At 38.0% G+C, this 72,089-nt stretch overlaps 1 pseudogene; it reads left to right on the forward strand.

Annotated features, from left to right (window-relative positions):
* Nucleotides 1-18,905: 18,905 nt before the first annotated feature.
* LOC116582301 lies at nt 18,906-19,396 on the forward strand (annotated as a pseudogene).
* The last annotated feature ends 52,693 nt before the right edge of the window (nt 19,397-72,089 follow it).

Genomic DNA, 72,089 nt, shown 5'->3' on the forward strand with positions numbered 1-72,089 from the left:
CAAAGTGTGGCTCCCCATGCCAGTGGCATAAGAATCATCTGGGAACTTTTTAGAAATGCACGGTCTAAGCCCCATTCCAGACCTACTGAATCAGAAACTTAGGAGGTGGCAGCCAGCACTGTTTTAGCAAGCCCCTCCAGGTGATTATGATGCACACAAAAGTTTGAAAACCACTATTTTAACCATTTCACATGAATGGACTTCATTTATTTCTCATAACAAACTTATGAGGTAAGTACTATTATAACCTCTATTTTATAGATAAAGAAACTGAAGTGCAGAAAGGTAAAGTAACTATGTAAGTTCATACACCTAGTAATGAATGGAAACGGATTTTGAACCCCATTTTAAAATAGTCAAAATTTCAAAAATTTCTTAGCTTTTCTCTCTTTTCACTTGCTTCCCTTTTCTTTTTTTTTAAATTTTATTTATTTATTTGATAGACAGAGATCAGAAGTAGGCAGAGAGGCAGGCAGAGAGAGAGAGAGGAGGAAGCAGGCTACCTGCGGAGTAGAAAGCCCCACTCGGGGCTCGATTCCAGGACCCTGGGATCATGACCTGAGCCGAAGGCCGAGGCTTTAACCCACTGAGCCACCCAGGCACCCCAGAAACTGGTTTTTAAAAAATTTTTTTAAAGCTTTTATTTAAATCCAGTTAGTTAACATATAGTGTCATATTATTTTCAGGTATACGATTTAGTGATTCAGCACTTACAATACCTGGTGCTTATCCCAAGTACGCTTCTTAATCCTCTATAACCTATTTAACCCATCCCCCCACCCAAATCCCCTCTGGTAATCATCAGTTTATTTTCTATAGTTAAGAGTCCATTTCTTGGTTTCCTTCTTTTCCCTTTGCTTGTTTGTTTTGTGTCATCAATTCCACGTATGAATGAAATCATATGGTATTTCTCTTTCTCTGACTTAGTTCAGTAACTGTTTTTTCCTTTCTCGTAGTTCAGTAACTTTTTTTTTTTTAACAACTGTAATCCCTACCTTTCTTTGTAGTTCTTTTGCCTCCTGTAACATCAGATATCTTTCTACATAATTGTATTTTAAAGTTTTTCTCCATGAAATTCACAGTCAGCAAGAAACTTTGACCAAATACCCACTCCCTAAAGATCATTAGGTTTTCTCTTATCTCTATGTATAGGGATCAGACATGGTTGCAATCTGAATATTTAAATGCCAAAGTCAGTGGAATATCTGCTATAATTGATCGGGAGAAACTAGCTTTTAGTAGGCATCAAAACTATCAGAATTCTCAGCTCTGTCTCAAAGTGGTTGTTCAATGATATATTGGCCAGACAGCAAAAGAATCCATCAAAATAGCAAGGTTAGGATGTTTACTAAGGGAAGGAAAGATGCACCATTACCATTTCAGGCTGCAGAGTTCATGCTATTCAGACCTTAGTTATTTGCTGGTTAAGAGCATATTGATAAGTCTAATAATGTAAGGTCACTTCGGGTTACATTTTCTACTCAGAGATAGTTTGGTGGTGTGGTCAAATCATGAAATTCAATTTTTTAATTTTCAAAATAAAATGAAAGATATTTAAATTGTTAGTACAGGTCAAAAAAACTTGTCCAATGGTTTCCCAGTCACTTCTTTGTAATCTAAGTTGGCACTGCTAACAATGGTGATTCTGTTATATCAGCGTTCTCCATCTCAGTAAGCTATACATAGAGAATAATTCAAGTGATATGGCCTGTGCAGTACCTGCCTTTTCAACTCTGACCAGCCTCATGCAAAGCGTCATGGATGCTCAAGAAAAACAGGTCCAAAAGTTGTAGGTAAAGCAATAGGTGGTAATTCCTTTTTGCTGCAAGACACTAAAGGCATGAAGATAGATGGGGATAGGCTATGCTATCAGAAAAGGGAAGCAAGGGGCAACTGGTTGGCTCAGTGGGTTAAAGCCTCTGCCTTCGGCTCATGTCATGATCTCAAGGTCTTGGGATCGAGCCCCATATCCAGCTCTCTGCTCAGCAGGGATCTCTTGTGATCTCTCTCTCTCTGTGTCAAATAAATAAAAATTAAAAAAGTTTTTTTTTTCAAAAAAATAAAAAACCAGTTTCCTAAGAGTAGCATCATATTCTACAATTTATTTGTACGTTAAATAAATGTTTAAAAATATTTTACAAGTGGGGCACCTGGATGGCTCAGTCAGTTAAGCATTCAACTCTTGACTTCACCTCAAGTCATGATCTCAGGGTCATGAGACCAAGCTTCATGTGGGGCTCCATGCTGGGTGGGGAGCCTGCTTGAGAGTCTCTCCCTCTCCTTCTGCCCCTCCTGCCTGCTTGCCCCCCCACCTTTCTCTCTTCCTAAAAAAAATATACAAGCTCCCCCATGACAGAGTTTTAGAGTGAGTTGTGGTAGTCATTATTTCTTATATATTTTTTTTATTAAGCTGAAACTAACATAGAAAATAATCATTTTAAAGTGAATAATTCAGTGGCATTTAGTACATTCCAGTGTTGTGCAACCACAACCTCTATCTAGTTTGAAAATATTTTCATCGGGTGCCTGGGTGGCTCAGTGGGTTAAGCCGCTGCCTTCGGCTCAGGTCATGATCTCAGGGTCCTGGGATCGAGTCCCTCATCAGGCTCTCTGCTCGGCAGGGAGCCTGCTTCCCTCTCTCTCTCTGCCTGCCTCTCTGTCTACTTGTGATCTCTCTCCGTCAAACAAATAAATAAAATCTTTAAAAAAAAAAGAAAAAAGAAAATATTTTCATCACCTCAAAAATAAACCCATACCCATTAAACCATTATTTCCCATTTCCCCATCTTCTAGTTCCTGTCAACAACAAATTGCTTTTTATCTCTTATGGATTTACTTGTTCTGGATATTTCATATAATTGGAATAGTACAATATGTGTCCTTTTGTGTCAGGTTTCTTTCACTTAGCAAGTTTTCAAGGTTCATCCACATTATAACATTAATCAGTACTTCATTTCTTTTATAGCTAAATAATATTCCATTATATGTATATACCAGAATATGTTTATCACAGGTGCTTCTATGAATGTATGTGTACATGTATTGGAGTATTTGTTTTTAATTCCTTGGTATGTAAGCTTAATAATGGAATTGATGGGTGATGTACTTCTGTGTTTGGATTTTTGAGAAACCACAGTAGCTGAACAATTTCATACAGTTTCCGATTTATCTATATGCTCAGTAACACTGATTATTTTCCATTTTTTGTTTTTATTTTTAAATTCTCGCCATCTTGAGTACCTGGGTGGCTCAGTGATTTAAACATCTGCTTCAGCTCAAGTCATGATCTGGAAGTCCTAGGGTTGAGTTCCACATTGGGTTCGCTGTTCAGCAGGGAGCCTGCTTCTCCCTCTGACTCTGCCCACTTTCGTGCTTTCTCTCTCCCAAATAAATAAATAAATAAATAAATAAAAATCTTTTAAAAATAAATAAATAAATTCTGATCATCTTAGTGGGTGTGAACTGCTATCTTATTGTGGTTTTGATTTGGATTTCCTAATGACTAATGACAATGAGCATATTTTCATATTTATATTGGCCATTTGTATAGTCTCTTTGAAGAAATATCTATTTTTTAAATTAAGTTTTAAATTTTAATTCCAGTATAGTTTAACATACAGTGTTATAGTAATTACAGGTATACAATTTAATGATTCAACAACTCTATACATTAATCAAGGCATATCATGATGAAAGTACTCTTTGATCCCCAACACCTATTTCACCCATCCTTCACCACCTCCCCTCTGGTAACCATCAGTTTATTCTCTATAATTAAGGTCTGTTTCCTGCTTTGTCTCTCTTTTTTTTCCTTCACCTGTTTTTTTGTTTCTTAAATTCCACACATGAAAGTAATCATATGGTATCAGTCTTTCTCTGACTTATTTCACTTAGCTTTGTACACCCTAGCTCCATTCATGTTGTTGTAAATGACAAGATTTCATTACTTTCTATGGCGCAATAATATTCCATTGCATATACATACCACTTCTTCTTACCTATTCACCTATTGATAGATACTTGGGATGCTTCCATAACTTGGCTATTGTAAATAATGGGCTATAAACATCAGGGTTCATGTATCCCTTTGCATTTGCACTCCCACCCACAGTGCACAAGGATTCATTTTTCTCCACATCCTCACCAACACTTATTTCTTGTGTTTTTGATTTTAGCCATTCTGACAGGTGTGAAGTGATATCTCATTATGGTTAAGACTTGCATTTTGCTGATGATGAATGATATTAAGCATCTTTTCATGTGTTTGTTGGCCATCTGGGTATCTTCTTTGGAGAAATATCTGTTCATGACTTCTGCCTATTTTTAACTGGATTGTTTTTTGGTTGTTGAGTTTTATACTTTGGATACTAACCCTTTATTAGAGATTTCATTTGCAAATTTTTTCTCCTATTCAAGTAGGTTCCCTTTTAGCTTTGTTGATTGCTTTCTTCACTGGGCAAAAGCTTTTCATTTCGATGTAGTCCCCATAGTTTATTTATGCTTTTATTTCCCTTGGCTCAGGAGGCATCTAGAAAAATGTTGCTATGGTCAATGTCAAATAAATTATTCTCTGTGTTCTCTTTTAGGGTTTTATGGTTTCAGGTCTCACATATTGGGTTTTCATTCATTTTGAATTTATTTTTGTGTATGGTATAAAAAAATGGTCCACTTTCATTCTTTTGCATGTAGCTCTCTAGTTTTCCCAACACAATTTGTTGAAGAGCTGGTCTTTTCCTCACTGGATATTCTTTCTTTTTTGTCAAAGATTAATTGACCATGTAATGTGGGTTTATTTCTGGGTTTTCTATTCTGTTTCATTGACTTATGTGTCTATTTTTTATGCCAGCAGCATATTGTTTTGATTAGTACAGATTTGTAATATAATTTGAAGTCTGGAGTTGTGACATCTCCAGTTTTGTTTTTCTTTTCAATATTGCTTTGATTATTTGGGGTCTTTTGTGGCTTCATACAAATTTTAAGATTATTTGTTCCAGTTCTGTGAAAAATACTGTTGGTATTTTGATAGGCATTGAATTAAACATGTAGGTTGTTTTGGGTAGTATAGACATTTTAACAATATTCTTCTTCTAACATGTGAGCATGGAATGTCTTTCCATTTCTTTGTGTCATCTTAAATTTCTTTCATCACTGTTTTATAATTTTCAGAATACAGTTCTTTTATCTCTTTGGCAAATTTTGTTTCTAGATATTTTTAGAGAAATATCTATTGAAATCCTATGCCCACTTAAAAAATTGAGCTGTGTTTTTTGTTTTTGAGTTTTAAGAGCTCTTTATATATTCTGGACCCTAGACTCATCAGATATATGATTTGCAAATATTTTTTTCTCATTGCCCAAGTTGTGCTTGGTCATAATTTTATTTTCTTTTCAATCATTTTATAGGGTTACATTTCTCAATAACTTCTTGATGTTAGATGTGATAATCATCACTTCAAGGTAGAAGCTCTAGGAGGTAATGTGGTAGTTGACTATGTGACTATTTTATTTTGCTATTTTAATCCAAAATGAATTCTCCAGCAATGAGTAACACTCTAAAGTATGACTTCTTTGTCAGTTTGAGTCTCCATGAGGACAACATGAAGCAGAGTCTATCAGCTGACCCAAGATGAATATGTGTCATAAGCAAAAACCAAGCTTTTGTTGTTTTAAGTCATGAAGCTTTCCTTTTTTTTTTGCTTTTGTCTTTGTTTTTTGTTTTATTTTGTTTTGTTTTTGATTGTTACTGAAGCATACTTGGCTTTCCTGACTAATTGAAAGAATCAAATAAATTACTAACTGGCTTATAAGTAATAGTTATTACACTGTACAATGCTCCTTACAAATGAAAGCATGAGGAAGGAAGGAAAGAAATGATCTGTATCCCAACAATAAAGGCAACTTGCCTTTATTTCTTCTAGGTTTCTATACAACAATTTTTTTTCTAGAAAACATAAATCTGATTATATTATTATCTTTCTCAAATTCCTTTTATGAATTCTCATTCCTCTAAAATTGTTAACATAGTTCTCTTGATCTTAGCCAAAAGGCCGAGAAATGATAAAAAAAAATTAATATACTTCAAAATCTTTAGCACAATCAACAAAGCAGTTCATAAGGTCACACCTGCTTACCTCTTAAGCCTAATCTCATGTCAGTCATGCTATTCTTGAATTATTTTTGGTAAGCACAATTTTCTAGAAAACCATCCATTCCATCTAAAGTTCCAGTCCCCCCTACCAGTTGTTTCCACCCCAGGACTCTGGCATTTATTGTTTCTTTTCCTTGGAATGTTCTTCACCACTACTCTCACCAATTCTCCACCTCCCTCCCTGTTGATTTAACTTCAACCCACTGTGTAGTTTCTCAAGGAGATATTTGATTCCTCATTCTGGTTTCAATATTTTTTCTCTGTGCTCTTAGAACACCCAGTACTTACCTAGCTTATTATTTATTACTTATTATATAATCTCAATATTGCAGTGCATCTGATTAATTATATGTGTTGTCCCAATGGAATAAAAACTCACTAAGGGCATAGACTTTGTTTGCATTATTGAACACTATACTTGCAGTGCCTTGAGTGGTGTTTGGCACATGGTAGGAAGAAGTAATGATTGGATTCTTTTAGTTTTATGTATTTTGCTAATGAGTCGGGAACCAAAGTAAAATGAGGGCTCCATATTCAGTTATATAGTTGACATTATCCTAGTTTTGCTACCATTTATGAGCCAACTTTGTAGACTGGAATCACAGTTTACCTTTGGTTCTAAACATTTTTTAATTTATCAAATTTATTAAGCATGCTTAAGTCCCTGAGCCTTTCATGAATAAAGTTATGACTACAGGTCAAGGATACAGTCTACCCTAATAGTCCTTATGTGTGCTTTTAACACCAAATAGACCATTCTAGTTTCAGTTATTTTGGATTTATCACTATTTCACCTACATCTTTTTATAAGAGAACAGACAACTATTGGAAGTAGAAAGTGTTTTTAAATTTCTCCCTCCTTAAAACAATTAAGTAAATTAACCAAAGCATTCAATCTTGCTTGATTGCCCATCTAGACTATTCCATGTTCACAAGCCCTTATTAAGCAACCTAGCACTTACTCTTCTAGATAAAATTAGTATAAGGTATGGTCCCTGATTTCAATAAGTTCACCATTTGGAAAAAGAAATAAGATACAACTTTCTTTTTTCTTTTTTAAATTTTTTCAATTTATTTATTTTCAGAAAAACAGTATTCATTATTTTTTCACCACACCCAGTGCTCCATGCAATCCGTGCCCTCTATAATACCCACCACCTGGTACCTCAACCTCCCACACCCCCACCACTTCAAACCCCTCAGATTGTTTTTCAGAGTCCATAGTCTCTCATGATTCACCTCCCCTTCCAATTTACCCCAACTCCCTTCTCCTCTCTAACACCCCTTGTCCTCCATGATATTTGTTATGCTCCACAAATAAGTGAAACCATATGATAATTGACTCTCTCTGCTTGACTTATTTCACTCAGCATAATCTCTTCCAGTCCCGTCCATGTTGCTACAAAAGTTGGGTATTCACCCTTTCTGATGGAGGCATAGCACTCCATAGTGTATATGGACCACATCTTCCTTATCCATTCATCTGTTGAAGGGCATCTTGGTTCTTTCCACAGTTTGGCAACCGTGGCCATTGCTGCTATAAACATTGGGGTACAGATGGCCCTTCTTTTCACTGCATCTGTATCTTTGGGATAAATACCCAGGAGTGCAATTGCAGGGTCATAGGGAGGTTCTATTTTTAATTTCTTGAGGAATATCCACAGTGTTCTCCAAAGAGGCTGCACCAACTTGCATTCCCACCAACAGTGTAAGAGGGTTCCCCTTTCTCCACATCCTCTCCAACACATGTTGTTTCCTGTTTTGTTAATTTTGGCCATTCTAACTGGTGTAAGGTGATATCTCAATGTGGTTTTAATTTGAATCTCCCTGAGGGCTAGTGATGATGAACATTTTTTTCATGTGTCTGATAGCCATTTGTATGTCTTGAATGGAGAAGTGTCTGTTCATATCTTCTTCCCATTTTTTGATATGTTTGCCTGTTTCATGTGTGTTGAGTTTGAGGAGTTCATTATAGATCCTGGATATCAACCTTTTGTCTGTTCTGTTATTTGCAAATATCTTCTCCCATTCCAAGGGTTGCCTCTTTGTTTTCCTGACTGTTTCCTTTGCTTGCAGAAGCTTTTGATTTTGATGAAGTCCCAAAAGTTTATTTTTGCTTTTGTTTCCTTTTCCTTTGGAGACATATCTTGAAAGAAGTTGCTGTGGCTGATATAGAAGAGGTTACTGCCTATGTTCTCCTCTAGGATTCTGATGGATTCCTGTCTCACGTTGAGGTCTTTTATCCATTTTGAGTTTATCTTTGTGTACGGTGTAAGAGAATGGTCGAGTTTCATTCTTCTACATATAGCTGTCCAGTTTTCCCAGCACCATTTATTGAAGAGACTGTCTTTTTTCCACTGTATATTTATTCCTGTTTTGTCGAAGATTAATTGACAATAGAGTTGAGGGTCCATATCTGGGCTCTCTACCCTGTTCCACTGGTCTATGGGTCTGTTTTTATGCCAGTACCATGCTGTCTTGGTGATCACAGCTTTGTAGTAAAGCTTGAAATCAGGTAACGTGATGCTCCCACCTTTATTTTTGTTTTTCAACATTTCCTTAGCAATTCGGGGTCTCTTCTGATTCCATACAAATTTTAGGATTATTTGCTCCAGCTCTTTGAAGAATACCGGTGGAATTTTGATCAGAATGGCATTAAAAGTATAGATTGCTCTAGGCAGTATAGACATTTTAACAACGTTTATTCTTCTGATCCAAGAGCATGGAATGGTCTTCCATCTTTTTGTGTCTTCTTCAATTTTTTTCATGAGTGTTCTGTAGTTCCTCGAGTACAGGTTTACCTCTTTGGTTAGGTTTACCTCTTTGGTTAGGTTCATTCCCAGGTATCTTATGGTTCTTGGTGCTATAGTAAATGGAATTGATTCTCTAATTTCCCTTTCTGTATTTTCATTATTAGTGTATAAGGAAGCCACTGATTTCTGCACATTGACTTTGTATCCTGCCAGGTTGCTGAATTGCTGTATGAGTTCTAGTAGTTTGGGGGTGGAGTCTTTTGGGTTTTCTAAGTAATACTTTCATACCTTACATCCCCAAAATACCCTTAGCCATCAATATAGTTTGACAAACCTGCTGTTACACTCTAATCCAGTAATGTGATTGATGGATACACATATATAGTTAAAGAATGTTAAGTTTATTTAAGAGCAACAGATACAGAAACCTATCTATTCAGAAACTACTACATGGAACAGAAGATAAAACTGCATGAATTTAGATGGATTCATAGGCCCTGTTCTCCCAGTATTCCACAGTGAGTTACAACTGCTGATGACAGCATGGTATGAGGAACCCAAAAAACTATGAATAACTCATTTTTCTCAATCCCATAGTTGTTCCTGTCCCATTCACTTTCTCTTCCCCATAATTATTATGAAGACTATGGTTACTTGTCTGAATGCTCACCAAGTACAAGTAAAAGAAGCCAAAGAACCCTGTTACATTTCCATTGTTTACAGTGAGGGTAGGTAATCTTAAGTCAATTCCCTGCGTGTAGCTTCTCCCAGGAAGACAAAGCCTAAAGACAAGGTCTCTGTGTTGTCCAAGTCAGAGGATAGCATTTTTTCCCTTAAAGTGACACGTGGTAAATAATTTTAGCTTTGTAGGCTCTACATAAATAAATGTGTTCGTACTCAAATAAAACTATACTTACAAAATGAGGTAATGAGCTGGATTTGGACCATTGATCATAGTTTGCTGAGCCCCTGGCCCTAGTAAGAGAGGTATCATTCAATTGTATGGCAAAGCCTGTGAAGCCATATAGCACAGTGTTGCCTCTACCCTGAGATATGTTCTAGGAACAACTATTTCTAAAACTGTGGAGCTATGTTAATCATACCCCTCATCCACAAAATTACATTTAATCTACAAAATCTCAAATAGAGATTAAACCCCAACATCTCTAATAGAGTTCGCATGGATCAGAGAATTATGTTGTTAGGACCAATTTAATGTTAAAACCTGTTTAACTATTAGGGCCTGCTTAGCCAGAGTGACTCCATATTGCCAAGTTAGCCATATTGTTGTTTACATCCACGGACTTCATTCTGGGAATAAATGCCCCAGTGGTTCTGGGTATCAGTTCTGGGTATCGATTCCAGGAATAAACGCCCTAACAATAGAAGCCACATACCTTGAGGTCTGTGGTTATGCCCTATAAAACTAGCTTGTAAGATCAGGGCAGGGTCGCTCTCTTACAAGGTGGCCCTGACTGGTCAGTCTGGTTTCTGATGCCTGGCATGGAAATAAAGTTTGCTTAACCTTCGCTTTGTATCAGTCTCGCTCCTTTGATCACGGACCCCATCTATGTATGGGAACTCAGTTAACTAATATTTGATGAGGGGTCAAGAATAGTTAATATACAAAAATCAATCTCTTCAACAGATGGTGCTGCAAAAATAGGATATATTAATAAGCAAAAGAACAAAACCTTACCTTATACTGCTCACAAAAAATAACTCAAAATGGAGTAAAGACTTAAATGTCAGAGTAAAAACCATAAAAATCCTAGACAATAAGAAAGAGAAAAGTTCTTTGACATGGGAATTGGCAATAATTTTTTGAATATGGTACTTAAAGCATAAGCAACAAAATAAAAAATAGGCGAGTCTATGTCAAACAAACAAACAAAAAAACCTTCTGCACAGCAAAAGAAATGATCAACAAAACAACAACAACAAACAACTTGTAATCCTTATTTTCTTATTTTTAATCATCTTGCTTAACAGAAGATAACCAGTCTTAGAATGAAGTCAGACTGCAGAGACCTTGGCACAGAACCGGAATGAGTCGAAGGGTTTCATAACAATAATTGGATAGCTATTGTTTTCTATTATAGCTAGAGCTCACCATACATTTAGACCTCCAGTTTTAAGTTAATACATTTCCTCCTTACATGAGCTAGTTTGAGTCAGTGTTTTCTATTACCTAAAATCAAAATCACTATAACTGATAGAGTATTTGATAGAGTGAAAGAAATTCAGTATAACAAAATTACAGAGTGGAACAAGATGAAGTGAAGTAGACAAAATCCTGCCAACCTTATTTCTGCTGGCAACACACCAAGCTCAAGGCATCCATATAGAAATTCTTCCACCAAGTGGTGCCTGGGTGGCTCGGTGGGTTAAGCCTCTGCCTTTGGCTCATGTCATGATCTCAGGGTCCTGGGATCAAGCCCTTCAATGGGCTTTCTGCTCAGCAGGGAGCCTGCTTCCCCCCACCTCTGCCTGCCCCTCTGCCTACTTGTGTTCTCTGTCAAAAAAATAAAAAAAGAAAAAAAAAAAGATATTCTTCCACCAAGTAGGCAGACCTTAAAAGATAGAAAGACAAGGCATGTTTATGACATTTAAAACTTCATTATTATAAAAACCAATTTTGGTCCTTTTTAGGAACTACATGTTGGTCAGTGTTTATTGTGATTTTAATTAGCTCCATTTTATCCACATACATCCCACATCAGAGATAAGTTATATATTTTGTGAAGGTTGATAAAATGCCTTTTGAGTACAGTAGTGGATGTGGAAAATAATACTGGAGGGCTTGTTTAGAGGTCAGCTGTTTAGAGGTCAGAGTCATGTCCAAGAATACTTTTTTAAAAAGTATTACAAAATGAACTGAAAAGGCAAGGTGGTGGGAGAGTAGGGGACCTCATTTCATCTGGTCCCTTGAATTTAGCTGGGTATCTACCAAACCATTCTGAACACCCATGAATTCAATGTGAGATGTATGAAAATATATCTGGAACTTTACAAGTAGAAAACTACTGCTTTTTGAAAGATTAGTGGTACAGAGTCATGAATCTGCAGGAAATATAAGAAGATAAATAGAGGGGGGAGGGATACTCCATGAGCTACTGGAAAGTTATATAACATTGGAACACAAATTGGAAACCTTTGAGATCTGCTCTAGTGAGAAACATCCCTTTCTCAATGGGGCTCAAGGAAAGAAAAGGGCAGAATTCTAGGTGGGTCATTGTGGTCTCAGAATCCAAGGAGACACAGAATGAATGGGGACACCAGAACTGGGAAATTGCCCAAGCAGTGGAGTGGGAAACTGGTTATGGTCAGCGAGCCCAGGAAGGACTCTCAGCTCAGGCTGCCATAATCCATGAGGCAGGCCACTGGGGTGACTGCTCTGCCTGAACATCCTGAAAAGGACTGGAACATATAGGCTGTTTACCATCCCCTAGGAGGGGTCAAACAACTGCTGCATCCACAGCTGGGCAACAGCTATCAGGGTGGTGGTGACCCCAGAAAAGTCAGCTGGGCAGCACCCAGCTGTGATCCAGGAACAATGTAACAGGCTGTGTGCATGAGCCCAAAACTGCTCACGTCCCAAGGACACAAAGGGCAGCTGCACTCATGGGTCCCTGGGACTTCCTCCGTAGGATTGCAGTGGGCACACACATCAAGAGTCTGCAGAGTTCAGCACTCAAAAAAGTGAAAACTGCCCTAGGAGTTTATTAAAGAGAGGGGACCATGATCTTTTGGCTCTGGGCCAGAGATCTGGTCACAGCCATTCTTGCTCTGATCATTTGCAGAAGCTCAGACAACCTCAAGGGGAAAAAAAGCAACATTGAGCCCAGCCCCCTGAAAAAGTGTGGGGCAACTCCACCCAGGAAAAGACACCTGAGAAGCAACACACAGCAGGCCCCTCCCCCAGAAGACAGACTGGAAGAACACGTAGACTACAACTTTATGGATCCTACAAGACTGTAAAACTCCAGCAACAGGGGAAAATAGTATATTGAGCCTTCAGGTGTTTTCTCACAACTTATTTATTTTTCAGTCAAAAATTTTCCATTTCTTTCTTTCTTTTTTTTTTTTTTTACTTTTTCTACATTCCAACTAGATTCTTATTTTACCAACTTATGTTTTAAAGTTGCTTTTAACTTTTACATCTACATTTTATAGATATAGGTTTCATTTTAGTCCTTTTTTCACTATATTAAGCTTTATTAAAAATATATACATAAGTTTTGTTTTCTTTGCAGTTTTGGGATGCAATGTCTTCTAACCCAGAGACAAATTCAATCAGAAACAATTGAATCACCTTGCTTTGTGAACTCTGTGAGATTATACTCTCTCCAACCTCCCCCTTTTGTCTTGTTTCATTTTGGTCTTGTTTGCTTTTCTGCTGTGGTTTCCAACTGCTTCAGATTTGTCTAGGGTGTACTTTGCTTGGGCTGTGGTGATATTTTGGACTCTGCTCATTTTTTCACCCATCCTTCTCTGGGCAAAATGACTAGAAGGAGGAATTCACAACCAAAGAAAGAACCAGAGACAATGTTCTCTGCCACAGAGCTAATTGATATGGATATAAATAAGATGTCAGAGGTGGAATTCAGGGTAGCAATTATAAAATTAATAGCTAGGCTTGTAAAAAGCATAAATAACAGTACAGACTCTCTAAGGGAAGAAATGAGATCAAATCAAGCTGAATTTAAAAATGCTATGAATGAGATGCAGTCTAAATTGGATTCTCTAACAGCTAGGGTGAATGAGGCAGAAGAGAGAATAAGTGATCTAGAGGATGGGCTGATGGAAAGAAAGTTGAGGAAAAGAGGGAGCAACATCTAACAGCCCATTAAGAAAGGCTTTGAGGGATTAATTATGCCCTGAAATGAACCCATGTCAGAATTATTGGGGCTGGGGAAAGAGAAGGACTGGAAGGTATATTTGAACAAATCATAGCTGAGAACTTCCCTATTCTGGGAAAAGAAACAAGCATTCATGTTCAAGAGGCAGAGAGGACCCCACCTCAAATCAATAAATATAGATCAACCCCCTGACATATAATAGTGAAGCTTGCAAATTGTAGAGGAAAAAAAGCTACCTGAGAACAGTCAGAGAGAGGACATTCCTTACATACAGAGGGAGGAATATCATGGTAATATCAGACCTATCCATAGAAACCTGGCAGGCCAAAATAGGCTGACAAGACATTTTCAGTGTACTAAATGAGAAGAACATGCAGCCAAGAATATTTTATCTAGCAAGGTTGTCATTCAGAATGGAAGGAGAGATAAAGGGCTTCCAGGACAGACAGAAACCAGAAAGAAAAAGAGACAAGCTATAGAAATAAGGACTTTGCAAACAATACAATGGCACTAAATTCAACTTTTTCAATAATTACTCTGAATTTACATGAATAAACGCTCAATCAAAAAGACACAGGGGATCAGACTAGAACCACCCATATGCTGTCAACAAGGGACTCATATAATAAGACCTAAAGACACCTCCAGAATGAAAGTGATGGGTGGAGAACAATTTACTATGCTAATGGACCTCAAAAGAAAGTTGTGGTAATAGTCCTCATTATCAGACAATTTAGATTTCAAACCAAAGACTTTAGTAAGAGATGTAGAGGGACACTATATCATACTTAAAGGGTCTATCCAATAAGAAGATCTAACAATTGTAAATATTTATGCCCCCAGCATGGGAGCAGACAATGATATTAATATCCAATTAATACCAAAGTAAAGAAACATATTGATAATAATACATCAGTAAGAGGGGACTTAAACACCCCATTCACAACAATGGACAGATCGCCTAAACAGAAGATCAACAAAGAAACAAGGGCTTTGAATGACATACTGGACCAGATGGACTTCACAGATATATGCAGAACATTCCATCTTAAAACAACAGAATACTCATTCTTCTTGAGTGCACCTGGAAATTTCTCCAGAATAGATAACATATCATGTCACAAATTAGGTCTCAACAGATACCAAAAGATTGAGATTATGCCCTTCATATTTTTGGACTACAATGCTTTAAAACTTGAACTCAATCACAAAAGGAAATTTGGAAGGAACTCAAATGCTTAGAAATTAAAGAGCACCTTGCTAAAGGATGAATGAGTCAGCCAAGAAATTAAAGAAGATTAATTCATGGAAACTAAAAAACTCATGGAATGTAATGAGACTGAAAATACATTGGTTCAAAACCTCTGGGATACAGCCAAGGTGGTCCTAAGAGAGAAGTACTTAGCAATACAACCCTCTCTCAAAAAATTAAAAAAAAATCAAATACACAAGATAACCTTACACATAAAGGACCTGGAGAAAGAACAACAAATAAAGCCTAAATCAAGTAGGAGAAGAGAAATCATAAAGATTAGATCAGAAATCAAAGAAACAGAAACCAGAAGAACAGTAGAACAGATCAATGAAATTAGAAGTTGTTTCATTGAAAGAATTAATGAAATTGATAAGCCTCTGGTCAGACTTATCCAAAAGAAAAATGACCAAAATTAATAAAATCATGAGTGAAAAGGAAGAGATCACAACCAACACCAAGGCAATACAGACAACTGTAAGAACATATTATGTGCAACTATATACCAACAGATTAGGCAACCTGGAAGAAATGAATACATTCCTGGAAATTTATAAACTGCCAAGACTGAAACAAGAAGAAACAGACAATATGAACAGAACCATAACCTGAAAGGAAATTGAGACAGTAATCAAAATGTCCCCCCAAATAAGAGTCTAGGACCAGATGGCTTCCCAGGGAATTCTACATAATTCAAAAAAGAAATCATACCTATACTACTGAAGCTGTTTCAAAAAATGAAATGGAAGGAAAACTTCCAAACTTGTTCTATGAGGCCAGCATGACCTTGATTCCAAAACCAGACAAAGACCTCATCAAAAAGGAAAATTACAGACCAATAAACCTGATGAACATGAATGGCAAAATATTCAGAAGATATCAGATAACAAAATCCAACAGTACACTAAAATGACTATCCATCATGACCAGGTGGGATTTATTCCTGGGCTGCAAGGTTGGTTCAACATTCACAAACCAATCAACATGAAAGATAACATTAACAAAAGAAGAGACAAGAACCATATGATTCTCTCAATTGATGCAGAAAATGCATTTGACAACATCCTTTCTTAATAAAAATCCTCCAGCATATAGAGATAGAAGGAACATACCTCAATACCATAAAAGCCATCTATGAAAAACCCACACTGAATATTTTTCTCAATGGGGAAAAACAGAGCTTTTCCCCTTAAGGTCAGGAACACGAGAGGGATGCCCACTCTCACCACTATTCTTCAACATAGTACTAGAAATCCTAGGCTCAGTAATGAGATAACAAAAAGAAACCTAAGGCATTCAAACTGGCAAAGAAGTCAAACTCTTTCTCTTTGCAGATGATGTGATACTTTAGGTGGAAAGCTCAAAGACTCTACCCCAAAACTGATAGAACTCATACAGCAATTCAGCAATGTGACGGGATACAAAATCAATGCACAGAAATTAGTTGCATTTCTATATACTAACAATGTGACTGAAGAAAGAGAAATTAGAATTGATCCCATTTACCACTGCACCAAAAATCATAAAATACCTTTGGTTAGGATTATACCTAACCAAAGAGTAAAGGATCTTTAGTCTAGAAACTACATAACGCTTATGAAAAAATTGAGGAAGACACAAAAGAATGGAAAAACATTACATGCTCACGGATTGTAAGAATAAACATTGCGAAAATGTTTATGCTGCCCAGTGCAATCTACACATTCAATGCAATCCCTATCAAAATAACATCAATATTGTTTACAGAGCTGAAACAAACAATTCTAAAATTTGTATGGAACCAGAAAATAATATTGAAAAAGGAAACCAAAGCTGGGGGCATCACAATGCCTGACTTCAAGCTATATTACAAAGCTGTGATCATCAAGACAGCATGATACAGGCACAAAAACAGACACAAAGATCAATGGAACAGAATAGAGAGCCCATAAATGGACCCTCAACTCTATGGTCAACTAATCTTTGACAAAGCAAGAAAGAATATCCAATGGAGAAAATTCTCTTCAATAAATTGTGCTGGGAAAATTGGATAGCCACATGCAGAAGAGTGAAACTGGACCATTCTCTTTTTCATACACAAAGATAAACTCAAAATGGATATAAAACCTAAATGTGACACAGTAATCCATCAAAACCCATGAGGAGAACACAGGCAGTAACTTCTTTGACCTCAGCTGCAGAAATTTCTTGCAAGACATTTCTCTAAAGACAAAGGAAACAAAAGCAGAAATGAACTATTGGGACTGCATCAAAATAAATGTCTTCTGAACAGCCATGGAAACAGTCACCAAAACTAAATCACAACCTATGGAATGGGAGAAGATATTTGCAAATGACATAAAAGATAATGGGCTGGTATCCAGGATCTATAAAAAACTTATCAAACTCAATAGCCAAAAACCATATAATCCAGTCAAGAATTGGACAGAAGACATGAACAGACCCTTCTCCAAAGAAGACATACAAATGGCCAACAGGCACATGAAAAAAATGCTCCATGTCACTTGCCATTAGGGAAATACAAATCAAAACCACAGTGAGATATAACCTTACCCCAACTATAATGGCTAAAATTAACAAGCCAGGGAACAACAAATGTTGGTGAGGATGTGAATAAAGGGGAACTCTCTTACACTGTTGGTGAGAATGCAAGCTGGTATAGCCACTCTAGAAAACAGTATGGAGGTTCCTCAAGAAGTTAAAAATACAGCTATCCTATGACCCAGAATTTGCACTATTGGGTATTTACCCTAGAGATACAGATGTAGTGAAAATCAGGGGCATCTGCAGCCCAATGTTCATAGCAACAATGTCCACAATAGCCAAACTGAGGAAGGAGCCAAGATGTCCTTCAACAGATGAATGAATAAAGAAGATGTGATTCATATATGTAATGGAATATTACTCAGCCATCAGAAAGAATGACTACCTACCATATACAAAGACATGGATGGCACTGGAGCTAAGTGAAATAAGTCAATCAGAGAAAGACAATTTTCATATGGTTTCATTTATATGTGGAATATAAGGCATAATAGGGAAAGGGAGGGAAAACTGAATGGGAAGAAATCAGAGAGGGAGACAAACCATGAAAGACTCTTGACTTGGAGAAACAAACTGAGGACTGTGGATAGGGAGGTGAGTGGGGTGGTGGGCATTAAGGAGAGCTTGTTATATGATGAGCACTGGGTGTTATAAGGAACTAATGAATCATTGAACACTACATCAAAAACTAAAAAAATAAAAAATAGAAAAGAGTACAAAATGGGAAAAATGTAATACAATACAGAGAATGGCTCTAGGAAATCCAAACTTCCCAATCACATGAAGAACAGATCAAGTAAAGTAAAACAAAAAACAGAAAACAAACAAACAAAAAACAAAAACCCAACTTTAGTAGAAAACTTTGAGCTGAAAGAGTTCAATATAATACAAAATAAATGAGGTAAGCAGGATCAGAAATGTCCTGGTTTAAACTTTTAAAATTCAAAGTTGAAAAATAAGTCTTATGAACATCTAGCTATGTAAAATGTTACTGTATTTATAGTAGAGATAGTTTCATGAGAAGGGGAGAAATCAAGAAATATCATTTTTTTAACTTAACATTGATAAGAGAGGAAAAAAAACAAAAAAAATTAAAAAAATTGAAAAGAGAAATATAGGTACAACTTTTAAAACACAAATGTAAATTTAAGGAGTGGTTGATTTCTTCCAAATACCTAAATACAAAAAGGAAAGAAAAATATTGTATATAAAATAAAACAAGGTATAAAGCATGAAAATATGAAAAAATAAAGCAAAAGAGTTTAGAGAAGATAAAGCCAATGTAAAAAAGAGTTAAGTGCTGTAATAAAAGTTCAGTCTTGGCCTTGCAGATACCACCACCCATTCATGGTCAACCCCACTGTGTTCTTTGACATCACCATGGATGTGAGCCCTTGGGCTGCATCTCCTTCTAGCTGTTTGGAGGCAAAATTTCCAAAGACAACAGAAAAGTTTCATGCTCTGAGTACTGAGGAGAAAGGATTTGGTTATAAATGTTCCTGGTTTCACAGAATTATTCTGGGATTTATGTGCCAGAGTGGTGGCTTCACATGCCATGATGACACTGGCAGCAAGTCCATCTATGGGGAGAAACTTGATGGTGAGAATTTCATCATGAAGCATAAGGTTCCTGGCATCTTATCCATCTCAAATACTGGGCTCAACACAAATGGTACCCAGTTTTTCATCTGCACTGCCAAGACTTTGTGGTTGGATGGCAAGCATGTGGTTTTGACAAAATGAAAGAGGGCATGAATATTGTGGAAGCCATGAAGTGCTTTGGATCCAGGAATGGCAAGACCAGCAAGATCTCCTTTGCTGATTGTGGACATATCTAATAAATTTGATTTGTGTTTTATCTTAACTACCAGACCATTCCTTCTGTAGTTCAGGAGAGCAACTTTTCACCCCCATCTACTCAAAATAACCAAAAAACTTTGGGCCCTCATTGCAGTTTTATGGGATCCATGTTTTCCTTACTCCTCTCCAAGTCTAGCTAGATTGCAGATTTATGATTATAAAATAAAAACTAAACAACAAAGTTTCAGACTCAACCAACAGAAGAAAAGTACAACTATTTGCAAATTATAAGGGATATCTAAAATAAAGCCCCTTAAAAAGTAAAAATATTTTGATATGCCTGGGTGACTCAGTCAGTTAACCAGTCTGCCTTTGGCTTAGGTCACGATCCCACCAACAGTGTAGGAGAGTTCCCCTTTATTCACATCCTCACCAACATTTATTGTTCCCTGGCTTGTTAATTTTAGCCATTATAGTTGGGGTAAAGTTGTATCTCACTGTGGTTTTGATTTGTATTTCCCTAATGGCAAGTGACATGGAGCATTTTTTTCCATGTGCCTGTTGGCCATTTGTATGTCTTCTTTGGAGAAGGGTCTGTTCATATCTTCTGTCCAATTCTTGACTGGATTATATAGTTTTTGGCTATTGAGTTTGATAAGTTTTTTATAGATCCTGGATACTAGCCCATTATCTTTTATGTCATTTGCAAATATCTTCTCCCATTTCATAGGTTGCGATTTAGTTTTGTTGACTGTTTCCATGGCTGTTCAGAAGACATTTATTTTGATGAACTCCCTATAGTTTATTTCTGCTTTTGTTTCCTGGGATTGAGTCCTGCATCAGGCTCCTTCCTCAGTGGGAAACCTGCTTCTCCCTCTCCCATTCCTGCTGCTTGTGTTTCCTCTCTCTGAGTGCCTCTCTCTGTCAAATAAATAAATAAAATCTTTTAAAAAATAAATAAAATCTTCAAAAAAGGTAAAAATATTTCTTAACAGAAAAAATGTAATTAAAATGTATAGGTGGTTATTAATAGTATCAATGTGATTTCAATAAGTGAAGCACAGTTTATTTGACATTGATGAAATAGTGTGTGGTCAAGAAAAATAAAAGACATGGGCCTTTAAAATAATGAACAATGTGGCGAGATACTGTACTACTACACTATCATTTTCACATATGTTAGCTAATTTAATGTTCAGAATAACACTGTGTGGCAGACATGGCCATTCTCATTTTAGATGTGAAACAACTGAGCATAGAGAGGTTTAATAACTTGTTCAAGGTTATCACTGGTAAGGGCATAACTGAGATTTGGGCCCAAGTCATTATAACTTGAGAACCTCAGAGACACTACATTAATGTATCTGAAAAATTAGTCTTTGCATTACCTGCATCAGAATGCTTATTAAAACTGTAAACTCCTGATATCATCTCTGATATATTCTAGAGCTCTGAAGTTTGCATTTTAGTAAGTATTCCAGTTGATACTTATACATGCTAACATTTGAGAATCACTGAATTATGTGTACTACCTCCAAGAAAAACAGAAAAACATAATTGAATGAACTGAATTTTAATCAACCCTTTCTATTTTAGCCAGATTAAGTGGAAAAATAGCATATAATTTAATATTAAGCAGGTTATCATAACAAACAAAACACTACAGAAAATATATATTATTTCCAACCATCCTTTTACTTTTACAAAATTGATCATGTATTAGATTCTAAAAGAAAACTAATTCCAAAAAGACCATATTAATTAATCAGAATGTGATAAAACAAGGATTTAATAAAAATTTAAAGAAAAATATACAGCTGGGAATTATTTTACTTTATTTATTCTTTTAAGATTTTATTTACTTATTTATTTGACAGAGATCACAAATAGGCAGAGAGGCAGGCAGAGAGAAAGAGGGGGAAGCAGGCTCCCTGCTGAGCAGAGAGCCTGATGCCGGGCTTGAACCCAGGACACTGGGATCATGACCTGAGCCAAAGGCAGAGGCTTTAACCTACTGAGCCACCCATTTGCCCCAGCTGGGAATATTTTTAAAAAACACTTTCTTTTTTTTTTTTAATTTTTATTTATTTTTTTAATAAACATATAATATATTTTTATCCCCAGGGGTACAGGTCTGTGAATCGCCAGGTTTACACACTTCACAGCAGTCACCATAGCACATACCCTCCCCAATGTCCATAACCCCACCCTCCTTCTCCCAGCCCCCCTCCCCCCAGCAACCCTCAGTCTGTTTTGTGAGATTAAGAGTCACTTATGGTTTGTCTCCCTCCCAATCCCATCTTGTTTCATTTATTCTTCTCCTACCCCCTTAACCCCCCATGTTGCATCTCCACTTCCTCATATCAGGGAGATCATATGATAGTTGTCTTTCTCCACTTGACTTATTTCGCTAAGCATGATACCCTTTAGTTCCATCCATGTCGTCGCAAATGGCAAAATTTCATTTCTTTTGATGGCTGCATAGTATTCCATTGTGTATATATACCAAATTCTTCTTTATCCATTCATGTGTTGATGGACATCTAGGTTCTTTCCATAGTTTGGCTATTGTAGACATTGCTGCTATAAAAAACACTTTCTTAAATAATTATTATTGTAGCTATAATTATAAAGATCAGAAATAGTGACCAAAAAAAAAAAAGAAAGAAAGAAATAGTGACTAAAAAAAAATGAAACTAAGAGCTTTGAAAAGATAAACAAAATTGATAAACCTTTGGTCAGACTTATTAAGAAAAAGGAGAAGTTACTACTAACACCACAGAAATACAAAACATTATAGGAGATTACTACAAAAAATTATAAGCCAACACATTGAACAATCAAGAAGAAATAGATAAATTCCTAGAAACATACAATTTTCCAAGACTGGATTAGGAACAAATAGAAATCCTGAACAGATTAATTATATATTTGTAATGAAATTGAATCAGTAATCAAAAAAGTACCTACTAACCAAACTCCGGGACCAGATGTCTTTGAAGGTGAAGTCAACCACACATTTGAAGAAGAGTTAATACATGTCCTTCTCAAATGATTCAAAAAGCTGAAGAGGAAGAAATGCTTCTAAATATATAGCCAGCATTACCCTGATACCAAAACCAGAAAAGGATGCCACACACAAAAAAAGAAAATTACAGAATAATGTCCTTGATAAATATAGATGCAAAAATTTGCAACAAAGTGTTAGTCAACTGAATTTAACGATACCCTAAAAGGATCATTCACACTTATCAAGTGGGATTTATTCCAGGAATGCAAGGATGTTTCAAGGATGTTTCAATATTCACTAATCAATTAATCACATCAACAAAATGAAAAATAAAAGTAATATAATCACCTCAGTGGATGCAGAAAAGACATGTGAAAAAATTCAACATCTATTCATGATGAAAGGTCTCAACAAGGTGGGTATAGAGGGAAGATACCTCAACTTAATAAAGACCATATATGATAAACCCACCGCTAACATACTAAATAGTGAAAAGCTGAAAGCTTTTCCTCCAAGATCAGGAGTAAGACAAGGATACAAGCTCTCCCCACAATTATTCAACATAGTACTGGAAGTCCTAGCCACAGCAATCAGACAAGAAAAAAATAAATAAATAAAAGGTAGCCATACTCATAAGGAAGAAGTAAAACTGTCACTATCTTCAGATGACACAATACTCTATATAGAAAACTCTAAAGATTCCAAGAAAATCTATTAAAACTAATAAATAAATTCTAATAAATATTAATAAGTAAAGTTGCAGGATACAAAGTCAATATACAAAAATCTATAGCATTTCTATACACTAATTTTAAAAGTAGCTGAAAGAGAAACTAAGAAAACAATCCCATTTACAACTGCATCAAAAAAAGTAAAATACCTAGGAATAAATTTAATAAAGGAAGTAAAAGGCATGTATTTTGAAAACTATGACATTGATGAAAAAAATTGAAGATGACACAAATAAATAGAATGATATAACATGCTCATGGATCAGAAGAATTAATATTGTTAAAATGTCAATACAACCCATAGCAGTACATAGATTTAATGCAATCCCTATCAAACACCAATAGTGTTATTCACAGAACTAGAGCAAGTAATTGTAAAATTCCTGTGGAATCCCATAAGACCCCTAATAGCCAAAGCAATCTTGAGAAAAAAGACCAAAGCTGGAGGAATCATAATCTCGGATTTAAAACTATTCTACAAAGTTACTGCAATCAAAAGATATGCTATTGGCACAAAAATAGACACATTAGATCAATGGAACAGAATAGAAAGCCCAGAAATTAACTGTGCTTATATGATCAATTAATGTATGACAAAAGAGGCAGGAACACACACTGAGGCAAAGAAAGTCTTTTAATAAAGTGTTGGGAAAAGCTGGCAGCTACATGCAAAAGAATGAAACTGGACCTTTTTCTTACACCATATACAAAAATAAACTCAAAAGTGATTAAAGAACTAAGTGTGATATGCAAAATCATAAAAGTCCTAAAAGAAAACATAGTAAGCTCTTAGACATCAGCTTTAGCAATATTTTTCTTAATCTGTCTCCATAGACAAAGGACACAAAAGCAAAAATAAAGAATTGGGATTATATTAAACTAAAAACTTTTGCATAATTAAAGAAACCATCAATAGGACAAAAAGGCAACTTATAGAATGAAAGAAGATATTTGCAAATGATAACTCTGAAAGGGGGTTAATATGCAAAATATGTAAAGAATTCATACAACTCAATACCAAAATAACCCCAAATAATCTGATTTAAAAATGTGTGGGGAACCTGAATAGCCATTTTTCCAAAGAAGACACACAGATGACAAACATGAAAAGATGCTCAACATTACTCATCATCATTACAATCACAATAAGATATCACCTTACACCTGTCATAATGATTAGAATCAAAAAGACAAGAAATGCAAGTGTTGGCAAGGATTTGAAAAAAAGGGAACCCTTGTGCACTGTTGGTGAGAATGTAAATTCGTACAGCCACTATGGAAAAGAGTTTGGCAGTTTCTCAAAGAATTAAAAGTGGAAATATTGTATGATCCAGTTATTCCATTTCTGTATATTTGCTCAAAAATAAAAACACTAATTTAAAAAGTTATATGCATATGATAGTGGGATTATGGACATTGGGGAGGGTATGTGCTTTGGTGAGTGCTGTGAAGTGTGTAAACCTGGTGATTCACAGACCTGTACCCCTGGGGATAAATATATATGTTTATAAAAAATAAAAAATTAATTTAAAAAAAAGTTATATGCATCCCTATGTTTGCTGCAGCATTATTTATAATAACTAAGATATGGAAGCAGCCTATGTCCATGGAAAAATGGATAAAGAAGATGTGGTATATATACAATAGAATATTACTCAGCCATACAAAAGAATGAAATCCTACCATTCACAACAACATAAATGGACCTAGTGGTTATTATGGTAAGTGAAATAAGTCAGCAAAGGCAAATACTTAATAATTTCACTTATATGTGGGATCTAAGCAAAACAAACAAAAAATAGAAACAGATTCATAAATACAGAAAATAAACGTGATTTCCGGAGGGAAAAAGGGTGGGGAGATAGGAGAAATATGTGAATGAATTAGCAGGTACAAACTTCCAGTCATAAAATAGGTGTCATAGGTATGAAGGTACAGCATAGGGAATATAGTCAATAGTATTGTAATACATTTGTAAAGAGACAGATGATATCTACATTTCTCACAATGAGCATTTTGTAATGTATAATTGTTGAATCACTATATCATATATTTGAAACTAATATATTGTATGTCAACTATACTTCAGGTAAAAATGTATAAAAAATTATTAGTCTACCCACCAAAATTTCTAAAATGAGAAAGATAGAAAATAACAAGTCTTGACAAAGCTATAGAGCAACAAATATATAGAGGATGTGAAATTCTCACTTGTATTGCTGGTTGGACTGAAATAGTTACAATCATCTCAGAAAAATGGTTTGGCAGTATCAACTTAAACAAATTATATGTATGCTCTATGACATAGAAATTCTTCTCTGAGCTTTATAACAAACTGTATTCATATGTCCACCAGCCCCCAGATGAGATGTATCTAAATACCCACTGTAGAATGTATAAATTGTGGTATAGTCACACAATTGAATACTATATAGTAGGAAAAAGAACAATCTCCAGCTATATGAATCTTATAATGCATTAGGGAAACCAGATACAAATGCACACATTCTGTATAACTTCATTTGCATAATGAGAAAAACATTCAAAATTAATCTATCAGTTTGACTATAATTGTATGGATGATTTTTTAAAGTTCTTTTTTTTTTTGCTTTAATTCCAATATACCCAATGTCAGGTATACAATACAGTGATTAAACAATTCTGTATGTTACTCAGTGCTCATCATGATAAGTGTAAACCTCTTTCACCCATCCTCCCACCAACCTCTCCTTTGATAACCTTCCATTTGTTTTCTATAATTAGGTCTGTTTCTTGGCTTCTTGGCTTCTATCTCTCTCTTTTTCCTTTGTTCACTTGTTTTGTTTCTTAAATTCCATACCTGAGTGAAATCATATGGTTTTGATCTTTCTTTGACTTACTTCACTTAGCATTATACTCCCTAGCTCTGGAGAAAGGGGAACCCTCTTACACTGTTGGTGGGAATGCAAGCTGGTACAGTCACTTTGGAAAACAGTATGGAGGTTCCTCAAGATGTTAAAAATAGAGCCACCCTAATATCCAGCAATTGCATTACTAGGTATTTACCCCGGAGATACAGATGTAGTGATCCAAAGGAACACATGCACCCAAATGTTCATAGCAGTAATGTCCATAATAGCCAAACCACAGAAAAAGGTGAGATGTCCATGATGGCAGATGAATGGATAAAGAAAATGTGGTATATAAATACAATGGAATATTAGTTATCAGAAAAGATGAATATTACATTTACATCAATGTGGATGAAACTGGAGAGTATTATGCTGAGTGAAATAAGTCATTCAGGGAAAAACTATTATAGGGTTTCACTCAAATGTGGAATATAAGAAACAGGGCAGAAGAAGGGGAAATGACGGAAGGGAGGGAAAACTGAATGGGAAGAAATCAGTGAGGGAGAAAAACTATGAGACACTCTTAACTATGGGAAACACAGTTTCTGGAGGGGAGTTGGGTGGGGTTGTGGGGTAACTGGGTGATGGGCATTAAAGAGAGCACGTGATGTGATGAGCACTGGGTGTTATATGCAACTGATAAATCATAAATAAGTAGATAAATAATATTGGGGAAAAAAGGATTGTGTGCTCCATTTTTTTGAAAAATGCTGTTGGTATTTTGATAGGGATTGCCTTTAATGTATAGATTGCTTTGGGTAATATAGACATTTTAACTATTAATTCTATCAACGTATGAGCAAAAAATTTCTTTCCATTTCTTTATGTTTTCTTTAATATCTTTTGTTAATGTTGTATAGTTTTCAGAGTACAAGACTCTCACCTCTTTGGTTTGTTGTGCTCTTAGGTATTTTATTATTTTTGTGCAATTTTAAATCAAATTGTTTGCTTAATTTCTCTTTCTGCTGCTTCATTATTACTGTTTAGAAAGGCAACAGATTTCTGTATATTGATTTTACATCCTGAGACTGCTGAATTTAACGGTTTTAGCAGTTTTTTGTTGAGTCTTTAGGGTTTTTTTTTTATATAGAGAGTATCATGTCATCTGGAAATAGTGAAAATTCTGCTTCTTTCTAACTAACTTTGATTGCTTTTTTTTCTTTTTGTTGTCTGATTGATACTGAATAAAAGCAGCAGGAGTGGACATCTGTCTTGTTCCTCACCTTAGGGGAGAAGCTCACAGTTTTTCCTTATTGAGGATGATGTTTGCTGTGGGTTTTTCATATAAGACCTTTATCATGTTGAAGTATGTTTCCTCTAGATCTGCTTTGCTGTTAGTTTTTATCATGTATAGATATGGTACTTTGTCAAATGATTTTTCTGCATCTATTGGAATAATTGTATGGTTTTGCACTTTCTCTTATTGATGTGATTTATCACATTCATTGCTTTGCAAATATTGAATCACCTTTGTATCATAGAAGTAAATTCCAGTTGATTGTGGTGAATTATTTTTTAATGTATTGTTGGATTTGGTTTGCTTGTATTTTTTGAAGATTTTTGCATTTATATTCATCGAGATATTGGCCTTTATTTCTCGTGTGTGTGTGTGTGTGTGTGTGTGTGTGTGTGTGTGTGTGTGTGTGGTGTCTTTATCTGGCTTTGGTATCAGAGTAATACTGACCTTTTAAAATGAATTGGAAAGTTTTCCTCCCTCTTCTGTTTTTTAGAATAGTTTGAGAATAATAGGTGTTAAATCTTCTTTAAGATCTTGGCAGAATTCATCTATGAAGCCATGTGGTCTTGGATTTTTGAGTTTTGGGGGGAGAGTCTTTTGATTACTGATCAAGTTTCTTTGCTGTAATCAGTCTGTTCAAATTTTCTATTTCCTCCTGCTTCAGTTTTGGTAGGTTATATGTTTCTGGGAATTTATCCACTTCTAGGGTGTCCTTCTTTAAGATTCTTGTAGCTGGAAGCCTACAAATATTTTTAAGGTCATCGAAAATCAGTGCAAATTTCCTGCAGAAAGGTTTACTAATTTCTACTCCAACCCAGTATTTCTCTTCTCTGAAACTTTCAGTGAACTAGTTATATTAATTCTCTTTCACTCACTTTATGAACCCCAAATAAATACAGAGCCAAAAAACAGGAAACAAAACTGAAATTTAAGTCAAATTCTATGTAGCATGCATACTTGGGGCCACTTTACCATACAGAGCATGCTTTGGGTAGTTCAGCCACTCATATGTCTCTTATGAATCAAATTTAATACTACTTACTTGTTCATCACTCTGTTGAGATTCATTCAGAAGGGTCAGCAGTTTCTACAACGTTTCAGAATAATCTCTTCCTGGAACATTCTGAAGGGCCCTCCTTTTAAGAAGCCATTGTTGAAATATGACCTCCTTTCTAGCACTTTCAGAATAATCTCTTCCTGGAACATTCTGAAGGGCCCTCCTTTTAAGAAGCCATTGTTGAAATATGACCTCCTTTCTAGCACTTTTCCCCCCAGCATTGTGCTTCATTATGAGAGTCTTTCTGCAGCAGGTTTCCCAAGCAAATCTCTTAAGTACCTGAGCTTATAACAAGCCTATACTTGTCTAGTATTTGACTCTTCTTTGCCTTCATGGATGGTACCATTCTTCAGCTGATTCCAATCAAGACACTTGGTTTGGTAAATAACTTTAAGGTGGGGATTTTAGGACAAATTTTGAAATAGAAACACAATATATGCTCTCCTTATCATTTGTAGCATTATGTTCCTTAAAATATCATCAAATCAATTAAATTTTCTACAGAAACAATTATTATTGAGGTTCAATTACTAATGGTTCAATAGCAATAAAGTGATTGCTTTAAGCAATGACACATAATCAATACTTATGTCTTCTAAATGTTTTTGGAATCTTTTTTTAACTTCTAAAAACTGCAAGTACTTCTATCTTATTGAAGTCAAAGGTGTAAAAACATACAATACATATTCCATATTAAATTAATGATATTTTCTTGGCCTCTTAGAATTTAGAAGAGACTTGATGAAATGACTTAGACAATCCAATTGTTTTTAAAAATCCATCCAAGTAATATTCAAGTAGTGTCTTCTTTTTCTCTTGATAAATCTCCCAACAATAAGCAGTGACATTCAAAATCATTCTGCTAATCTTAGAGCTACTTTCAAAGTACTAAGTACTCAACAAGTGTTTGTTATTGTTAATATGATGGTATTTTCAGATCAAAAAAACATTTTAAAATCTGAAGATTGACCCACCATTTCTCCTCTTCACCCCCTCCTAATTCCCTGAGTTTATTCAAAGCTACAAATGGAGCTACTTAATTTTGGAGTAAAGTATTGTCACCAGGGAGCTCTATTTTTTTTTTTAAACCAACCTTCAGTGTCATATGTAGAGTGGCAGTTCTGTTCGATGTCATTATTTCAGTGTGACTACCCTCCTGTAGTGACAGTGTGACTACCAGTGCTCTCTGCTCTTAATACTTTTCCAGTCTCAATCCAGGAGAAACTCATTCCATTAATATCGAACAAACAACAACGAAGTGGTAGATAGACTAACTTTAGCAACCCAAATAGAAAATGTTTACCATACAATCACCATGTTGATTGATGCAGTACAACGCCCAATAATCTACCTATCCATTTGTGATTTATCAACAGCCCAATGTGAAAGACATAAAAACCTCTTAAAATTATTTTTGAGATTCATTCTGAGCAATTCACACTTTGTACATATATATCTGCCAGATTATAGGCATTATCTTTTAAAAGGCTAATTAAAATGTTTTCTCTCCTGCAAAGACAGGTATAAGATAATATCCAGTTGTGTTGGAGACTTTGAAAAACACTGAATAAGTGGGTACATTTTAGCAGAAATAATGTCTGAGCCTTTAAAGCAAAGACAAATTTGGGAGGTGAAATTTGGAACCCCACATCTTCATTTACTCAGCAGATGCCCTGATCCCTTCTATTTTATGAAATAGAAGACACCTTTACTTCTTCCCTTAAATTTATCCCTGTCAACCATTCATCCTTACATTCTTCAATGTTAGAAGGAAACCCTTTTCATTCAATTCCATACTTTTTAGGACTATCTATAATTGTCCACTGCTGTTCACCTGCATACTTCTTAACATCTTTCCTTCCACTTACATATTTCCCTTAGCTTTTAAGCATGGTCAAGTTTTCCCATATCTCAAATAACACCAAAATATCAAAACTTCCCTTCTCAACCCTGTAACAGTTTTAAAGGCACTTATTCTTAAGCTGAAACTTGCTATGCTCTTACTGTATTCCAGAAAGTTTACCAAACTCAACTCTGCATGAATTACTTAATTTAATCCTTACATCCACTTTATAAGGTAGGTAATGTTACTATCTCCAACAGACAGAGAAAACTGAGGCTCCAGAATTTAAGTAACTTTCCCCAAAACATGCAAGTATTTAGTGGTGAAGCTGGGACTTGAATCCATAATGATCTGATTCCAAAGGCTAAGATTTTAACCACTACACTGGTACTGGCTTTTCTCTCCTAGTTCTCTCTCCCTTTCTCTCTCTCTCTGTCTCTCTCTCCAACCCCCTTTTATTCCCTTCCTCTGTCCTCCCATTCTTCTTCCTCTTCCTCCCTTTCTTTCATTATTCTCTTTCTCAAAAGCATATTCACAGAACAAAAGAGTAACAATATGGCTTTTATTCTATATAATCATTTTCTATGTTGCCTGTAGACTATAGGAGGAGAAACATAGAATCAGAAAGACCAATGAAAAGACAATTGCAATAATCTCAGTATTTACTGATTTTAGAAAGTGTGGTAACAGTGTGAGATTGTGACTGAATTGGGGATACATTTTTAAGATTGACCTGACAGGATCTACTAACAGACCAACTGTGGGTATGAGACAGGAGATAAATCAAGATTTTTGGTCTGAGTTATTGGAGATACAGATGTTGTGGAAACACAAAATTACACATATTAAGAATATAAAATTATAAATGTAAGTACTGTATGAAGGCAAATATTTATTTGAATGTGTTATAGCCTGCCTTCATAATTTCTTAGCTGCAATGTCAAGAGAGATTCTAAGCTAGACCACCTGGCTAAGCCATTCCTGAATTTCTGAACCACAGAATCTGTGTGAGGTAATAAATGTTTATTATTTTAAGATCCTAAATTTTGGGCTAATTTGTTTTCCAGAAAATGTATGTAATAAAGATTTTGGTGCTAGGGATGTAGTGCTAGCATAATAAAACCCTAAAATGTAGAAAAGCTTGGAAACTTGGTAGTTAGCAGAAAGTAGAAGGATTTTTAGGAGATGTTAGAAAAAGCCTAAAGAACATTGGCAAAACTGTTACTAAGATCCTGCTGAGCTCGAAAGAAGCTGCAGATGAAGGCTTAAAAGAGTGGTAAAGTGTTATTAAAAACTGAAGAAAAGGGATCCTTCTTGTATAGGGGCTGAACATTTAGCAACACTGTCACTTGTGTTAATGGTGAAATTAGAAAATAAGCCAGATAAACAATGCTATCTAGCTATGGAGATTTCTAGGCAGAGTGTTGAGAGTGCCTCCTGGCTTCTTCTTACTGTTGATAATAAAATGCAACAAGACATTGGTAAGCTTAAGGAAAGACTGTTAACAAAAAGGGGACAGTCTTGCAACTTAAACATTGCTAAGAGAGTAAATTTTAAGTTTTCACCATAAGAAAAAAATTCATAACTATTTGAGGTAGTTGATGTTACCTAAACTTACTGTGGTAATTATTTCACAATATATACATATATCAAACTATTATGTTGAATATATTGGATTAATACATGCCAATTATATCTCAATAAAACTGGTGAGATAAAGAAGCCAGTCTTACAGGTTCTGAAAATTTCCCCTCTCTAGACGGTAGATACTGCTAAAATTGAAGAATGGCAAGGATCAAATCGAGATCACTGTTAGATAAACAAGATAAAAAGATGAAGATCAGAGTCTAGCTGTAAAATTCTTTGTTAACACCTCAGAAACATGTAAAAGTGTTTCACAGATTCATTTAGTTACACAATAAGGCTTGTAAGAAACCTAAGAGTGTTGTTTCTCAGCAGTCTCAGTAGAAGCCCAAGTTAGAAAAAGGCTTATGTCAAGATTTTAATGGTGTGAACCCTTGATAAGATTCACAGTATATACACAGAATTTTAAAAAGAATTATATTGGAAGAAATACTGCTAGTTCATACTGAAAAGGACAGAAAAGTAGAAAACAAGAATTTGGGCCCCCAAAACATTTACAAGCAAGAAACACTTTGAGAAAAATATGCAGCTCCACACATGGACTCACAGGGTAGCACCAATGACACAGGCAGGATACACAGTTAAAGCCATGCAGACTAATTCCTGGGCAGGAGTGGGATTTAGGCCTAATAAGAGAATGTCCAATATTTGTCTAGCTTAATTTCCAAATGTAATGGGCGACTTTGCCTCCCATTTTCTCCCCTCCTGAATGAGAGGGTCTATAGCAGTGATCATAGCTATGCATCTCTTGCTGTTGTATATTAGGTGTTTGGAGAGCAAGTAGAATATCACAGGTCTTTGGACCAAGAGGAACTGTTTATGAGAGCTCTGCTTCTGAAACTATAATAAAGGAGCCACATCCACACTAGAAAATGATTTAGATGAGGCAATTCTAAACACTGAGCTAATGCTGGAATGCTATTAAAATTTGGGGGACCTGAAAAAGAAAGAGTACATTTTTTTATAAAGGAAGGATCTTTAATGATTTTTGCTTCTTAATATTTATGCTTTTGCATAGTCCTTTTGCATACTAGACAGGGTTGACCTATGTAAACAGTAAAAGTGCAGAAATGGTAGTACGTGATTTCTGAGGCTAAATTATAAAAGTCATTGTGACTTTACCTTGTTCTTTCTTGGACTACTCACTCTGGGGGAAATCAGCTATCATGTTATGAGAAACCCTATGGATAGGTCCACATGGGGACAATCTGAGGCTTCCTACCCACAGCCAACATAATTTGCCAGCCACGTGAGTGTGCCATCTTGGAAGTGGATATTCCAGCCTTAGATAAGCCTTCACATGACTATTGCCCTAGATGACATCTTACTTCCAACCTCATAAAAGACCCAAGGAATAACCACCAAACTAAGGCACTTCTTAATTTTTGACCCAGAGATATTATAAAATGACACATTTTTTATTATTTAAGCCACTAAATTTGAAGATAGTTATGCAGCAAAAGAGATATGTTGCAGGATAAGAAAAGATACAACAATAAATCACATTTTTTTTTAAAAAAAGCTAACAAATATCACAAACATGACACAAAATCAGGAAAATACTAGAACTCATACAGCAATTCATCAACGTGGCAGGATACAAAGTCATTGTGCAGAAATCAGTGGCTTTCTTATACACTAACAATGAAAATACAGAAAGGGAAATTAGAGAATCGATTCCATTTACTATAGCACCAAGAACCATAAGATACCTGGGAATAAACCTAACCAAAGAGGTAAAGGATCTGTACTTGAGGAACTAGAGAACACTTATGAAAGAAATTGAAGAAGACACAAAAAGATGGAAGACCATTCCATGTTCTTGGATTGGAAGAATAAACATTGTTAAAATGTCTATACTGCCTAGAGCAATCTATACTTTTAATGCCATTCCGATGAAAATTCCACCGCTTTTTTTTCAAAGAGTTGGAGCAAATAATCCTAAAATTTGTATGGAATCAGAAGAGATTCCGAATAACTAAGGAAATGTTGAAAAGCAAAAATAAAGGTGGGGGCATCACGTTACCTGATTTCAAGCATTATTACAAAGCTGTGATCACCAAGACAGCATGGTATTGGCATAAAAACAGACCCATAGACCAGTGGAACAGGGTAGAGAGCCCAGATATGGACCCTCAACTCTATAGTCAAATAATCTTCGACAAAACAGGAATAAATATACAGTGGAAAAAAGACAGTCTCTTCAATAAATGCTGCTGGGAAAACTGGACAGCTATATATAGAAGAATGAAACTTGACCATTCTCTTACACCGTACACAAAGATAAACTCAAAATGGATAAAAGACCTCAATTTGAGACAGGAATCCATCAGAATCCTAGAGAAGAACATAGGCAGTAATCTCTTCGATATCAGCCACAGCAACTTCTTTCAAGATATGTCTCCAAAGGCAAAGGAAACCAAAGTGAAAATAAACTTTTGGGACTTCATAAAAATCAGAAGCTTCTGCACAGCAAAAGAAACAGTCAAAAAAAACAAAGAGGCAATCCACGGAATGGGAGAAGATATATGCAAATGACAGTACAGACAAAAGGTTGATATCCAGGGTCTACAATGAACTCCTCAAACTCAACACACACAAAACAGGCAAACATATCAAAAAAATGGGAAGAAGATATGAACAGACACTTCTCCAATCAAGACATACAAATGGCTATCAGACACATGAAAAAATGTTCATCATCACTAGCCCTCAGGGAGATTCAAATTAAAACCACATTGAGATATCACCTTACACCACTTAGAATGGCCAAAATTAACAAAACAGGAAACAACATGTGTTGGAGAGGATGTGGAGAAAGGGGAACTCTCTTCCACTGTTGCTGGGAATGAAAGTTGGTGCAGCCTCTTTGGAGAACAGTGTGGAGATTCCTCAAGAAATTAAAAATAGAACTTCCCTATGACCCTGCCATTGCACTCCTGGGTATTTATCCCAAAGATACAGATGTAGTGAAAAGAAGGGCCATCTGTACCCCAATGTTTATAGCAGCAATGGCCATGGTTGCCAAACTGTGGAAAGAACCAAGATGCCCTTCAATGGACGAAGGGGTAAGGAAGATGTGGTCCATATACACTCTGGAGTATTATGCCTCCATCAGAGGCATAATGCTACCATGTTGTAGCAACATGGATGGGACTGGAAGAGATTATGCTGAGTGAAATAAGTCAAGCAGAGAGAGTCAATTATCATATGGTTTCACTTATTTGTGGAGCATAACAAATATCATGGAGGACAAGGGGTGTTAGAGAGGAGAAGGGAGTTGGGGTAAATTGGAAGGGGAGGTGAATCATGAGAGACTATGGACTCTGAAAAACAATCTGAGGGGTTTGAAGTGGGGGGGTGTGGGAGGTTGGGGTACCAGGTGGTGGGTATTATAGAGGGCACGGATTGCATGGAGCACTGGGTGTGGTGAAAAAATAATGAATACTGTTTTTCTGAAAATAAATAAATCAATTAAATTTTAAAAAAATCAGGAAAATAACACAATACTCAATTAATTGCCTGGTACACTATTATATTAATTTTTTCCCTATAGTTTTCATCTGCAAATTGTTTGAGAAGTCAATCTTCTGTAGCATGATTAATCGATGTTTAAATGACAGTTTCACACATTTCTTTCATCTTCCAAACATGTTATTAGTAATGTTATATACAGTTTTAGGATTTTTATAAAACTGGAAACTTCTATCAAATTTATTTATGTATTGAGCTGTAAGATTTCAGAGTATTTCAAATTTTCTTGACTAATGTTAAATACTATTTGAATTGAAAATACTCATTAATAAGTTTTGCATTGATGTACTCATTGTAATGACATTATTATGATGATTTTATGTTATCTTTACCAATTTCAGTATTTTGTATCAAATCAGCAAGAAATTTAAATCTTTTCCTTATTTTGCCTATTTATTCTTAAAGAATCCAATAGCCTATTCATTACTTCTTTTTAACATATATCTCTTCCTTTTAATGAGGTACAGGTTTGGAAATAATCTGGAAAAAAATTTTTTGATTCACTTCTCAATGTCAGAATAATTTCTTTTGATTTTGTCACTCATCTTTATCAATTTTGCTTCATATTTTATTAATTTTTTATCTGATTTTTTCCTCTGTGCTTTAATAAATAAATTTAACACTACAGAAGGAGTACTTTTTATATTTGGCCAAACCAAAAGTCTTAGGAAGACCCATAGAAATAAAAAACCATGAAGTCTTTATTACCTACACAGTAAGTCCACTTCTGCTTCTGAGAAACTATGTGAACAGTGATGTCCTTTACTGAGATGAAGAAGAGTGTGGGAGGCATGGAGAAGAGTATCAGGATTTCATTTTTTGGAAATCCTAAATCTGAGATATCTAAAGGTAGGGCAGCCACAAAATTTTATAGCTAAACCATCACACTCTGAGAGGCAAAGTATCTATACTCAGAAAACTATAAAGTACTCATGAAAGAAATTGAGGAAGACACAAATAAATGGAAAAATGTCCCATGCTCATGGATTTGAAGAACAAATAGTGTGAAAATGTCTATGCTAACTAAAGCAATCTACACATTTAATGCAATCCCTATCAAAATCCCATCCATTTTTCTCCAAGAAATGAAACAAATAATCCTAAAATTTATATGGAACCAGAAAAGACCTCAATTAGCCAAAGGAATATTGAAAAAAAAAAAAAAAGCCAAAGTTGGTGGCATCACAATTCCAGACTTCAAGCTCTATTACAAAGCTGTCATCATCAGGACAGTATGGTACTGGCACAAAAACAGACACATAGATCAATGGAACAGAATAGAGAGTCCAGAAATAGTCCCTCAACTCTATGGTCAACTAATCTTCGACAAGGCAGGAAAGAATGTCCAATGGAAAAAAGACAGCCTTTTCAGCAAATTATGTTGGGAAAGTTGGACAGCCACATGCAGAAAAATGAAATTGGACCATTTCCTTACACCACACACGAAAATAGACTCCAAATCATTGAAGGACCTCAATGTGAGAAATGAATCCATCAAAATCTTTGAGGAGAATACAGGCAGCAACCTCTTTGACCTCAGCCGCAACAACTTCTTCCTAGGAACATGGCCAAAAGCAAGGGAAGCAAGGACCAAAATGAACTATTGGGATTTCTTCAAGATTGAAAGCTTTTGCATAGCAAAGGAAATAGTCAACAAAACCAAAAGACAACTGACAGAATGGGAGAAGATATTTGCAAACAACATATCAGATAAAGGGCTAGCATCCAAAATCTATAAAGAGCTTAGTGAACTCAACACTGAAAGAACAAAAATACAATCAAGAAATGGGCAGAGGACAGGAACAGACATTTCTGCAAAGAAGACATCCAGATGGCCAACAGACACATGAAAAACTGCTCCACATCACTCGGCATCAGGGAAATACAAATCAAAACCACAATGAGCTACCACCTCACACCAGTCAGAATGGCTAAAATTAACAAGTCAGGAAATGACAGATGCTGGTGAGGATGCGGAGAAAGGGGAACCCTCCTCCACCGTTGGTGAGAATGCAAGCTGGTGCAACCATTCTGGAAAACAGCATGGAGGTTCCTTAAAAAGTTGAAAATAGAGCTTCCCTATGACCCTGCAATTGCACTACTGGGTATTTACCCTAAAGCTATAAATGTAGTGATCCGAAGGGGCGCGTGCACCCGAATGTTTATAGCAGCAATGTCCACCATAGCCAAACTATGGCAAGAACCTAGATGTCCATCAACAGATGAATGGATGAAGAAGATGTGTTCTATATATACAATGGAATACTATGCAGCCATCAAAAGAAATGAAATCTTGCCATTTGCAATGATGTGGATGGAACTAGAGAGTATTATGCTGAGGGAAATAAGTCAATTGGAGAAAGACAACTATCATATGATCTCCCTGATATGAGGAAGTCAAGAAGCAACATGGAGGGTTTGGGGAAAGAATAAATGAAACAAGATGGTATCACGAGGGAGACAAACCATTAGAGACTCTTAATCTCACAAAACAAACTGAGGGTTGCTAGGGAGAGGGGGTAGGGAGAAGGTGGTGGGGTTATGGACATTGGGGAGGGTATGTGCTATGGTAATTGCTGTGAAGTGTGTAAATCTGGTTATTTACAGACCTGTGCCCCTGGGACTAATAATAAATTATATGTTAATTTTTAAAAAGTATCTTAAACTGAAGTAAAATAAAACACAACATATAAAAATTTTGGGATATCGCCAAAGCTAAAAAGAAAAGAAAAAAGGGAAGTTCTATTGAAACCTCTGTTGGGCCCCAAGAGGCTAAGATGGCGCCGGGTGGCCTTCTCTTCCGGATCGGGAACCCACATGGCCGACCACAAAGGCGCCAAAGTGGCGGTTTCGGTTGCCCATCAGTTTCGTTTCCCGCGAGTCTCCACCCCCTGCAGGGCGTGTCTCTCCCAACTCCCGCCGACACGGCACATCCCCATTGGCCCCCACTTTGTGGACCTCACTTCCCTTCCCTCACCCCATATAAGCCGCTGCCCTGCTCAATAAAGCGAGATCCTGCTTCGACAGACCTCCCGAGCCTGGTGTCTTCTGTGGGTGCGTTCCGGGTTCGCGACACTCGCCATCCCGCTCAGCCCCAAGGAGAGGCCTCCGGCTGGCCCGGGCGCCTCCTCCCCTTGGCGGGGAGCCCAACAACTGGTGCCCCGTGTGAGGAACCTCGCTCTTCTCGCTGACGGGCCAATCGGTCTACGGGTGAGTGTACCCCGATAAGCTATGGGGCAGTCCTTTTCTAAAAATGACCCTTCCTTAGAATCCCTACGCTTCCTTCTGAAGAGCCGCGGTCTTTCCCTCACCGACTCCCAGGCTCTCAAAACATGGGAAACCCTTATTAAAGCCGCCCCTTGGCTGCCTGAAAGTAATCTCTTTGACTGGGACACCTGGGACCGTATCGAACAATTAGTTCGCAAAGCCCATGTCAACCCTCCCGAAGCAGCTGCCCCAAATGAATCCCACCAGCCCTCAAAGGAGCCCGCCTCCACCGTCTCAAACACCACTGGAGACCCCCCTGTTAAACCAAAGAGGCTCTATCCCTCGCTAGATCCCTTTGATGCAGCTCCTTGGCCCCTGGATCTCCAACCCAAATCTCGGGCTGAAGGCCCTCCTACGCGCCCCCCTTCTACTAACCCCTTCCTCCAACCATCAGCGTCCACTCCTCCGCCTCCTTATTGCCCCCCCCTCCGGAGCATAGGACAATGTTTTATCCTTATCGCACGCGAGGACGCCTCTTCACTGTCAGCGCTGGATTCAGCTGCCTCCACCTTTCGTAACTCCCTTATACGTCCCTACCCTGACCAATATTGACCGGAGCAGGTAGGGACAGCTCTACGCCCCTATTCAGCATGAAGAAGTTACAGAAGATGAGACCTTCCACCTTCAACCACCTTAGAGATTTAAGGGTCAAAATTGTTCAGGGAGGAATGATGAGGGAGCAGGAGGCTGGCTGAGGACAAAGCAAAAGCTGGCGCCTTGCACCCCCCCTTCACCCGCTCCCCTCCATATGTGTAGCATTCCTCAGGCACCCCTGACTGCCATAAAACGATAAATAGCTAACTTGCAGAAATCACAGTCCTGCAGGGTAGGAGTCTCCCTTGGTTTGCAAATGTCCTTGAGATTTACAACAAAGAAGTTACCTTATCAATAGCCCTAATGTCACCCTACCCTCCATGAAAAACTGAAGGAGGCGGAGGTAGAAGGAAAGGTAAATAAAGTTAAATTTCTTCTAAACCTAAATCTCATTAACAAGGATGTTTGATAGCAGGAATGTAACATTCCACCAGGAGACTCCCAATTGTAACCAGGCCTTCAATATCACTGCCTTAGAAAAATCCCTAACCTCCCTCTCCGAGGTGGTCCTACAAAACAGGAGAGGGCTGGACCTATTGTTCTTGAGAGAGGGGGGATTATACGTAGCCCTCAAGGAAGAATGTTGTTTTTATGCGGACCATACAGGGATTGTTAGGGAAATCATGGATAAACTCAGAGAAAGACTAGCCCAAAGAAAAAAGGATTTTGAATCCCACCAGGGCTGGTTTGAAAATTGGTTTAATCGATCTCCTTGGCTCACCACCTTACTATCCACCATCTTAGGGCCCCTTATTATACTTCTACTAAACCTCTCCACTGGCCCTTGTATCTTAAATAAACTCGTACAGTTTATAAAAGACCGCTTGTCAGTAATCCAGACCATGGTACTGACGCAGCAATATCAACTCCTTAAACAAACCGAGCCCCAGACTGAACAGGACAAATGGATATAAGATTCTATCCATGATAAAGAAAAAGGGGGGGAATGAAAGACCCTTACCCCAGTTGTTAACTAATTAACTGCTCTTTTGCCTTCTTGTAACCGCTTGTGCAAGAATACCCCTCCTCCCCTTGCAATGAAAGACCCTTCCCCCAGTTGTTGACCAATTTAACCGCTCTTTTGCCTTTCTGTAACCGCTTGGCTTTTAGGGTGTGACATTTGTCTCCTGTTTGAACAAGATACCTTCTGCTAATAGCCAAGGCATAGTCACGTAGGCAGGATGCTTCTCTGCTGAGTAATAAGGTCCAACTCCCCCTCCTCACTCCCCCTTCCCGCCTTTTTCTTCGCGCGCGCGGGTCCTCCAAGGCCAATCCACTAACACCAAGTAAATTGTCAGCCAATCAGCTCTGCCCCACCCAAAACTTGTTTGTACCTGTCTATAAAAATCCTGCACCACCCCAGCCTGGGGTGCTCAGCTAGCAGGAGCTGCTGACCACCCGCAGGTGCCTGCGATACAATAAAGATCATCGGACTCCTGCCCAAGGACCCAACCGACTCCCACCGGGAGGTAAGCTGGCCAGCACTTGTGTTTCGATATCGATGTTCCTGTTCCCCTGTTCGTCTGTCTCGTCTGTCAGTTATCGGTGCTCTGTTTTCTGTTTCGTACAACAACGTTGTTGCTTCGTATTTTGGGCATCTTGAGAAGGAGTTGACGAACTCGGACTTCTCCCCTGCCACCCTGGGGGACGCCCCAGGGATTAGAGGGGCCCGCTTTTTCGGGGCCCCATTCGTTTGTGGGCCACAGGGGAAACTCGCGGTTCCCCTTGGCCGTTTGAATTTGTCTGTACCGAAATCGCGCAGCGTCTTTCTTTGCCGGCTCGTTAATTGTTTTGTGTGTCTTTCTCGTTGCCCTTTGTGTTTCCCTTGATTAAGGTTATATTCTGTTTAAGGGGAGGATGTCTGCCCCGTTTGAATCTGAGGACATCGTACATGTCGGGAGGGAATATAAGAGATAGGTTTTAAGAGCTAAAACCAGATTCGGTGAGTCAACTAGTAAATTTCCTCCTGACATATTGGATAATAATTATGCAAATAAGCCTTCTTCTAGTGCTTTCTTCTAGTAAACCCAGGTTGCTGGGCCATCCCTAACAAAGGGGACTCTTGCTGTATTTCTCTCTGTTTCTCCTAATAGATGTGGGGGCTTCTCCCTCACTCACTTCCCGTGTTAATGGCTATAACTGGAGCCAACTGGGGTTGGTCTAACTCGAGACAGAGACTATAGGGAATATTCCCAAGCAGCTGCCGAAACTCTCTTTGTTTCGGGGAAGTTTCCCTGTGTTCTCTGGCCTGACTTGGACTGCCTAACCCCTCCCCCCTGGCTGATGGGAAAGCATGGTGTCTGCTCCTCTGTTGGGCCTTATGAGCTCTAAAACCAGGAATCTTTTCTCTGCCTCCTGGCAGCACTTTGTTTACGTTAACCCAGGAGGCAACCGTCCGGCTCCTTGGTACCCATGGGAACCTGGGGACCTTAAGGAGCTCAAAAAGGCAGTATTAGAGGACGGGCCCAATGCCCCATGGACAGAAACCATCCTCCGAGGTCTGGCCCATGCCCCATGTACAGCAGCTGACTGGCGGTCGCTAGCTAGGGCCGTTCTTCCAGGGGCCTTATATATAAAGTGGACAGCCCTATACAAGGAGGAATGCCAACAAATTGCAGAGAGAAATGCTCGAGCCAATCCCGCCATCCCTCTCTTATTGGGGCTCGGCATCACTGCCGGGGTAGCCACTGGGTCGGCCGGTTTGGGCACCTCTCTCCATTTTTATAAAACACTCTCCCAACAAATGATTGATGATCTCCAAACAATAGCAGGAACCATCTTAAACCTCCAGGAACAATTGGACTCCTTAGCCACTGTGGTACTCCAAAACCGGCGAGGCTTAGATCTATTAACAGCCGAAAAGGGAGGCATATGTTTGTTTTTACAGGAGGAATGTTGTTTCTTTGCCAACCGGTTGGGTATTGTACAAGACAAAATCAAGAAGCTACAGGAGGACCTAGAGAAGTGCCGCCACGCCCTGATGACCTCCCCCTTCTGGACAAGCTTTAATGGCTTACTTCCCTTTCTCCTCCCCCTCCTGGGGCCCATCCTAACCCTACTTCTCCTGCTGACCTTTGGCCCCTGTATTATCAATAAGATTGCCCAATTCGTCCAAAAAAGAGTGGAGGCCATTCAACTCATGAACGTCCATGTTCAATACCAGAGACTGGCCACCTGTGACAATGAGTCCTCCGAGGGGCCCCATCAATAGTCTCACGACCTATGGTGGATGGGATTCCTTGCAGGAACAACCCACGCCAGGTCAGGGACCAAACCCCTATACAGGCATGATATTCAATGACGGGTAAGACTGGCAGGGGATGCAGAGCAACCTAAGACAGGGGGTACACCAAAGCAGTGTGATTCCCCAATGACGGGTAAGCCTGAAGGCCCACCGCCGGCGACCTAAGACAGAAGTCATGCATACAAAAACAAAAGGGGGAGATGTTGGGCTCCAAGAGGCTAAGATGGCGCCGGGTGGCCTTGTCTTCCGGATCGGGAACCCACATGGCCGACCACAAAGGCGCCAAAGTGGCGGTTTCGGTTTCCCATCAGTTTCGTTTCCCGCGAGTCTCCACCCCCTGCAGGGCGTGTCCCTCCCAACTCCCGCCGACACGGCACATCCCCATTGGCCCCCACTTTGCGGACCTCACTTCCCTTCCCTCACCCCATATAAGCCGCTGCCCTGCTCAATAAAGCGAGATCCTGCTTCGACAGACCTCCCGAGCCCGGTGTCTTCTGTGGGTGCATTCCGGGTTCGTGACACTCGCCATCCCGCTCAGCCCCAAGGAGAGGCTTCCGGCTGGCCCGGGCGCCTCCTCCCCTCGGCAGGGAGCCCAACAAACCTCCCTTTTCCTTATCTCCCCTATCCCCATTGTACATAACCTGCCACCCTTCACAACCCTGGGGCAGCAGAAATTTTTGCACTTGGGTCCTGTCCCCATGCTTTAATAAACCACAATTTTGCACCAACGATGTCTCAAGAATTCTTTCTTGTTCATCGGTTCTGGACCTCACCCCACTGAACCTCACTTATATTCTAAAACTTCATCATTACTGATCTGCTTGGCAAGGGAATTTTCCTTGCCACCTTCACATACTTACTAAGTTATATATTCAGTAGCTATACATTCTAAGGTTCCATTCCTCTGAAGAGTTTGATACATTCTTTTTAGTATAGAATTTGAAATAATTATAAAGTGTCTTTTGACAATTACTGAAAAATTATCTTAATATCTTCTTGAAACAATACCAAAACGGCCAAGAAAAGGCCATCATTGGGACCAGAATTGTTCTTGGTCCAGTTTGAAGTAATGAGGACAGGACTTAATTGGGTGCACCTAAATTATGCTGTTTTGTTATTCAGAAGCAGTGGGGTTGAGAGCAGTCCACAGGAATTTTACATTTGTAAATAGAAGTAGGTTAAAGTAATTAATCCTATGTCTTGTAGCTCTGATGTTCTCTCCCTTAAGAGAAATTACCCAGGGTCCAAGGCAGCTAACAGCAAGGTGCAGTGATAAAGTGGTTGAGCTCTCTCTGATTTGGGACCTGCTCTTTCTTTCTATGTACATCTGTTGTGTGCAAAGCTCATGCTTTAAGCAAAAAGCCAGTATAAAATTGGCATAACCTTATATCCTTCACAGTCACAGATATGGAAAATTCCTTTATAAAGACAAAGTCACATCTTTAAAAGCAATTCACTGGAGCTATTCAAGAAACAGTTAGAAGCCATCCTGGGGCGGGGCGTGGGAGCTTCAATAAAATGAGTGAGTGTTTTCTCCTAGCGTTTCCTATATTTCTAGTTTCATGCTTAATGAAACAAAAGCATGAGAGAGAAGCTCTACAATTACTATTCCCCCCCACCCAGGGTAACTTTGAAGTCAATTTTGAAAATTACATTAAGCTCCTGGAATAATAACTGCATTTAAGATTCTTACTCCTCCCATGTTAATCCTGGAATTAAGTTCCTCATCAATTCATATGATAGAAAACACCAAAATAACCTTCATAAATTGATCACAGAACAACAAAAAAGATGGATTTGCAGTATAAAGCATTGTCAGCACAGTAGTATGCATATTCCTTTAGAGCAAACACAGAGTGCTTTTTATGTGCCAGGCATGGTGTTAGTTGTCATAAAAATGTTAACTTATTAAGTACTACAAAATAGTCAGACATTGGAACTTAGACAACTCCATTTTAAATATGAGGCAACTAAGTCTCAAAGAGGTTAAGCGTTTTACCCCATTAAGTGGTATAGCTTCTCCAATGTGGTTACAAAGCTCAGTGAGTCCTATATATTCACCCCAGTATACAGCTTCCCTTGTATGTAACATGCTTCTGGGTCACATAAATAAAGACATATGCTAGTCTGTGGGAATTAACATTAAAACTCCTGGTCTGACACCAATTAGAAAAAGCCCCAGGCAGGTGTGGCAGAGGTGTGGCAGAGCAGAGTTGAAATATAATGTGTCTGGAAAAACACAGAGTTATTCACTGTCTCAGCAACAGTTTGGGAACTCAGGAGTTGTGAGCTTTGTTCAATCGTAGATGTGACCTTGATCTCATTTAATGAAAGATGCTGGCCTCAGTTTTCTTATCTGTGACTTAGAAATGGAGACTTGTAATACTTCAAAACATACCCAGGTATCAGGAAATTTTAAGAATCTAGACTCTCATACTTGATGTATAGCAAAGCACAATTCTCTATGGAGTCAAATATATACTCTATGCAGAAACATGGACCAAAGACCTAGAAATGTTATTCCCCTTCAGAAAAAAAAAAAATCCATTAAACAGATTTTTCTTGCTAATCAATATCATCTTGATAGATAGAGCAAAATAAAGCACTGAAGGAATAAAAAGGTCTGTCATTTCCAGGAGTAAACTTTTGAATTTTTTATTTGTTATAAACATATATTTTTATCCCCAGGGGTACAGGTCTGTGAATCGCCAGGTTTACACACTTCACAGCACTCACCAAAGCACATACCCTCCCCAATGTCCATAACCCTATCCCCCTTCTCCCAACCCCCCTCCCCCCAGCAACCCTCAGTTTGTTTTGTGAGATTAAGAGTCACTTATGGTTTGTCTCCCTCCCAATCCTATCTTGTTTCATTGATTCTTCTCCTACCCAATTAAGCCCCATGTTACATCACCACTTCCTCATATCAGGGAGATCATATGATAGTTGTCTTTCTCTGCTTGACTTATTTCGCTAAGCATGATACGCTCTAGTTCCATCCATGTTGTCACAAATGGCAAGATTTCATTTCTTTTGATGGCTGCATAGTATTCCATTGTGTATATATATACCACATCTTCTTTATCCATTTACCCTAAAGATACAAACGTACTGATCCAAAGGGGCACGTGCCCCCGAATGTTTATAGCAGCAATGTCCACAATAGCCAAACTATGGATAGTTTTTTTTTTAAAGATTTTATTTATTTATTTGACAGACAGAGATCACAAGTAGGCAGAGAGACAGGCAGAGAGAGGATGAAGGGAAGCAGGCTCCCCGCTGAGCAGAGAGCCCAATGCGGGGCTGATCCCAGGACCCTGGGATCATGACCTGAGCTGAAGGTAGAGGCTTTAACCCACTGAGCCTCCCAGGCACCCCTGTTATATAGTTTTAATAAATATATTGCTAATAGTATTATTTTGAGCTTATGAATTGTTAAGCCTATTTTTATTGATGATTAATGATAAATCATTTTATAAAGCTTGGGTGATTCATCAACAGAGTAACGTTTTTAAAACAGGTGTTCTGGGGATTCAGAACCTCTGTAATGCAAAGTTTTATTTCTCTAAATTTGCAGAGTTCTAAGTCACCTGCAATAAGAATAAAGACAAGGAAAGTAGGAAATATCTACTGTTAGCTCCCCATATTACTTCCAACCTCATGGGATCTTAATTAATTCCGCTACAACAAAATGTAATGTACAAGTGGAGTCTAATTTCAAAAGAGATCTAAGAGCATAATCTAAAAAAGATTGTGTAGCTTTTGTACCAACACTTTTTTTCTTTTTTTAAATTTAATTTATTTTCAGTGTAACAGAATTCATTGTTTATGCACCACACCCAGTGCTCCAAGCAATATGTGCCCTCCTTAATACTCACCACCAGGCTCCCCCAACCTCCCACCCCCTGCCCCTTCAAAACCCTCAGATTGTTTTTCAGAGTCCATAGTCTCTCGATTCACCTCCTCTTCCAATTTACCCCAACTCCCTTCTCCTCTCTAACACCCCTTGTCCTCCATGATATTTGTTATGTTCCACAAATAAGTGAAACCATATGATAATTGACTCTCTCTGCTTGACTTATTTCACTCAGCATAATCTCTTCCAGTCCCATCCATGTTGCTACAAAAGTTGGGTATTCATCCTTTCTGATGGAGGCACAATACTCCATAGTGTGTGGACCACATCTTGCTTATCCATTCGTCTGTTGAAGGGCATCTTGGTTCTTTCCACAGTTTGGTGACTGTGGCCATTGCTGCTATAAACATTGGGGTACAGATGGCCCTTATTTTTATTTCAAGTGTATTGTCCCTGCTCTGTTATCTTAAAGGATTAAAAAAAGAAAGGATGAGAGTAGCAAAACCATCTGCTCTTGAGATCGGATGTTTTAAAAAATGCTGACTGCTTCCCTGGAAATATTTTTTAGAAGAAAGGGTATAAGCTTTATATTAGATAGAAGATAAAAAGGTAATAAGATCAAGAGGTAAAAATAAAGCTCATAACTGACCACTGAATTCCATTCCTCTGAATAAAATTTGACAGATAAAGATTATAATTGTACTTATTTTTATTGGTATATAACATTATATAAGTTTCAGGTGTATGACATTATAATTTGACATCTGCATGTACTACAAAGGAATAACCCATCACCATACAATTGACTTCATTCACCCACTTGTCCATTCCCCAGTCCTGATCCCCTCTTGTAACCACCAATCTGTTCTCCATATCTATGAGTTTGTTTTCTTGTTTGTTTTTGTTGCTTATTCATTTGTTTTGTCTTGAGGGGCTTTCTTTGTTCCTCTTTTCCTACTTCCTTTATAGTAAAAGTTAGATTGTGTATTTGAGATTTTATTTGTTGAGGTAGTCCTGTATTGCTATGATAATCCTTCTTAGAACTACTTTTGCTACATCACAAAGATTTCGGCATGTCATAATTCTGTTTTCATTTGTCTCTGGGTATCTTTTTGTTTTGTTTTGTCTTTGATTTGTCTAATGACCCACTGGTTGTTCAGTAGCATGTTATTTAATCTTCATATTTCTGTAGTTTTTCCAGTTTTCTTCTTTTAATTGATTTCTAGTTCATACCTTTTTGGTCAGCAAATATGCTTTATGTGATTTCAAACTTATGGAATTCATAGAGACTTGTTCTGTGACCCAACATGTGATCTAGTCTATAGAATTTTAAAAGTGCACTTAAGAAGAAAGTATATTCTTTTGCTTTTGGATCAAATGTTCTGTATAATGTATTAAGTCCATCTGGTCTAGTGTGTCATTTATATCAGGCCAGTCTTTCCTTATTAAATTTCTGTTTGTATGATCAATTCTCTGATACCATTGGGGTCTTACTATCTCCTACTATTGTATTGCTATCAGTCTCTCCCTTTAGGTCTATTGATATTTGCTTTTGATAAGTGATATTTGCTATTGATAAGTGAACCTATGTGGGCTGTATATATATTTATAAATGCTATGTCTTCTTGTTGGATTGGCCCCTTTATCATTATATAATGCCCTTCTTTGTCTATTATTACAGTCTTTGTTTTAATGTTTATTTTTTCTGTTAGAAGTATAGCTACTTCACCTTTTTTTCATTTCCATTTGCATGGAATATCTTTCTTCATTCTTTCACTTTCAGTTTGTGTTTGTTTTTACTTCTAGAGTGAATCTCTTAGAGGCAGCATATAGATGGATTTTTAAATTCATTCAGCCATTTTATGTCTTTTAATTGGAAAGTTTAGTCCATTTACATTTAAAGCAATCATTGATAGGTATGTACTTATAGCCATGGTGTTCATTGTTTTCTGGCTGTGTTTGTAGTTCTTCTTTGTTCCTTCTTTCTTCTCTTGCTCTCTTTCCTTATGGTTTGATGACTTTCTCTATTGTGTCTAGATTTCTTTCCCACTTTCTTTTGCGTATAAACAATAAGTTTTTGCTTTGTGGTTGCTCTGAGGTTCACATATAACTTCCCTGTATATAATGGTATGTTTTGAGTTAATAAATATAAACACATTTCAAAAACTTATATTTTTCTCTCCCTCATCATTTTATATTTTTGATGTCATATTTTGATTTTATGTTATGCATCCCTTAAATAATTATTGTAGTTTTAGTGACTTTTACTATTTTTGCCCTTGTACTTGTTTTGTAAGTGATTGATCGACTATTTTTACTATATATTTACTTTTCTGATGAGATTTTTACTATTGCATGTTTTCTTGTTAATAGTGCTATTTTCTTTTAGTTTATAGAATTCCCTTTAATATTTCCAGTCAGGACAGTTTAGTGGAGACAAACTCCTTTAGCTTTTGCTTATCTGGAACACTCCTATTCTCCCCTTTGATTCTGAATGATAACCTTGTGGGTTAGAGAATTTTTGCTTGCAAGTTTTTTGTTTTGTGTTGTTTTGTTTTGTTTTCCTTTCATCACTTTGAATATATCATGCTACTCTCTTCTGGCTTGCAAAGTTTTTGATATAAAGCCTTATGGGATTTCCCTTCTATGGAATAATTTGTTTTTCTCTTGCTTTTTAAAAAATTCTCTCTTCATCTTTAACTTTTTCCATTTTAATTATAATATGTCTTAGTTTAGATCCTTGGGTTCATCTTATTTTGAACTCTCTGAACTTCCTGGATTTGAATGTCTGTTTCCTTCCACAAATTAGGGACATTTTCAATCATTATGTCTTCAAATAACTTGTCTGGCCCTTCTATTCTCTCTTCTCCTTCTGGGACTTCTATAATGTAAATAAATATTCTGCTTGATGTCTGAAAGTTCTCTTAAGTTTTCTTCATTTTTTTGTTTTTGTTTGTTTGTTTGTTTTTCTTTTTGCTGCTCTCTCTGGGTGAGTTCTATCACATTGTCTTCCAGATCACTGATGTGATCCTCAGCTTTATTCAGTCTGCCATTGAGCCCCTTTGGCGTACTTTTTCAGTTCAGTTATTGTGTTCTTTAGCTCTGTAACTTCTGTTTGGAACTTTTCCATATTTTCTATCTCTTTATCAAGAATCTCACTGTGTTTATCCATTTTTTTCTCCCAAGTTTGATGACTATCTTTTTGACCATTATTTTGACCACTTTGACCATTACTATTTATTAGATAGATTGCTTATCTCTATTTCATTAATATCTTTTCCTGATATTTTGTCTTGTTCTTTCATTTGGAATATGTTCCTCTGTCTCCTCATATTGCCTGACTCTTTATTTCTTTATATGTATTAGACAAATCAATGGCCTCTCTAGTCTTCAAGTTATGGTCTTGTGTAAGAGATGACATTTGAGCCCAGGAGTGCAATCCCTTCTGACCACTGGAGTTAGATGCACAAAAACACCCCTTGTGTGGATTGTGGCAGAGCTGCATCTGTGGAATGGGTGGGATTGGCACCTGGCCCAGCTATACAGTGTGGCTACAGTGTAGGGGTGGATAGGGCTGGCACCCACCCTGGGTGCAACATGTAGCTTTGCTGGAGCGTGGGGATTAGTGGGGCTGTTGCCTGGACAATTGCAACATTTGACTCCACTGGGGCATAGTGCTGGGCTGGGCTATAATCTGGCCTGGCTTTGATACATCATTGTGTTGTGTGTTGTGTGCCCACCCCAGTTCTAATAGGTTAGAGGGATAGTTGTAAATGGTACCCACCAGTGTCAATATTAGCAAGGTAGAATGAGGTTGCTAATATTTTGCTCTCCTTGGAGAAAGTACTGATGGTTTCCTGCCTCTCTAATAGGCACTTTAATATTAGTAAGTGAGTCTCCTTCACATATGGTTTAGGTGCTTCTCAAGGAGTTGTTTTTGCACTGGGTCCTAGGGTAAGTGAGTCGGTGTGCAAACCCTTTAAGAGGAAGTTCTCTATCCCCTGCTATTCTTTGGGTTTTCTACATAATTTTGTTGGTTTTCAAAGCCTGGCCGTTAGGGGACTTATCCCTTTTGTGTAGGATCCATGGGTTGGGTGCCTGTGGTGGCATGAACCCCTCACTACTCAGAAAAAAGTTCCATATTTTGGGGATCCTTCCTAATTGTGGTTTGCTCTACCTGGAGTTGGTTTATTTGACAAGATGATGTCTCTGCCTCTCCTACCCATCTTAATGCTGCCCTTTTTGTCCTTTGTTATAGAGGTTATGTTCATCTGGTTTTCTGGCCTTTTTCAGGAGGAATTATTCCATATGTAGTTGTATATTTTTTATATTTATATTTATATGTTTATTTATATATTTATATTTGTTATATTTATGGGAAGGAATGAGTTCAGGATCTCCCTATGATACCATCTTGAACCCATCTCATGAATGCATTTTTGTCTCATGATATTTTTAGCTTATCCAAAAAGAAAGATTTAATAGGGGTGTCTGGGTGGCCATTTGGTTAAGTTCTGCCTTTGGCTCAGGTCATAATCTCAGGGTCCTGGGACAAGCTCCATGTTGGGCTTCCTGATCAGTGGGGAATCTGCTTCTCCATCTGTCCCTCCCCTATACTTGTGTACTCTCTCTCTCTAATAAATAAATAAAATCTTAAAAAAAAGATTTAATATAAATGACCAACAATAAAGAAATGCTTAAATTATGATATACCTGTATAATAGAACATGATGTGACCACTATAACAAGTGCTTTAAAAGAATACTTAATAACAGAGGAATTGCTTATAAAATAACCAAATAAAAAACACAGAATACAAAACTATGATGACTCAGAACACAATTTAAAATAAATAACTAAAAATGATGAACATTAATGTTAATAAGTATCTCTGGTGGTGGTTTTAATTTATCCTTTACACATTTTTGTATTTCTCAAGTATTCTACAATAAACATATATTTGTTTTGTTATTATAAAATAATAAGGGGCGCCTGGGTGACTCACTGGTTAAGCATCCAACTCTTGATCTCAGCTCAGGTCTTGATTTCAGGGTCATGAGTTCAAGCTCCATGTCAAGCCCAGCATGAAGCTTACTTAAATTAAATTAAATTGAAAAAAAAAATAACAAACTTTTGTTAAAGTTTAAAACTTCTGCTTATTTTCAGATGAAGAACATATGCTGACTTATATATCGATTATGTTTATTTTTCTAGAGACAAACAAAAATTTGTCAAGAGTTTAGAGTGACAGAATTTTACTTTTTTTTACACTTTTTATCTCCTCTCTCAAGGTATATGACCCTTATACTTGACAGTTCTGAAAACCCAAGCTTGACATCTCCCTTTTCACATTAAGTTTGCCTTTTCTCTGTAAAGAAATCCATTGTGTGTATAATTGTCAAATGTTAATGTTTGTATAACCATTTATTTATTTATTCATTCCACATTATCTTATTGAGGAAAACAAGTATAATAATATCTCATTTGGGGGGATAATTTAGAGGAGAGAAAACTAAGGATTGGAGAATAGTTAGGCAAGGAAAGGTGCATTCCTAAAACAAGGTAGTTAGCATGAGAATGGGAAGAAAGGAACAGTCAAGAGAAATCCTGAGAGTACAAAGAACAGAATTTGATGACATCTTATGTGTAGTTATGGTTAATATATACCACACACTATGCTAATATAGATTGTACAACCTTAAAGAAAATATACCTTCTCCTCATTCTTCAAACCTCCAACACCTCACTCTTTCTTACTCTCAGCTGATGGTCTGGAAAAAAAACAGAAACAACCCAAAAAGAACTTAATCACAGTTCCACTTTCAAATTTACTAGTCTCTCTACACCCTATACTATTTATTCTGCTTTTCATTCTGTTAAAATGGAAGGCCTGTTCACCCCTTCATGTGTATCCTGAATCTCATCCTCTTTCAGGACACCATTCTAATAATCAATCCAGCTATTCCCTAGCTTCAAAATTTACATCTCTAATGGATCATTCTAATTAGTATCTCTTCGTATTCTGTTGTTCTCTCATCTAAAACTTTTCCTTGAGCACAACACTGTTTTCAGCCACTATCCCATCTCTCTACTAAAATTTCAAAAAGAAAAAAAAGAAAAAGAGAAAAAAATATGGAAAGTTATCTACCTTGATATGTAGATCCTTTCTTCTTCCATTCTCTCTAGAAACCAATCCAGTTAAGCTATTGTTCTTACAACTTTATCAAAACTGCTCTAGCAATTGTCATCAATAACCCCCACATGTACAGTCCTGAGGCAGGTCTTGTTTTATGGCTTGTGACTTGCATAGTCACACTGAGACTACGTACTTAGAGGAACCAAAGGCTTGGCTTAATGTTCAGTTATTGCCATCCTGAAATTCTTGGAAACTTTTGAACAAGAGATCTCAAATTTTTATTTTTTTCACTAGACTCAGAAAATTATATAGCTGGCTCTATCCAAAGATCATTCTGAGTTCTCATTTTTCTACTTATCAATAGCATTTGGCTCAATTGATCGGACTTTATGAAACCCTATTTTTTTTCACACGGTTCATGAACACCATTCTATTAGCTCTCCTCCTATATCTCTGGTTCTCCTTACCTGATTTGTCTTTGTCTTCTTCACTTCTAAAATATTGAATAGCACCTGGGTGGCTCAGTTGGTTAAACAACTGCGTTTGGCTCAGGTCATGACCCTGGAGTCCCAGTATCAAGTCCCGCATCAGGTTGCGGGCAGTCTGTTTCTCCTTCTGACCTGTGCTCTCTCATGCTCTCTTTCTCTCATTCTCTTAATCTCTCTCTCAAATACATAAAAAAAAAACTTAAAAAAATAAACATTCAATTTTTCATGAATGTGAAATCACTCCTTGGGTGCCTGGGTGGCTCAGTGGGTTAAGCTGCTGCCTTTGGCTCAGGTTATGATCTCAGAGTCCTTGGGATTGAATACCGCATTGGGCTGTATGCTCAGCAGGGAGCCTGCTTCCCTCTCTCTCTCTCCTTCTGCCTGCCTCTCTGCCTGCTTCTGATCTCTCTCTGTCAAATAAATAAATATAATCTTTATATAATAAAATCCTTATAAATAAATATTTTATTTATTTATAAGCAAATAAATAAAATATTGAGTATCACAGAGGTCAACTTCAATTTACTTCTCTATCTACATTCCCTTTCTGAGTGGTTTTATTTACTTCCATAATGTTAAGTATTATTTATTTTTTAAAAAAATTTTATTTTTTTATTAACATATAATGTAATATTAGCCCCAGGGGCACAGGTCTGTGAATAACCAGGTTTACACACATCATAGCACATACCCTCTCCAATGTCCATAACCCCACCACCTTCTCCTTACCCCTCTCCCCCTAGCAACCCTCAGTTTGTTTTGTGAGATTAAGAGTCTCTAATGGTTTGTCTCCCTCCTGATACCATCTTGTTTCATTTATTCTTTCCCTACCCCCAAAACCCTCCATGTTGCTTCTCGACTTCCTCATATCAGGGAGATCATATGATAGTTGTCTTTCTCCAATTGACTTATTTCCCTCAGCATAATACTCTCTAGTTCCATCCACATCATTGCAAATGGCAAGATTTCATTTCTTTTGATGGCTGCATAGTATTCCATTGTATATATAGAACACATCTTCTTCATCCATTCATCTGTTGATGGAAATCTAGGTTCTTGCCATAGTTTGGCTATTGTGGACATTGCTGCTATAAACATTCGGGTGCACGTGCCCCTTTGGATCACTACATTTATATCTTTAGGGTAAATACCCAGTAGTGCAATTGCAGGGTCATAGGGAAGCTCTATTTTCAACTTTTTAAGGAACCTCCATGCTATTTTCCAGAATGGTTGCACCAGCTTGCATTCTCACCAACGGTGGAGGAGGGTTCCCCTTTCTCCGCATCCTCGCCAGCATCTGTCATTTCCTGACTTGTTAATTTTAGCCATTTTGACTGGTGTGAGGTGGTAGCTCATTGTGGTTTTGATGTGTATTTCCCTGATGCTGAGTGATGTGGAGTAGTTTTTCATGTGTCTGTTGGCCATCTGGATGTCTTCTTTGCAGAAATGTCTGTTCCTGTCCTCTGCCCATTTCTTGATTGTATTCTTTGTTCTTTCGGTGTTGAGTTTGCCAAGCTCTTTATAGATTTTGGATGCTAGCCCTTTATCTGATATGTCGTTTGCAAATATCTTCTCCCATTCTGTCAGTTGTCTTTTGGTTTTGTTGACTATTTCCTTTGCTGTGCAAAAGCTTTCAATCTTGAAGAAATCCCAATAGTTCATTTTGGTCCTTGCTTCCCTTGCTTTTGGCCATGTTCCTAGGAAGAAGTTGTTGCGGCTGAGGTCAAAGAAGTTGCTGCCTGTGTTCTCCTCGAGGATTTTGATGGATTCCTTTCTCACATTGAGGTCCTTCATTGATTTGGAGTCTATTCTCGTGTGGTGTATGGAAATGGTCCAATTTCATTTTTCTGCATGTGGCTGTCCAACTTTCCCAACATAATTTGTTGAAAAGGCTGTCTTTTTTCCATTGGACATTCTTTCCTGCTTTGTCGAAGATTAGTTGACCATAGAGTTGAGGGACTATTTCTGGACCCTCTATTCTGTTCCATTGATCTATGTGTCTGTTTTTGTGCCAGTACCATACTGTCCTGATGATGACAGCTTTGTACTAGAGTTTGAAATCTGGAATTGTGATGCCACCATCTTTGGCTTTTTTTTTTTCAATATTCCTTTGGCTATTCGAAGTCTTTTCTAGTTCCATATAAGTTTTAGGATTATTTGTTCCATTTGTTCCATTCTTTTGAAAAAAATGGATGGGATTTTGATAAGGATTGCATTAAATGTGTAGATTGCTTTAGTTAGCACAGACATTTTCACACTATTTGTTCTTCCAATCCATGAGCATGGGACATTTTTCCATTTCTTTGTCTCTTCCTCAATTTCTTTCATGAGTACTTTATAGTTTTCTGAGTATAAATTCTTTGCCTCTTTGGTTAGGTTTATTCTTAGATATCTTATGGTTTTGTGTGCAATTGTAAATGGGATTAACTCCTTAATTTCTTTATCTTCTGTCTTGTTGTTGGTATACAAATACAACTGATTTCTGTGCATTGATTTTATATCCTGAAACTTTACTGAATTCCTGTACTAGTTCTAGCAGATTTGGAGTGGGGTCTTTTGGGTTTTCCACATAAAGTATCATATCATCTTGCCGATTTGGATGGTTTTAATTTCTTTTTGTTGTGTGATTCCTGAGGCTAGGACTTCTAGTACTATGTTGAATAGCAGTGGTGATAATGGACATCCCTGCTGTGTTCCTGACCTTAGCGGAAAAGCTTTCCGTTTTTCTCCATTGAGAATAGTATCCGCTGTGGGTTTTTCATAGATGGCTTTGATAATATTGAGGTATGTACCTTCTATCCCTACACTTTGAAGAGTTTTGATCAAGAAATGAAGCTGTCCTCTGTCAAATGCTTTTTCAGCATCTATTGAGAGGATTGTATGCTTCTTGTTCTTTCTTTTATTAACATATCGTATCACACTGACTGATTTGCAGATGTTGAACCAAACTTGCAGCCCTGGAATAAATCACACATTGTTGTGGTGAATAATCCCCTTCAGGCACTGTTGTATCCTATTGGCTAGTATTTTGGTGAGAATTTTCACATCTATGTTCATCAAGGATATTGGTCTGTAATTCTCTTTTTTGATGGGGTCTTTGTCTGGTTTTGGAATCAAGGTGATGCTGGCCTCATAAAATGAGTTTGGAAGTTTTCCTTCCATTTCTATTTTTTGGAACAGTTTCAGGAAAATGGGTATTAATTCTTTTTTAAATGTTTGGTAGAATTTACCTGGGAAGCCGTTTGGCCCTGAGCTCTTGCTTATTGGGAGATTTTTGATGACTGCTTGAATCTCCTTACTGGTTATGGGTCTGTTCAGGTTTTCTATTTCTTCCTGGTTCAGTTTTGGTAGTTTATACATCCCTAAGAATGCATCCATTTATTCTAGATTGTCAAATTTGCTGGCTTATAGTTGCTCATAATATGTTCTTCGAATTGTTTGTATTTCTTTGGTATTGGTTATGATCTCTCCTCTTTCATTCATGATTTTATTTATTTGGGTCCTTTTCTCTTTTTCTTTTCTCTTTTCTTTTTGGAAAGTCTGGCCAGGGGCTTATCAAACTTAATTCTTTTTTTCCCATAAAGTACTTGATTTTTTATTTTTATTTTATTTTTTAAAATTTTTTATTTCTCTTCAGCATAACAGTATTCATTGTTTTTGCACCATAGCTAGTGCTCCATGCGATACGTGCCTGGCCTAATATCCACCACCTTGTTCCCCCAACCTCCCAACTCCACCCCTTCAAAACTCTTAGATTATTTTTCATAGTCCATAGTCTCTCATGGTTCACCTCCCCTTCCAATTTCCCTCATCTCCCTTCTCCTCTCCATCTCCCCTTGTCCTCCATGCTATTTGTTATGCTCCACAAATAAGTGAAACCATATGATAATTGACTCTCTCTGCTTGACTTATTTCACTCAGCATAATCTCTTCCAGTCCTGACCATGTTGCTACAAAAGTTGGGTATTCACCCTTTCTGATGGAGGCATAATACTCCATAGTGCATATCGACCACATCTTCCTTATCCATTTGTCCCTTGAAGGGCATCTTGGTTCTTTCCATGGTTTGAGGACCGTGACCATTGCTGCTATAAACATTGGGGTACAGATGGCCCTTCTTTTCACTACATCTGTATCTTTGGGGTAAATACCTAGGAGTGCAATGGCAGGGCCATAGGGAATCTTTTTTTTTTTTTTTAATTTCTTGAGGAATCTCCACACTGTTCTCCAAAGAGGCTGCACCAACTTGCATTCCCACCAACAGAGGAAGAGGGTTCCCCTTTCTCCACAACCCCCCCAAACATGTTGTTTCCTGTCTTGCTAATTTTGGCCATTCTAACTGGTGTAAGGTGATATCTCAATGTGGTTTTAATTTGAATCTCCCTGATGGCCAGTGATGAAGAACATTTTTTCATGTGTCTGATAACCATTTGTATGTCTTCATTGGAGAAATGTCTGTTCATATCTTCTGCCCATTTTTATATATGATTGTCTGTTCTGTGTGTGTTGACTTTGAGGAGTTCTTTATAGAGCCTGGATATCAACCTTTTGTCTGTACTGTCATTTGCAAATATCTTCTCCCATTCCGTGGGTTGCCTCTTTGTTTTCTTGACTGGTTCCTTTGCTGTGCAGAAGCTTTTGATCTTGCTGAAGTCCCAAAAGTTCATCTTTGCTTTTGTTTCCTTTGACTTTGGATACATATCTTGAAAGAAGTTGCTGTGGCTGATATCGAAGAGATTACTGCCTATGTTCTTCTCTAGGATTCTGGTGGATTCCTGTCTCACATTGAGGTCTTTTATCCATTTTGAATTTATCTTTGTGTCCGGTGTAAGAGAATGGTCGAGTTTCATTCTTCTACATATAGCTGTCCAGTTTTCCCAGCACCATTTATTGAAGAGACTGTCTTTTTTCCACTGTATATTTTTTCCCGTTTTGTCAAGATTATTTGATCATAGAGTTGAGGGTCCATATCTGGGCTCTCTACTCTGTTCCACTGGTCTATCTGTCTCTTTTTATGCCAATACCATGCTGTCTTGGTGATCACAGCTTTGAAGTAAAGCTTGAAATCAGGTAACGTGATGCCCCCAGTTTTATTTTTGTTTTTCAACATTTCCTTAGTGATTTGGGGTCTCTTCTGATTCCATACAAATTTTTGGATTGTTTGTTTCAGCTCTTTGAAAAAAAAGCGGTGGAATTTTCATTGGAATGACATTAAAAGTATAGATTGCTCTAGGCAGTATAGACATTTTAACAATGTTTATTCTTCTAATCCAAGACCATGGAATGGTCTTCCCTCTTTTTGTGTCTTCTTCAATTTCTTTCATGAGTGTTCTGTAGTTCCTCGAGTAGAGTTCCTTTACCCCTTTGGTTAGGTTTATTCCCAGGTATTTTATAGTTCTTGATGCTATAGTAAATGGAATTGATTCTCTAATGTCCTTTCTGTATTTTCATTGTTAGTGTATAAGAAAGCCACTGATTTCTGTACCTTGACTTTTTATCCTACCACATTGCTGAATTGTTGTATGAGTTCTAGTAGTTTGAGGGAGAGTCTTTTGGGTTTTCTATATAAAGATTCACGTCATCTGCAAGCAGAGAAAGTTCGACTTCTTCATTGCCAATTTGGATACCTTTTATTTCTCTTTGTTGTCTGGTTGCTGTTGCTAGGACTTCTAATACGATGTTGAACAAGAGTGGTGAGAGTGGGCATCCTTGTCATGTTCCTGATCTCAACGGGAAGGACACAAGCTTTTTCCCATTGAGGATGATATTTGCTGTGGGTCTTTCATAGATAGATTATATGAAGTTCAGGAATGTTCCATCTATTCCTATATTTTGAAGCATTTTAATCAGGAACAGATGCTGGATTTTGTCAAATGCATTTTCTGCATCAATTGAGAGGACCATGTGGTTCTTCTCTTTTCTCATATTAATTGGTTCTATCACATTGATTGATTTGAGAATGTTGAACCATCCTTGTAGCCCAGGGATGAATCCCACCTGATCATGGTGGGTAATCATTTTAATGTGCTGTAGGATGCTGTTTCCCAGTATCTTGCTGAGAATCTTAGCATCCTTATTCATCAATGATATTGTTCTGAAATTCTCCTTTTTGGTGGGTCTTTGCCTTGTTTGAGGATCAGGGTAATGCTGGCTTCCTAGAAACAGTCTGGACGTTTTCCTTCTGCTTCAATTTTTTGAAACGGCTTCAGGAGAATAGCTCTTATTTCTTCTTTGAAAGTTTGGTAGAATTCCCGAGGGAATCTGTCAGGTCCTGGGGTCTTGTTTTTGGGGAGGTTTTTGATCACTGCTTCAATCTTGTTACTAGATATTACTTGTATTGGTCTATTCAGGTTGTCAGTTTCTTCCTGGTTCAATTTTGGGAGTTCATAGTTTTCCAGGAATGCATCCATTTCATCTAGGTGCTTAGCTTATTGGCAGATAAGTGTTGCTAATAACTTCTGATGATTGTTTCTACTTCCTTGGTGTTCGTTGTGATCTCTCCCTTTTCATTCATAATTTTATGAATTTGGGCTTTCTCTCTTTTCTTTTGGATTAGTGTCTCCAATGGTTTATCAATCTTATTGATTCTTTCAAAAAACCAGCTTCTAGTTTCATTGATACGTTCTACTGTATCTCTGATTTCTACCTCATTGATCTCAGCTGTAATCTTGATGATTTCCCTTCTTATGTGTGGAGTTGGTTTGATTTGTTGTTGATTCTCCAGTTCTTTAAGGTGTAGAGACATCTGTTGTATTCTGGATTTTTCAATTGTTTTTGAGAAAGGCTTCGATGGCTATGTATTTCCCCCTGGACAGCCTTTGCTGAATCCCATAGGTTTTGGACCGAAGTGTCTTCATTCTCATTGGTTTCCATGAATTGTTTCAGTTCTTCTTTGATGTCCTGGTTGATCCAAGCATTTTTCAGCAAGGTGGTCTTTAGCTTCCAGGTGTTTGAGTTCCTTCTGAACTTTTCCTTGTGATTGAGCTCTAGTTTCAAAGCATCGTGATCTGAGAATATGCAGGGAATAATCTCAGTCTTTTGGTATCGGTTGAATCCTGATTTTTGACCCAGTATGCTGTCTATTCTTGAGAAGCTTCCACGTGCACTTGAGAAGAATGAGTATTCTGTTGACAGGATGGAATGTTCTGTGTATATCTATGAGGTCCATCTGGTCCAATGTGTCATTCAATGTTCTTGTTTCTTTATTGATTTTCTGCTTCGATGATCTATTTCTGAGAGAGGTGTGTTAAGATCTTCTACTATTAATGTATTCATATCAATATGTCTCTTTATCTTGAAAAACAGTTTTCTTATGTAATTGGCTGTTCCCATATTGGGGGCATAGATATTTACAATTGTGAGATCATCTTGGTGGATAGTCCCTTTACGAATTACGTAGTGTCCTTCTGTATCTCTGACTACAGTCTTTAGTTTCAAATCTAATTTATCTGATATGAGAATTGCTACGCCGGCCTTCTTTTGAGGCCCATTGGCATGAAAGATGCTTCCCCATCCCTTCACTTTCAGTCTGGGTGTATCTTTAGGTTCAAAATTGGTCTCTTGTGGACACCAAATGGATGGGTCCTGTCGTTTTATCCAATCTGCAACCCTGTGTCATTTTATGGGTGCATTTAGGCCATTCACATTGAGAGTGATTATTGATAGGTATGTTTTTATTGACATCGTGTTACCTTTGAAGTCTTTCTTTCTGTAGATTGTCTCTATGTTTCTGATCAATGCTATTCTTAGGCTTTTTCCTCTTTTATAGAACCCACCTTAATATTTCCTGCAGTGTCGGCTTGGTGGTTGCATAGTCTATTAAGCCTTGCCGGTCTTGGAAACTCTTTATCTCTCCATCCATTTTGAATGTCAGTCTTGCTGGATAAAGTATTCTTGGCTGCATGTTCTTCTCATTTATTGCCCTGAATATATCTTGCCAGACCCTTCTGGCTTGCCAGGTCACTGTGGATAGGTCTGACGTTATTCTGATGGGCTTTCCTCTGTAAGTAAGGGGCCTCTTTGTCCTAGCGTCTTTCAAGAGATTGTATCTACAATTATGATTTCTCAATTTGACTATCAGGTGCCTTGATGTTTTTTTGGAATCTATAATCTTTGGTGGAGACCATTCGGCCTCTAGTACATGAACGCTGGTTCCATTTGCGAGATTGGGAAAAATTTTCATGAAGCGCTTGTTCCACTATATCTTCTAGACTTCTTTCTTTCTCCTCCCTTTCAGAAATTCCAATAATTCTGACGTTGGAAGTTTCATGGCATCATTTATTTCCCTGATTCTGTTTTCGTGGCTTTTAAGCTGTTTCTTCCAGGCTTCCTCCTGATCCGTTCTATCTGTTTGTCCTCGAGATCACTAATTCTATCTTCTGTCTCAGTTACCCTAGCTTTGAGAGAATTTAGATTAGATTGGCACTCATTGAGAGCATTGTGAACCTCATCCCTGGTAGCTTTTAGTTCTGCCCTAACATTGTGAACATCATCTCTGGTCACTCTCAGTTCTCCCCTAATCAATTCTGTTTGGTCACCCATGGCTTTCTCCAACCTAGCTATTGCCTGGATAATTGTCAGCCTGAATTCTCTTTCTGACATATTTTCTATGTTGATAGCCATTGGCTCTGGTGAAGAAGTCCCATCCTCTGTATTTTTCTTCTGTTGGACATTCCTCCTCCTAGTCATTTTGGTGAGAGATGACTGAATGGATGTAGCTGGGTGTATCGACCGTGGTGCAGTCAAGGTGCACCCTGGAACACTTCTGAGCAATCAGGATTACCCACCCAAATGAGAGAAAAAAGAAAATAAAGAGAGATAGAGACAGGAAAAAAAGGGAAGATAAAAGAGAAGGTTCAGCCCAAGTGGGCCCCAAGGTACGTTTGAAGAAGTATACAAACAAAAAGAGACAAACAAAAAGACTGATAAAAGTATATGACAAGAGAAAAAAAATTTTATATATATATATATGTATATATGTATATATATGTATATATATGTATATATGTATATATGTATATATACATACACATACATATAAGCAAAGAAAGGAAGAACCTCGTCAAAAAGAACCCCAAGTATAAGATTTATATATTATCAGGACAGACACAAATACACATAAACAGTGGCAGAAGAAAAGATGGGAGAGTGGTTTTAAATTCTCAGTGTGGGCGAGGAAATTTGTTTTGATTCTCCCTGGATGTATCTTGATATCTTTGTTAAAGGACTCAACTTTCCCAAGATAAAGGGGGATTAAAAATTGGTTTACCTATAGAGGTAGCATTGACTGGGAAAGGGGATTACCTTGAAGTTTAACGCTGTATGAATATTAGAAAATAAAAATAATAGAGGAATAAACTAGACTAAACTAACCTAAAATTAAAAAAAAATTTAAAAATAGAAATGCAAAAGAAAAACACAGGTATATGTATCAAAAAGTTCTGGTTAGGGGCGCCTGGGTGGCTCAGTGGGTTAAGTCTCTGCCTTCGGCTCAGGTCATGATCTCAGGGTCCTGGGATCAAGCCCTGCATTGAGCCCCACATCGGGCTCTCTGCTCAGGGGGAGCCTGCTCCCCCCCAAGCCTCTGCCTGCCTCTCTGCCTACTTGTTATCTCTGTCTGTCAAATAAATAAATAAAATATATTTTATTATATTTATAATTATTTTATTTTTATATATTTTAGCAATATATCAGGCAATCAAAACCAGCTGGGTTAAAGCCTCTGCCTTCGGGTCAGGTCATGATCTCAGGGTCCTGGGATCTAGCCTCACTTCAGGCTCCCTGAGCCTGCTTCCCCTTCTCTCTCTGCCTGCCCCTCTGCCTACTTGTGATCTCTCTCTCTCTCTCTGTGTCAAATAAATAAATAAAATATTTTTTAAAAAGTTCTGGTTAGAAGGTTATTATGGAATTTGATGTACTGGACATCTCAGTGTGATGGTAAATAGGTTAAAAATTATCTATATAAAAAAAATGAACCAGAATAGTAGGAACGAGTTAAAAATAAAAGTTGTCCTATGAAGTAGTGGTGGTGGTTCTCTTGTAGTCTTTTTTTTTTTTTTTTTTCCTTTCCTGGTTGGTTTTCTGGGGGAGGGGTCTGCCACGTGGGTTTTCAGTCAATGATGTTCCCTGAGTTAAGTCCTCCCACCCTCCTCAAGGGGTTGGGCTCTGAGGAAACTGTTTTTTTCAGGCTTTTGTTCTCTGGAGGTTTTTATGTTTGCTCACTTTTCTTTTTGTTTTCTCTCGCCTTGATCACTTTTGATGATTTTTGTAGCTTTAGAGGAAAGCAAACTGCACCCTGACCTCCCTTTCAGAGAGAAGCCTCAGCCTGGTCCCCTGTGGGTGCTGTAGAGCCCATCTAAATTCCCCCGTGGCCACTGGCAGAGCAGGTTCTGAGTCGCAGTCCCTGGGGATGCAGGATCTTCTTCTTGTATCCCAAACTACGGCAGTGGCGGTTCTCTGGGCAGCTCCAGACCACCAGAGAGGTTCCAGGCAGTGATGGCACACTGATATTTTCCTGCTGGCCCGGGGCTGAGAGTGCCTGGTCTTTCTGGGTCTAAGAGCGCCAGGCTTGCACCCACCTCTCTCCAGGGAGGGTGTGGGTCATGCGTGCCTCTCAGGCTCTGAGAGTCAGGCACGGGTCTGAGAGCACCAGGCTGGGCCATCGTGCTCCTCTCTCAGGGGAGGGTTTGGGGGCGTGCACGCATCTCAGGCTCTGATATAATGATGCAGGTCTAAGAGTGCCAGGCTGGGCCTTCACAGCACTCTCTTAGGGAGGGTGAGGGGTGCGCACGTCTCAGGCTCTGTTACCACGGCTTGGCATTCTGCTGTCTGGCGAGGCTCCTAGCCCCTCACAGGAGCTCAACTCCACACATTCTCAGGTGCGCTGGCGGCTAAGGGACCAAAACCTGGTTTCTCTACCACACTCTCTCTGGCTCAGTGCCAGCGGATGCTGTCCTGGATCCCGGGACTTAAGCCCCTGTCCCTAGCCACTCCAATTCCCACGATTCACCCCCCCCCAATAATCCTTTGCTCTTTTTGAGTGCTTTCAACCAGTCTCCAAGTTAATGTTGATCCCCAGACATAGGGCACTCTCATATTAGGGGTACTACTTTCCAATCGGTCACCTCTGGTGGTTTCCTCCCCCTTTTGTTTATCTTCTGATATCAGTCCGACGTTCCCACTCTGCTTTACGTGCCCACTGGTGTCTTCTGCCCCTGTAGAGATCCAGACATGTATAATTCTGATCTCAGGCTGATTTCATGGGTGATCGAAGTTCTTTGGTAGGTAATCAGCTCACTTTAGGGTACAGGTTGAAACAGCACCTCCTCCTACTTCCCCACCATCTTGTCTTCCCTTCCAACACATCAACCTTATTAATTCTACCAGCAATTTCCTAGTTTCGTTGATTTGCCCTATTGTCTTTTTTTTTTTTTTTGGTTTTTAATTTATTGATTCTTGCTCTGATCTTTATTATTTCCCTTCTTCTGCTTGGTTTAGGCTTTCTTTTTTGTTCTTTCTCCAGCTCCTTTAAGTGTAGGGTTAGGTTGTGTATTTGAGACCTTCCTTGTTTCTTGAGAAAGGCTTGTACAGCTATATAGTTTCCTCTCAGGACTGCCTTTGCTATGTCCCCCAGATTTTGAACCACTGTGTTTTCATTATCATTTGTTTCCATAAATTTTTTCCAATTCTTCTTTAATTTCCTGGTTGACCCATACATTCTTTAGGATGATGCTGTTTAGTCTCGATGTATTTGGGTTATTTCCAAACTTCCTCTTGTGATTGAGTTCTAGCTTCAGAGCATTGTGGTCTGAAAATATACAGGGAACAATCCCAGTCTTTTGATACCAGTTGAGACCTGATTTATGACCCAGGATGTGATCTATTCTGGAGAATGTTCCATGTGCACTAGAGAAGAATGTGTATTCTGTTGCTTTGGGATGAAGTGTTCTGTATATATCTGTGATGTCCATCTAGTCCAGTGTGTCATTTAAGGCCTTTATTTCCTTGTTGATCATTTGCCTGTGTCATCTGTCCATTTCAGTGAGGGGAGTGTTAAAGTTCCCTACTATTATATTATTGTCGATGAGTTTCTTTGATTTTGTTATTAATTGGTTTATGTAGTTGGTTGCTCCCATGTTAGGAGCATAGATATTTAAAATTGTTAGACAGACACTTTGAGTATCATATAGTGTCCTTCCTCATTTCTTATTGTACTCTTCAGCATAAAATATAATTGATCTGATATAAGGATTGCCACCCCAGCTTTCTTTTGATGTCTATTAGCATGTTAAATTGCTTTCCACCCCCTCACTTCAAATCTGGAGGTGTCTTTGGGTCTAAAATGAGTTTCTTGTAGACAGCATATTGATGGGTTTTATTTTTTTATCCATTCTGATACCCTGTGTCTTTTGATTGGGGCATTTAGCCCATTTACATTCAGGCTAGTTATTGAGAGATATTAACTTAGTGCCATTGTATTGCCTGGAGGGTGACTGTTAGTGTATATTGTTTCTGTTCCCTTCTAATCTACTACTTTTAGGCTCTCTTTTGCTTAGAGGACCCCTTTCAATATTTCCTGTAGAGCTGGTTTGGTGTTTGCAAATTCTTTCAGTTCTTGTTTGTCCTGGAAGTTTTTTATCTCTCCTTCTATTTTCAATGATAGCCTAGCTGGATATAGTATTCTTGGCTGCATGTTTTTCTCATTTAGTGCTCTGAATCTATCATGCCAGTTCTTCCTGGCCCACCAGGTCTCTGTGGATAAGTCTGCTGCTAGTCTAATATTTTTACCATTGTATGTTACAGACTTATTGTCCTGGGCTGCTTTCAGGATTTTCTCTTTGTTGGTAAGACTTGTCCATTTTACTATTAGATGATGGGGTATGGACCTATTCTTATTGATTTTGAGGGGGCTTCTCTGCATGGCCTGGATTTTGATGGTTGTTCCCTTTGGCATATTAGGGAAATTCTCTACAATAATTCTCTCCAATATACCTTCTACTTCCCTCTCTCTTTCTTCTTCTGGAAGATTAAAATTTTTTTTTTCATCTTCATAGTCATATTACATCCCTTTATTGTTTTACCCTTATATATGTTTTACATTCTTTAAAATTTGGAGAGGTAGTTTCTTCTAAGAGACCAAAATACTCCCAAAATTAAGTGGGTGAACCTGTTCTATTCACCAGTCTAATATATCTATATATATATATCTATATATTTTTTATATACTTTTTTGTTTAGTTTTTTCTTTTTAAATTTTTTAATGAACTTCTTTTTACCCCCTTTCTTCCTTCCCTAAGTTTTATGATGCAATTTGTTTCCAGTGGGTTAAAAGGCACTCCAAAGTAGAGAAGATAGAGTCCTTGGGAACCAAAGAAGCCTACTGAGGCCATGCTCCCAGAAAAGTAAAGAAGGTCCATTATCAAATCCCCCTGACTCCTGGGTGGTGTCCCATGTAGGATATGTCAGAAGTTCTCATATGTCAAAAGCAACTGGAGGTGTCCCTCACATAACACAGTGCTAATGATTATGATCCTGCCTTCCTGTGAAGGCATTCCTGCAGTAAAATACTCTGGAGGGGTGCCACCGCTCCTCCCCTACCCCATCACATCTTAGCTGCAGATGGGTGCCTGGTGAATGGACTAAAATACCGTGCCATGCCATGCCATCATCTGCCCTGAAGGTTGCATACTGTTTTGCCCTTTTAACCCATGGAAATACTAGAAAAGTCTGGCAAGGTAAAATTACCCAATTTTGTAGCTCTATGTAGTTAGTAGAGGACACTGACAAGAAACAGTAAAGACTGAAGTCCATCATGGTCTAAGCGACATTCCAACACATGTGGTCTTTACAGCCAACTTCCCTAGGAAATTGTCCCCAGTTGCGCTTTTAATTCAATCAGGTACTGGTTTCAGCCAGCTCCCAGTGGAGGTCCCATCATCAGAAGTGGCTAAACCAGGGATGTGGAGAGGATCACATTAGATCAATCAGGAGGAAACCTCACATGGGAGTCTTGAGATTGGCAGCCGTCCTGATGACTTAGGTGGCTGTCCCGTGCCCAAGACAGACAACAGGAATAAAGATAGGGCATTGAGTTTCTATGTATTATTACCTTTCTAGCCAGGGTACTAACTTCCAGCCCAAAGTCAGACATTTTCCTCCCCGTAGAGTAGCCACAGGCTAGAGGATTGCAGTCTGAGCAATCGACATGAAAGTGTTCCAATAAGACTAGACTCCTTGAAAAGCCCCTGAAATGAGACTAAAGGAAAAGGAGAGAAAGTACTCACCAATTTTTGCACTGAAGCTCAGAGTTCAAATGTAAAGAGTCACAGCTCCATGTTCGGGCGTGAAATGATGAAGTTTTAGAATATAAGTGAGGTCCAGTGAGGTGAGGTCTGGAGCTGATGACCAAGAAAGAATTAATGAAAAATAAAAAATAAAAAATAAAAAAGTTATCTGTGACTTACAGTAATGTAAAAATACTTATTTGTAAACAAATCAAAGCATTCAATTTTTCTCTCTACCAGAACCCTCAAACTCAAAAAGCCTCAGTAAGTATTCTTCCATGGCAATCTTAGTAATTTCCGTAAGTTCAATAAGAATCTGTTCTCCTGGGGTGCCTGGGTGGCTCAGTGGTTTAAGCCTCTGCTTTCAGCTCAGGTCATGATCTCAGGGTCCTTGGATTGAGCCCCACATTAGGCTCTCTGCTCAGCGGGGAGCCTGCTTCCCCCTCATTCTCTGCCTGTTTGTGATCTCTGTCTGTCAAATAAATATTAAAAAAAAAAAAAAGAAGAAGAATCTGTTCTCCTTGTAACAGGACATTATTGGAAACTTTGGTTATTTTACCAAGGCTTTGACTGGAATGTCATATTTGAGAAAGACATGCATAGACTCAGATATGACCAGACAGCTTTAAGGAACTAAGGTTGACTTTATGAAACCTGGAGCCATAAAGCCCCTTGGAACTGCTGGCCTGACACCTTGCTTACAGAGTTCCCAGCAGCCTCACCAGGTGAGTAAAGAATGTCAATTCCTGGCAGGTGCAGGAACCTCAGGATACTTTGGGGATCGCATGAAGAGTAATCTGCCTAAATATGCAGGTATTGCAGGCATGTCTGATGGCAAAGACTTCCTTGACTTCTGGTCTGGAGAGGCTACTGAAAGTTCAACCTAGAGATTCCTTATAAGAAGTTTGAGCAAAGCAGATTCTAAAAGAATTAAAGCAGATTATAAAAGATCTATATGATCACTTACTGTTCTTGCTGAGCTTATGTAAATAATTAGGCCAAGTCTGTTTAAACTGGACTTGTTTTTCAAATAAATTATTCCTAATTTGGCTATCTCTGGAAATGAGTGTTATTTTAGTGAGAAAAAATATGTTTCAATAACACAGCTTTGTGGATGTTAAGTTCTAGATTTGACTGTCTTTAAATGTTAGTTGTTTACTAAGCTAGACAACTAGAGGTAAACTTAAGAGAAATTACCACAGTAACTCATATATAGACAATCTTCTGCAGATTATTTTGGGGGGATAATAACAGAACCCCATAGGCACATAATTATTTAAACAACTGGAAATTGGGATTGATTCCCCAACAATTGTATAACTTAACTATCACCTTAGACAATTCTGTGGAGCTAGGATAATGAAATTGCCTAAAAGCCAGAAGAATACCCCACCCCATAGGATTAACTGTGAACTTGTGGAGGTAATAGATGAACCCACTTTCTTTATGATTGGATTGGATGATGCATGTGGGACTCCCCTTATCTCTTGTCAAGTTTTCTCCCACTTGCCAGTGATGCTTTGTAATTGGGATATTTTTAAGGCTCGAGCACTCAAGAAAAGGGCTTCTTAATGGTTTCATCCCTTAGTCATATGTATCACAGAAGCCACCTTTGTTGAGGTACGATTACAAACAAAGGCTAAGTATAGAGCAACCCTCCTCATAAAAGAAGCCTCAAAGTTCACTATGGGACAGTCCCTGACTATAATGACTTCACATCAGGTCCAGATTTGTCTTAGAAACCAAAGACCACCCATGGATGATGGAGGCCAACTTATTAAATACCAGGCTACACTGATAGAGATACCTGAAATAATACCTAAAACCTGTCAGACTTTAAAATCCATCTACCCTTGTGCCTGGACCTGAACGTCGTACTTCTGTAGAGCTTAACTGTTGGAGGTCATTGATATTGTTTATTCTAGTCAACTGGATTTAAAAGACTGCCACAGCTATAATTCATCTCAAAGGCTCTATGGCAGGCCACCCCCATAGTAAGTAGGCTTAGAGGAGACCTCAAACAGATTGGAAACTTAGAGGTGTCCCAACACCTCCAAGCCCCAGGAAAAACTTGAAAGCACATCTCCTGAGAAACTTTAGAAAGGACCCCCTCAAACCATGGTGGACAGGGTCCCACACTGTTGTTCTAATCACCCCTACTGCCCTCATGGTCTTAGGTGTCCCCAGATGGGACCACTGCTCTAGAGTAAAGAAGGGCCTCACCGGTTGGATGAATCATACTGTGGAAAGCCCAACCAGATCCTATGGACCTGCTCTGGCTCCACCTTTGATGAGACCCCACTGACTGATGGACATCTGTTCACCATGGTCCCTGGTTATTGTCAACATGACACTGACACCCTCACCTCATGAGCTGGACTTTACATTGCTCCCCCTTCTGACTGGACTTGCTCCTAGAAACTCGTTATTGTTATTGCTTATTGGGCAGCCTTAGGAACCTTAAGATGGATTGCTAAGATCATAGAAAACATTATTACCAGGCGAGCCACTGCCCAAATACTAGCCTTGCAGGGCCATGGTAATAGATGATAATGATGCCCTCTAAACTAGGTGTTTAAAGGGGCATCAAAGGGTGCAATGATAGGGAAAAAACTACTCTAATATGGCTGACCAAGACAGCAAGGGAATTCCAGTCCCTGTCTCAAAGCCCTTCTGGGTTCTTCTTCCCTACCCCATTTCCTATGCACACCAAAAGTACCAAGTATGCAGAAGCAGAGGAGTGTATAAATCCCCCTCCCTGCTTGTGCTTGGGGCTCAGACCTTTGGAGAACAACCTCGTCTGAGACTACCTGTGTTAAAACAAAAAACAAAAAACAAAAAACAAAAAGCAAAAAAACAAAACAACAAAACAACAACCCTCCAATCCTCTAAAGTCTCTGAGTGCCACTTTGTTCTTCTGCCAGGATCCAGTCCAGGTTCTACAACATTCTCTTATGCAAAAGTTACCCTTACTGTATCAGGAGGACAGGAGATATCCTTATCATCAGAGACAGGGAATTTAAGGCTAAAAAAGCTATATAGACAAACCTAGTTACTTTCTCACCATTTCCTATGCATAACCCAAACTCCTTTGTTTTTTCAATTCTTCACAGATTTATTTCATTATCTAAAGGGTATAAAACTTCCTGCTTTGGTTACTTTTTTGGGTCCTTATTCTCTTGTGAGGACCCACATATACATGTAAAAATTCAATAAAATTTGTATGCTTTTCTCCTGTTGATCACTCTTGTGTAAGTTTAATCTTAGGCCCACTCAGAGACCAAAGAGGATGGAGAGGAATTTTCCCTCCATTACATTTGTCAAAAGTGATTGTATGTATAAACATGGTATGTGTTAGTGAAGGTGTGTGATGGATGGCACATGAAGGAGAGTTAAAGAGGCCAGTGAGTATAACCACCTGTTTCTTCGATTACTTGAGTTATTCTAAATGACCAAATAATGGTGATGGATAAATCCAAGGTCCTCCATCACATCAGGGGAACAGCTTCCAAATATTTGTCTGTAGTTGGATGACACAGATTTACCAGGGAGAACATAATCAGGAAATACAAACATTTTCACCTTCTTTGGTATGTTGCCTAAAGTAGCTTACACATCTTTTGTGGCTTTCTGTGGCCCAGCCCCAAAATGTTGGAAATCTTTGTTGAACTAAAAGGTATTGGTAAGATTAACATTGACTTTCCCGTGGTTTTTGAAGATTTGAAAAACTTCCAACAACTTGTAATTTTTTTAGATGAGGAAAGTGAGGTCCAGACTTTTCCCTATACTCTTCATCAATTGGGATACAATGGTTTATAGCAAGGAATATATATTTGGTCTTCATACCCATTTCTGGCATGGAGCTTCTAAAATCCTTGGAATTTCCTAGGTGATGAGAGCAATATAGGTGTCTTTTGTTATGTTACTGTTGTGCCTTTTGAAAAGCACCTAAGGGAGGAGTTAAGATGGTGAAGCAGTAGGGAAACCCTAAGTTTTCTTCATTCTTGGAACATAGCTGGATAAACATCAAATCATTCTGAACACTCAAGAAATCAATCTAAAGACTGAAAGAATAAACTGCACATCTACAGGTAGGAAAACATCTACCTTATGGAATGAAGTACCTTCTTTTAACAAGCAGCACAAAACATACTTAGTTAAAACTTGCCACACAGTGGACAAAGTCCAAACATCCCACACTGCAGACAAGAAAAAACTGTAGAGGACTGACCTGAGGGAAGGAGCAGCCAAAACACAACAGCAGATTGCACAAACACCTTCTGAGGCACAAGGACCAAGACAGTATAGGACTTCTTCTTAATATAACCATTATGCTCATGAGCAGGAAACATAACAGCTTTCCTAACAATCACACACACACAATACAGTGACCTAGAAAAAATGAAAAGACAGAAGAATTCACCCCAAAAGAAAGAACAAGAAAAAGTAACAGCCAGGATTTAATCAATAGATATAAGTAACATACCTACAGCAGAATTTAAAATAACTATTTAAGGATATAAGCTGGGCTTGAGAGAAGCTAGAATACACTAGAGAATCCCTGATTGCAGATATTAAAGAACTAAAAATTAGTCTGAAATAGAAGATGCTATAACTAGATACAAAACTGACTGGATGCAATGACAACATGGATGGATGAAGCAGAGGAACAGATCAGTGATTTACATGATAAAATTATGAAAACTAATGAACCTGAAAACAAGAGGGAAAGGAAGGCATTGGATCACGAATGTAGATATAGGAAACTCAGTTACTCCATAAAGCATAACAACATTTGTATCATAGGAGTCCCAGAAGAGAGAGAAAAAAAGGACAATAGGTTTATTTGAGCAAATTATCCTGAAAAATTCCCTAATCTGAGGAAGGACACAGACATCAAAATCCAGGAAACAGAAA

The sequence above is a fragment of the Mustela erminea genome, chromosome X (assembly GCF_009829155.1).
Source record: "Mustela erminea isolate mMusErm1 chromosome X, mMusErm1.Pri, whole genome shotgun sequence".
Classification (NCBI taxonomy): domain Eukaryota; kingdom Metazoa; phylum Chordata; class Mammalia; order Carnivora; family Mustelidae; genus Mustela; species Mustela erminea.